The 55,625-nt window shown below is 41.2% G+C and overlaps 3 protein-coding genes across 6 annotated transcripts; all 3 read right to left on the reverse strand.

Annotated features, from left to right (window-relative positions):
- Positions 1 to 4,454: 4,454 nt before the first annotated feature.
- LOC137095092 (phospholipase A2 inhibitor and Ly6/PLAUR domain-containing protein-like) lies at positions 4,455 to 13,503 on the reverse strand. 2 transcript variants are annotated; one of them, XM_067461328.1, is made up of 6 exons: positions 13,404 to 13,503; positions 10,616 to 10,702; positions 8,565 to 8,681; positions 7,465 to 7,617; positions 5,542 to 5,670; positions 4,455 to 4,836 (listed from the first exon to the last, which is right to left on the reverse strand). In XM_067461328.1, exons 1-6 carry the CDS (start codon positions 13,462 to 13,464, stop codon positions 4,667 to 4,669), a joined length of 717 nt encoding a protein of 238 aa, XP_067317429.1. In that variant the 5' UTR covers positions 13,465 to 13,503; the 3' UTR covers positions 4,455 to 4,666. The 2 variants fall into 2 exon arrangements, with proteins under 2 accessions (XP_067317429.1, XP_067317428.1); XM_067461327.1 differs by having other exon boundaries at positions 4,455 to 4,851.
- A 6-nt stretch (positions 13,504 to 13,509) lies between these two features.
- On the reverse strand, positions 13,510 to 24,156 carry LOC137095660 (phospholipase A2 inhibitor and Ly6/PLAUR domain-containing protein-like). Its single transcript, XM_067462425.1, has 5 exons — positions 24,057 to 24,156; positions 21,272 to 21,358; positions 19,221 to 19,337; positions 18,092 to 18,273; positions 13,510 to 13,554 (listed from the first exon to the last, which is right to left on the reverse strand). Exons 1-5 carry the CDS (start codon positions 24,115 to 24,117, stop codon positions 13,510 to 13,512), a joined length of 492 nt encoding a protein of 163 aa, XP_067318526.1. The 5' UTR covers positions 24,118 to 24,156.
- Positions 24,157 to 34,081: 9,925 nt separating this feature from the next.
- LOC132780177 (phospholipase A2 inhibitor gamma subunit B-like) lies at positions 34,082 to 55,110 on the reverse strand. Of its 3 annotated transcripts, none has more exons than XM_067462169.1 (7): positions 54,841 to 55,110; positions 47,717 to 47,833; positions 43,330 to 43,447; positions 41,671 to 41,787; positions 41,357 to 41,509; positions 39,045 to 39,185; positions 34,082 to 35,333 (listed from the first exon to the last, which is right to left on the reverse strand). In XM_067462169.1, the coding sequence occupies exons 3-7, from the start codon at positions 43,376 to 43,378 to the stop codon at positions 35,317 to 35,319; spliced, it is 477 nt and encodes a 158-aa protein (XP_067318270.1). In that variant the 5' UTR covers positions 43,379 to 43,447; positions 47,717 to 47,833; positions 54,841 to 55,110; the 3' UTR covers positions 34,082 to 35,316. The 3 variants fall into 3 exon arrangements, with proteins under 3 accessions (XP_067318270.1, XP_067318268.1, XP_067318269.1); XM_067462167.1 differs by lacking the exon at positions 34,082 to 35,333 and adding an exon at positions 36,195 to 36,688 and having other exon boundaries at positions 54,841 to 55,108; XM_067462168.1 differs by lacking the exons at positions 34,082 to 35,333; positions 54,841 to 55,110 and adding exons at positions 36,195 to 36,688; positions 50,835 to 51,126.
- Between the last annotated feature and the right edge of the window lie 515 nt (positions 55,111 to 55,625).

Genomic DNA, 55,625 nt, shown 5'->3' on the forward strand with positions numbered 1-55,625 from the left:
CATTCCAGCTGACTGTCAGTAACTAGCCTTGCCTTTAAATCCTTGCTTCTGTGTAATTGCATTGCTCACTATCGAAGACCAAACTGTAGGGCCAGTGTCGTCTCATTAATAACGTGAGTAATAACTTGTATGTAGTCTTTCTCACTGGAATGCATGTCATTATCACTGAATGTTTTGGTTTGGGTGCCTTTTTTGGCATATCTATTATGTTGTTTGCTATCACCCATTTAGGGATGTATGGTGAACCACCCACTTTTATAAAGAAGATGAAATCCTGAAGAAGGGAAAGTCCCCCAAAATAAGGCAACCTCAACCTGGGGATCCTTGTCGCATAACATTTTATATTGGACAGCAATTTGAACTATTTGGACTTTATTTGGACTTAAGGGAGCTTAAGGAGGGGGGCAAGGAACACTCTTGATGGGGAAAAATGAAAATATTGGGATCCAGAGACCCCAGGAAAAGGGAGGAAAACCGCTCCCCCCTCCATTGAGAAGATGAAGGTTCCTATTCTCCCATGCAAGTCAATGGTGGCAAAATAGCGCACTGGCAGGGCTCCTGCCTTGGAAACAAAACCCTCCCAGTTTGAATCCCAGTCAGGGACAAAAACGTCAAAATCAGCTGGAAAAACAGAGGAGAGGGCACAAAGGGTTGCCAAGACACACATTTTGAAGACTGTTCAGATGCTTCAAATGGTCCAATGGGTGGCAGCCAGGTTGCTACCAGGAGCAGCACTCAGGGAGCATACAACTCCTCTGTTGTGCCAGCTCCACTGGCTGCCAATCTGCTACCAAGTACAATAAAGTGCTGCCTTTAGCCTATAAAGCCCTCAACGGTTCCGGCCCTATCTGGCCGAACGTATCTCTCCTTACGAACCATCTAGGAATTTTAGATCTTCTGGGGAGGCCCTGCTCTTGTTCCTGCCATCTTCACAGGTTCGGCTGGCAGGGACGAGCGACAGGGCCTTCTCAGCAGTGGCCCCTCAGCTGTGGAATGCCCTCCCCAGGGACATTAGATTGGCCCCCACCCTCTTAACGTTTTGTAAAAGAGTCAAAACCTGGCTATTTGACCAGGTTTTCCCAAATGCAGTGTAGCAGATAAACTCTTATCTCGGAATGGCTGGACAACGCGACTGGATAATGATTTGGTAATGAAATGCGGAGGATTTATTGTTTTATGATGTTTTATTGATGTTATTATGTAGTGAATTTTTATCTATGTTTAAATGTTTTAGCTATTTTTATATTGTTATGAGCATCAAATTGTGCCGTTCTGTAAACCGTGGTATAGAAATATAGTAAATAATAATAATAATCCTATATTAGCTCCTCTTCAGAGCTGATCTGTGACTTTTTCTGTATCGTGACATCAATATTTATGTGCACAGTGATAAAAGCATATGGGTCAAATTGCAATTTGATACCACTTTAACTGCCATGGTTCAATGCTATAGGAATACTGGGGGTTGTAGTTTGGTGAGGTACCAAGTCGCTTTGACAGAGAAGGCTGTCAAACTCCTTCAGCACCCAAATACAGGCTGTCCCTGAGTTACAAACATCTGACTTACAAACAACTCATAATTAAGAACAGGGTTTTGTTTTGTTTTTTTGGTTGTGTCAGGAGTGACTCCTGGTGTGAGAGAATTGGCCGTCTGCAAAGATGTTGCCCAGGGGACGCCTGGATGATATTTGATGTTTTTTTATCACCGTGGGCTCTAAGAACAGGGGTGAGACAACAGGAAGTGGGAGAAATCTACCCTTCGGAAGGGAAATTCACTCCTGAAAGAGTTGTAATGGGGAAAAGACATCTCCACTAAAGCTTTGTCACCCCCTCCTTGTTTCCACAACAAGGTACATAAACCCATTGTCCACAGATATATAAACCCATTGTCCTATTTCCAACAGACCTCACCTCTGAGGATGCTTGCCATAGATGCAGGTGAAACGTCAGGAGAAATGCCTCTAGAACATGGCCCTATAGCCCGAAAAAACCCACAAGAACCTAGTGATTCCAGCCATGAAAGCCTTCGACAATACATTAAAATATAGTTTGTTGTTAATTCTGGTCTTTTATTCTTTTTACTGTTAGAAAAAGAGATTAAGACAAAAAGGCAAAATGGGCAAAATAAAAGACTAACCACATATCACCTTCGAGGAATTGTTTAGAGAGTGAAAATAATCATGCAGATATAACTGAGTAAATGTGTCCCAGGGCATCACTTCCGTAACACAAAAATGGGTCCGAGAGGCACAAATAATATAGACATAGTGAAATTAGATACACATATCAGTTAAAAAAGATCAACATACCCTGTTTCCCCGAAAATAAGACATACTCATAAAATAAGCTGAAGCAGGATTGCTACAATTTTGTATAATATAAGCCATACCCCGAAAATAAGACATAAGTGATAGGCATGGCTTTATGTAGCATACAAGGTTGGATCCCCGTGTCAGATCCAGTCGTTCTATGCATGCTACAAGCTGAGGCAAAGAGGGAGATATAGAAAGTAAAATTGAAAGTCTCCTCAGTTAAATGAGGAGCAGAGCGCTCTGCTTTAGTTACATTGTGACCACAGGTGGAAGAAGTAAAGTTGTGGCTATGGTTTTACTCAGCACTGTGGGTCTCTCTCCCCCAGCACCAACCAGCAACAGTCTGTGGGTCTCTCTCACTCCACACAAATACCAGGAAATAGGGGGAAAGCTTCAGCAAACAGTCTACTACTGAGCCCAGAGATCATCCCATAAATGCAGATTGTTGTACCATCTATATAAATAAAAATGTAATGTTCATTGCAGAATAACATAACTCAAAAACCAATGGACAAATTGACACCAAATTTGGACACAAGACACCTACTAACCCAAGGAGTGACCATCACTAAAAAAATGATTTTGTCATTTGGGAGCTGTAATTGCTGGGATTTATAGTTAGCCTACAATCAAAGAGCATTCTGAACTCCACCAATGATGGAAGTGAACCAAACGTGGCACACAGGACACTCATGACCAACAGTAAACACTAGAAGGGTTTGGTGGGTATTGACCTTGAGTTTGGGAGTTGTAGTTCACCTACACCCAGAGAGCACTGTGGACTCAAACAATGATGGATCTGGACCAAACTGGGCACGAATATTCCATATGCCCAAATATGAACACTGGTGGAGTTTGGAGGAAACAGACCTTGACATTTGGAAGTTGTAGTTGCCGGGATTTATAGTTCACCTACAATCAAAGAGCATGCTGAACCCCACCAACGACAAAATGGGGGCAAAATTTCCACAAAGAGCCCACATGACCAACAGAAAATGTTTAAGGCCATCCAGTCCAACTCCCTTCACCAGGGAAAGAAAATGTAACCAAAGCCCTCCTGCCAAAGAGCCATCCAGCCATAGATATAGATAGATAGATATGATTCACACACAGAGAGAGATATAGTATTATAGATTTGAAATGGACCCCTAAAGAAGGACAATGCATATTCCAGAGTAGGCAAACCAGACAATCTCCACATCAACACTGACAAAGAAACAACAAGAAATACTGTTTACCGACAAGCATTAAAAATTACATATATTAGAAACCAACACTTTCTCATTACTTTATTTTCCAGATCACCCGACTGGGCCACAGCAACACATGGCAGGGGATGGCTAGTACTTAATAAAAAATAAGACATCCCCTGAAAATAAGTCATAGTGTGTCTTCTTGGGGGAAAATAAATATAAGACAGTGTCTTATTTTCGGGGAAACACAATATTTCAGCAAATTTATGTTTGGGACTAAGAAGTTGCACATGTGAAGTAAAATAATCCAGTCTTGCATCACTTTACATTTTGAACCTTCTGGAGATAGCATGAAAGCATCTTTCAAAACACCTCCACAATTTCTTTTCTTTTCTTTCTTTCACCAGCCTCTTTCTTGTGATATCCCTTTTCATGGGATAAAAATCATACATAGTTCATGTCTTTACCAATCAGCATACTGTCTTATTAGAGAAAAGATATACCACACAGATGATCAGTAAAGAATAATGTGTTTACTCTTTGTTATGCAGAGCAACGTAGATACAATAATATGAACAGTTACATTGACTCACACAATGTCTTTTGAGAGATTCAAAATGGTTCTTGGATGTCTATGTGAGAGGTCTTCTTCCAACAGCCAAGAAGCAAAAATACTGTCTTGGCAAGCTCCTGCACAGAAAAACTTAAAACATGTAACTGTTGCCAGAACTCCCAGCTAGCTTCTGGGCATGGTCCAACCAATCAGCTTCATGTTTTACATTTTTCAGTTAACACATTCACCAACTGATTTTTACATGCTCCAACCATACTTATAGACAGAGCTGGCCCTAGGTAATTTTCAGCAATAAGCAAACAGTATTTTGGCATCCCCCCCCCCCCCCCCCGCCCAATCAATCATTGATATATATTTTCTGTTCATCGTGGGAGTTCTGTATGCCATATTTGGTTCAATTCCATCATTGGCGGAGTTTAGAATGCTCTTTGATTGTAGGTGAACTATACATCCCAGTAACTACAACTTGCATATGTCAAGGTCTATTTTCCCCCAAGAGAAATAATTTTTGTATAATTACAAAGAGCCAAATTCAAATAGTGAAGAACCATTCATCCACGCCAAGGAGACGCACTGCAAGGTGGACATTAGTAGAAGACTTTCATCCATAGGAACCCAGAAAGAACCAGCAGGGGTGATCCAGGTATCCAAGAAGCCTTGCTGGCTTGTTGACATTCTACTTCTGAATATCCAATCCCTTGTGTGGCTTGAAATTTATTGCAAGTGGAGCTCGTGGTGCAGCCCTTTGTGGTCACTACTGTGCCTTTTATTGCTAGATGTAAAGAAGGGAAAGAAGCAGTCAGTATAATCACTCACTGGACCTGTTCATCCCTATATATATATATATATATATATATATATATATGAAAAAACCTACAGCTCAACCAAATATATATTCTTGGTTTTTAGGCCATTCCTTGGGTTTTTTTTATTGTGAATGTGTTGATTCAGAAAATTGCATTGAATAGACTGCATCAGCTTTTGTTCCTTTTAGGGTTATCATCATTTTCTATGAATGAGCAGATGGTGAATGCTAAATGATATACATTCTGCATCTCAAAAACTAGAGCTGATAAAGGAATAAGCTGGTCAAATATACCCAGAAACAGAGCTAACATTTGAGGCACCAAAGTGTGTGTTGGCCAGTGAAACTAATGCTTTATTTGACTCATATTAAACATAAATAAATTCTGTGTCTAGAATTGGGACCTATCTCCATCATATGTGTTTATATGCAAATACAGGTTTCCCAAAATCCCAAGTACTTCAGGCCTCAAGCATTTCGGATAAGGAATATGCACTCTGAACTACACAGAGATGTACAATCTATATATACAGATATACATGTGTCATTAGTTTGGTAGAAAACCTCCACTAACAACCTCAAAGTCAAGCATTAATTCACACATGAGACTAGCAGAAAGAATTCAAAAATCATGGAAAACATAAAAATCAGGAATACCAGGTGTGACCATATGAAAGCAGTAATCATCAAATCCAGTGCACTGCACCACCTCAGAAGGACATCTTCCTGTCACAGAAAGGCATGCTGGACATTTCTTTCCATTGGTTGTAGTATTTATAGGTTTCACTAAAAAGGAAAAAATGTTCATGAACTAGTGAAATATAATAGCTGAGTTAACAAAATCCTGAACATCTTCTCTTAGGGTTCATTTACACCTACCCTAAAATACAGACTGGCCCCAAGGGTGGCTCTACTCTCCATGTTCTTCCCACAGCAGTGGTGGGATCGAGTCCAGATCTCCATGCAGGGCCAAAATTGGTTTGTCCTCCTCTACACTGACACTTTACCTTTGCTGTTCAGTTATAGCAGCAAATGGCCACAAAGCTCTGGGAGAGGCCCTAACCACCTGCTTCAATGAAGGGGAGGAATAAAATGGGTTTGATCTGTCATGGGATGCTGGTACATGAAGTGATTTATAGTTTCCAAATCATGACCTCTACAAACTACTGCAAGTTTGATAGCAAATATCCCAGAAGCACACAAAATACAGCAGAGTCATTTCACAGCAAAACATGCCTCAGCCCATCTATCAGCAGAGTCCAACTGCCAGCATCTGACCTTATCTACACACTGTTTAGTAAACTCATGGATTTAGGTTTTCATCCAAAATGCCAGAAGGCTTTAATCTTCACTGTAGCAATATATACAAATACACAATCAGGATTTGCAGATCTTCATGCCTTGTGCTTGCAAACAGTCAGAGTCATCAAATAGTCACATACAACATAGGCAGATACTCACACTGAGTTACACAGCAGAGAGAAAGATGGATTCCTTCTACAGCCACCTACTGACAGGTCATCAGTAAGGGACACTGGCTGATGCAACCCTTTACAATAACTCTCATATGGCTATGAATCAGTATTGCATCATAACATTCATAGTCAGTACCCAGGTGTTTTCAATGTACCATATGTTCATCAAACAGTGTTTTATTCTATGAATAGAAATGCTTTGCAATTTCTATCTAACATGATCTATCCCCTTTTGTGCCACTGAGGAAAGGGGAAAAGATAAGGTAGAATTGGCCTGTATGCATAGTAGACAGGTTCGGATTGAAGCTGGTCATGCTGTCCACGCTTGGCCCAAAGTGTAAGTGATAGTCCAGATGGGTCAAGATATTCTTGGCTAAGCTAGACCATCTGGACACTGAACCATCCCATCTGCAGGTTCAAGATGGTACATGTGGCCTTCTCTGGGGGAGGCCCATAGCATTTCAGTTTTGATTTAACTGGCCAGTGTAGACAAGACAAAATTTGTCCAGAGAGGATTCAACATTCACCTTTTTCTGAGATTAAGAGAGTATAACCTGCCTATATAACTATATATGATCCATGAGGATTTGAACCCTAGTCACACATAGGGTGCTAGACCAGCACTCAGGCCACCAGAGCACAGTGAAATAATGGGTTAAAGCGCTGAGCTGCTGAGCCTGTTGACCAAAAGGTCACAGGTTTGAATTCAGGGAGTGGTGTGAGCTTCTGCTGTCAGCCTCAGCTTCTGCCAACCTAGCAGTTCGAAAACATGCAAAATGTGAGTACATCAATAGGTACCACTCCTGCGGGAAGGTAATGACACTCCATGAAGTCATGCCAACCACATGACATTGGAGGTATCTACGGACAATGCTGGCTTTTCGGCTTAGAAATGGAGATGAGCACCACACCCCCGAGTCGGACACGACTGGACTTAATGTCAGGGGAAAACCTTTACCTAATGATGAATGTACTGAAATTTGTAACACCTTTCTGTGTTTCTTGTTTGGAAGATGCAGTGCTAGGAAAAAAAAAAAGAAAGAGAAAGAAGACAGCTCAGGCTGTGAACATCTTACAGAAGCAAAAAAAAGTATTGTAGTCTTACATCGTGGGTAGACTCCAGCGCATTCATTTCCCACACAACAGGAGACAGCGTCTCTTTGGAATCTTCTTTGACCAAAATTCAGAACATTGGGTTCACGTTTGCAGAACTGGGAGTTGCTGCAGCCTTTTGCTATGACATAAGTTTTTACTCCGACTGAAAAAGCAGAAAAAGAATTTGTTTAGTTATCCTGAAGTCTTCAAGGCACAGGTTATAATTTTTCTGTGGCTGCTTTGTGTCTGCACATACAATTACACCACCGCTGCAGTATTTTCTGTATCGTAAACATTTTCTGTTAGAAAAATAATATATTTACATAGAAATTCATTTTCTGCTCAGAAAAATCTGTTTCTTCCATATTTTCTGCAGAAAACAACCGCATGCAAATTCTGTGCAGAATTCTGAAATTAAAAGTGGGTTTCAAAAACAGGGTGGTTTTCAAAAAGCTTTCTTGGAGTGGGAATTAAACAGGAGCAGTATGCCATTGCCTTCATTATATAGTCAACCATGTATGATATTCTGGGTAGGTTTTCTTTCAATGCCTGATCCTACATTGCTTGTGAGAACAGAAAGGATTTGCGTATTTAGGCTACAATTACATATATGCCTTTAAATAAATACATAGGAAAAGTCTGGGTAGACATTCACTTATGAACTAAATGAAAAATAGATTTTGGTTGGTATTCCCAAAACCCTTACAATTGCTTCATATTGAATTCAATAGAAATAGAGTCAATGAATACACAATTCACCCCCAAATGTCAAATTTGTTGATCAGTTCCCAGAAAACATAAAAATGTTCAAGAAATCAACCTAAATTTTAATATTGGGTTTTGTTGAGTAATGTAGAACTCTAAAGCATTTGGTTGGGTAAGAACCAAAGCAGCTGATGGATCCTAAAATGTACCGTGACCTTTCTGTTGTCCTCATCAGCTAATTTACCAAGACTGGTGATTCTGTGATCATGCCTGCCGATTTTTATAAATTGCTAACCAGCCAGAGGTTTGGCCAAATACCAAACATAATTGAGGTGGATTTAAAATAGTTTGTGAAATGTCCATATCAAAAGAGGCACCAACTGGTTTATATTTCTTCTCACCTACCTCCTGAGGTTTCACTCAAAAGAGTGAAACAGGTGTCTTCATCATAGCTACAAGTCTTCATCCTGCCAGTACAGATACTGCTTGAACTGGTACAAGTTTCACACTCCAGTGAGGCACCTAAGGGAGGAAAGAGAAAGACTGAAAAGGCTACATGGCTTGTGCACTTTTTCTATTTCTTTTCTTGATCAAGAGACTGAACTCAATGCTTGGAGTAGGGTGCTATCAGTATGCTGATGACACCCAAATATATTTCTCAATGCCTTCAAAAGCAGCTACAGCTAAGGATAACCATGTCCCCTCTTACCGAATGCCTGGAGAAGGTAATGATCTGGATGAGGAAAAACAAATTGAAACTGAATCCAGACAAAACAGAGGTGCTTGCCATCATGGGTCCTAATCTGGGGGTGAAAGTGTGTCAACCAGTCCTGGATGGAGTTACACTTCCCCTAAAGACTGTGTTTGCATCTTGGGAGTGCTCCTCGATCAGTCTCTCTAAATGACATACCAGGTAGATTCGACAGTCATGAATGCTATCACCAGCTGCACCCTTCCTGGATTTGGAGGACCTGAATATGGTAGTGTACACACACACTAGTAACCTCAAGGCTGGACTTCTGAAACCTTTGTATCAAGTTCAGAAACTCCAGTTGGTTCAAAATACAGCAGCCAGATTGGTTACAGGAACATCTAGGAGTAAGCATATTTCACCAATCCTAAAGTCACTCCAATGGCTGCCAATTAGTTTCTGGGAAAAGTGCAAGGTGTTAGTTTTGACCTTAAAAGCCCTACATGGTTTGGGTCCAGGTTACCTAAAGGATCACCTTCTGCCGTACAACCTGCCCTGCACAGTTAAGTCCTCTGGGGGCCAGTTACTCCAACTAGCCAAAACTAGACTGGCAACCACTACCCAGAGGATCTTTTCATTGTCTGCCCCATGACTGTGGAACAACCTGCCGGTAGAGCTCCGACAGCTGAATCAGCTGTCGGAATTTAAGATACAAATGAAGACCTATCTCTTCCAGCAGCCTACCCAGACAGTTTTAGTGGTGAATTTTGAACTTCCACTGTATGACTAATTCTTGTTTTGTGTATTTTAATGTGTATGCTATGGGAGTATGCTTTAATATATGTATTTTATGGAGTGTTTTAAAATGATTATATGTTTGTTTATCTTTTAGTAATGCTGTAACCCACCTTTAGTAATGCTGTAACCCGGCATTCTAAAAAATATATTGAATATTGTTTTCAAAGAACTGGAAATGACTTCCTTTGTTTCTGATCATATTAAGACATTGTTGGCCAAGGTTGTTAGGAATTCAGGGTTCCTACCATCCTTTTCCATTTTTGTTTTTGACATATGCAAGTTTTCATTTTTGAAAAGTACCTGAGTCATTGCTTACATCCCTCACACCACTCCAAACAATGCCAGCTGTTTTTTTGTTGACCCCAAAAAGATGATTTATATAGGTTACTTGTAGGCCTGGGTAACAACGGAAAAAATTGTTTCTAAAATCGATTTGTTTTTTGGGGGTTTTTGCGTTTCGTTATTTAAAATAATTACAAAATTTTCCTTTTAAAAAGTTCGATATTTACGAAATTTCATAAATGTGAAAAAAATTACAAAACATTAACAAATCGATTTCCGAAACAATAACGAATCGATTCGTTAATGGCGGACGCGACCGCGAAATACGCTAAAAAACCTCCAAAAACTTCTGAAGCTTCCCTCTCCCTCTGTTGTTGACTGTTGGTGTGATATTATAATTTTTTTTCACTAATTAAACAAAAAACAACCATAAAACTTGCCCCAGACATGCGGAAATAATAACGAAACGACCTCAAAACAATAATGAAACGAATACAATAACGAAATACGAAGCATTTACAAAACTATTTAAAAATTCGTTTTTTAAAAAATTGCTCCAGAATGGTTAGTTATCGTTTTGTAATTAAAAAAATTAACGAATTATTAACGAATTACGAATTAACTAAACGAAACCGCCCAGCCCTAGTTACTTGCAAGCAGCAAAAGGGTTAATAGAATTTCCTACCTGTACTTAGAAGCACAGAGAAAATGGAGAGTCCTAGAACAGCTTTCATGATGACGTGAAAACCCCTTCTGAAGAAATGTCTGCCACCTGGGGAAAAACAGTGTTCAGAGGGAAAAATCACTTATAAGAATGAATGTGAATAAACTGCATTGACACTTTCCTACATAGATTTACCCAAACCATTCACCACAAACCTGCATGAAAAAACCAGACTAATTTGGCAATCAGGAATCTGTGCACTTTTTAGGGAGTGAGGAATTTTAATATGTATGTTTGTAGTTTTTTAATATAATTTGTGTGTTTTTGACTGTGCTGTGACCCGCCTTGATCCATGAGGAAAGGGGGGTAAGAAATAATAAGATTGGACTACTGCAATGCGCTCTACGTGGGGCTGCCCTTGAAGATGGCTCGGAAGTTCCAACTGGTCCAACGATTAGCAGCCAGGATGCTAGCTGGGGCCCCTTACAGAGAGAGGTCAACCCTGCTGTTCAAGGGGCTCCACTGGCTGCCGTTTATATTCCGAGCCCAATTTAAGGTGCAGGTGCTTACCTACAAAGCCCTGAACGGTTTGGGACCTGCCTACCTGCGTGACCGCATCTCCATCTACGAACCCACACGTTCACTTCGGTCATCTGGAGAGGCCCTGCTCGTGATCCCACCTGCGTCGCAAGCGCACTTGGTGGGGACGCGGGACAGGGCCTTTTCCATGGTGGCCCCCCGACTCTGGAACACCCTCCCCAAAGATCTTAGACAGGCCCCTACATTGGCAGTCTTCAGAAAGAACTTGAAGACCTGGCTTTTCCGATGCGCCTTCCCAGATTAGGAAATCTCCATTACCAAGTCCCATAAGCACTTTACTAGAACCAATGATTGCTGCACATCACACATCGCACTTGCCCTAGAAGCCTTATACACACCTCCTGTCACATCAGCACTTTTAATTCTTGTACCCATTACTCTGGCCCGGCCCAGTTCTATTGTGTTTTAATGTATTGTTTTTTGCCTGTTGTTTATTTTTGCTTTATTCTGTTTTAATTGTTGATTTGCTTAGATTGTATTGTTATGTTGTGTGTTGAGGCCTTGGCCTGTGTAAGCCGCATTGAATCCTTCGGGAGATGCTAGCGGGGTACAAATAAAGTTTAATAATAATAATAATAATAATAATAACTATCATTGTGAGAAAAAATGTCCAACAATATACACATTGTCTAGGTATACACTGGAATTTTAAAAAATGCACCCAAAAATAAATACAAAATCAGTATAGAGAAAACACTAGAATTGAATAAATGAGTTTTGAAATAGAACATCCATCTGCATCTGTCATGCACAATTGGAACATGGCAGGAACTAAACAAATTAAAGACTCCGTAAAAATATTATTTTCTGCATAAAATAGTTGCTTGAAAATTTCAACCAGAAGAAGTTTTGAATTGGAAAATGTGTGATTTTTAAAGATTTTCTCAGAGAGGAAAGATAATTGCTAACATTACTAATTGCTTCCTTAGAGAAAAGAATACCGTATATACTCGAAGATAAGCCAATTTTTTTCAGCCCTTTTTTGTAGCCAAAAAAGCCTCCCTCCACTTATAATGGGGTCACGGCTCCGAGCCCTCATTTGTAATAGAATCATACATTCATAGAGTTGGAAAAGACCTCATGGACCATCCAGTCCAACCTACTACCAAGAAGCAGGACAATCACGTTCAAAGCACCCCCAACAGATAGCCATCCAGCTTCTGTTTAAAAGCCTCCATTGGAGTCTCCACCACACTTTGAGGTAGAGAGTTCCACTGTTGAACAGCTTTCAGAGTGATGATATATATGATATAGTTCTCTCTCCTCCCTTAACAGTACATTTTGTTTTTCAAAGCCTCACTCACTCCACTTCTCCTCCCTGGCTGGAGTTGCCCATTTTGGAAAATTCTTATTTTTCTAAGAAAGGGAGAGTGAGAGAGCGAGAAGGGAATGTTTTGAAAAGAGAAAGAGCCCTTGTAAGTCATGAAGAAGAAAAAGATTGCATGGGTGGGAAGGGAAGAAAAAGGCAAAGGCTCTTGCAAATCTGCAACATCTATTATTATTATTATTATTATTATTATTATTATTATTATTATTATTTAAAAGAAAGAAAGGAATGTTCTTCCTTGGGCAAATGCATACCCCCAAAACAAATGCATACCCGAAAAACCTACAACAACCCAGGGATTCCAGCCATGGAAGCCTTTGACAATAACAACAACAACAACAACAACAACAACTTTATTGTTGCATCCTGCCTCCATCTCCCCAAAGATGTTATTTCAGGCTACTGATTGTCTGTTTGATGGTTGTTTTTATATTGTGTTATGCTGTTGTTGTTTTATTTTGCTTGTTGCTGTTTTATGAATTTTAATGTGTTATGTTTTAACTATGTTGATCGGGGCGGCTTACACGGGAACAAGCCCGATCATAGTTAAAATATAACTCATTAAAATTCATAAAATAGCAACAAGCAAAATAAAACAACAACAGCATAACACAATATAAAATTAACCATCAAACAGACAACCAGTAGCCTGAAATCGCAAATAGCATTGTATGGTCAATGTAGACTCATATAATGCTGTTCAATGCAGCTAAACTGCATTATATGCATCTACACTGACCATATAATGAAGTTTCAAACTGCATTAATTGGCAGAGTAGACGAACTGAGTTGACAATTAGAAGTCCCTTTCTACTGAGAGGAGGCAGTGAATTTTAAAAGCAATAATAGATTTGGAGCCAATTGGGATTCCCCATGACTCACCTGTAGCTGCAAAGACAGAATGAAGGCAGAAAACACAAGAAGCTGGCTTTATATATCGCATTTGGGGGCTTGAAAAGGGAACAAAGAGTTTGCCTCTGAAAATCTTTCAGCTTTTTACAGAACTGTTGTGATTTTTTTCTCCATAAACATCCTGAAGAAAAAAAAAGTAGGGTCGGTGACATCACACCATTTCTAAGAAACGCTTTGGAGAAGGCTCACCAAATTCAGAAATTCTTGGCAATCTCCACACGCATAGGGGAAAAAGTCATTGACCAGAGGTTTCATGCTGTTCTTCACCAGTTTTTCTCCAAGGCAACTATAAAAAATAGGCCACTGATGAGAAGCTTACAGCATGTTGTTGCCATAAATTCTGTATATATTTCGATATTTATAATTACATGAACTAATGCCTAAATCTGGAAGAATATAATAAGAGGACAAGAACACCAACATCTCCCTTAAATTGCGGTGCCCAGAATTGGAATACTTTGCCATGCATTTTAAGGGAGATGTTGACAAGCTGGAATGTGTCCAAAGGAGGGTGCAACTAAAATGATCAAGGGCCTGGAGAACAAGCCCTATAAGGGGCTGTTTAAGAGTTGGGCATGTTTAGCCTGCAGAAGGGAAGGCTGAGAGGAGATACAATAGCCATGTATAAATATGTGAGGGGAAGTCATAGGGAGGAAGCAAGCTTGTTTTCTGCTGCCCTGGAGACGAGGACACGGACAATGGCTTCGAAGTATAGGAATAAAAGGAGATTCTGTGTGAGTTGTTCAGCAGTGGAACTCTCTGCCCCGGAGTGTGGTAGAAGCTCCTTCTTTGGAGACTTTTAAGCAGAGGCTGGATGGCCATCTGTTGGGGGTGTTTTGAATACAAGTTTCCTGCTTTTTGGCAGGGAGTTTGACTGGATGGCCCATGAGGCCTCTGGGGAATAGCTCTGCATAGCAGACATATCTTTAATCTAGACTCTGACTATACTGGCCCTTGGTTTCCAATAATAATAATAATAATAATAATAATAATAATAATAATATTTTTTTATTTATACCCCGCCACCATCTCCCCGATGGGGACTCGGAGAGGCTTACATGGGGTCAAGCCTGAACAACATATTACATCAAAATAAAACCAAAACATAAACAACAAGAAACATCATCAAAATTCCATGAAAAAAGAGAAATACAATAACAAAATAACATTATAATATACAAAAAAAAACACAGTCGCAGTAACAGAATTCCTGGTATTAGAATTTTGGACTTGACCTTGATTCCTTGTACACTTACTTCAGACCCTGTATGTATTTCTGAATTCCTCACTTTGAAGTTTGACTTCAGTTTATTTATTTATTTTATTTTATTTACAATATTTATATTCCGCCCATCTCACCCCGCAGGGGACAAAGGGCGGATTACAATGCACATATACATGGCAAACATTCAATGCCGTTAGACACACAACATATATAGACAGACACAGAGGCAATTTAATATTACAGCTTTCTGGTTTCATGAGGGTATGCTCGATTCCGGTCACCAGGGGGAGCTGTCACTTCACCATCCACTTGTGACACCAGGGCCTTTCAGAGAGTACTTCCTCATTCTTTTGCACACTGCTGGAGATTTTATAGTGTCGTAAATTAATTAAATTAGCTTCCCCACATAAAGCGGTACCTAAATTTCCTACTTGACAGATGCAACTGTCTTTTGGGCTGCATAGATCAACAATAAACTAGACTATTAATGGCCAGGAGCTCACTCCAACCGGGATGGCTTTGAACTCATGACCTTTCGGTCAGAAGTGATTTAATGCAGCTGGCTATTAATTAGCTGCTCCATAACCTAGTCCAGTTTGTATTTCTGAGTTCCTGGCTTTTGGTTTATGGATTTTGACTTCAGGGTTTTTTCCCCTGACTTCTTGACTTGACCTTTGAACTCTGACTTTGGTTAATATTCCTAGATCCCTGACCATTGACATATGGATCCTGACAATTGAACTCCTGGCATTTCACCACTGAACTGTGACCTTGGTTATTGGTTGTTGTTGTCCCTGACCTAACTCTGTACTCCTCGGCTTGCCTTCACTAACTGGACTCTTGGCCTTAGCATTGTTGCATTATTATCAGTTTGTGTTTTGCAACTCTATTATATTGGCTGGACCTTGAAAGACGTAAGACATTTCATACATAAAATATATTTTTTGGTTTATTGTGCTTTTGTTTACGTAATCTCTGCCTTGATACTGAAACCTGGCACATGGCATCAGGTAAGTAGTGTGGCCACCAAGCTCCTGGCATGATGTTTTCGAGGGTGCTAGAGAAGGAGGTGATCAATGATGTCTCCTGCTCATGGGATGTTCTACAAAAGGGAGAGAGAGGATCTCCTCAGGATCCTGCTAGAGCTGCTGTTATAGCATTCTTTCAATCTATTACTCATTGCCCTACTTTCTAGAACCAAGAATAACTATGTTTTGCAAGGCAGGGGGGAGGGGGGTTCTGCTACTACTGTGTGGTTTCAGTGGTTGGATCTGGGGAACAGTTTGAGTCAGTGCAATCATGCAATGCCATTAAGCAAAAACTGGATTGATTAAGAAGTCTTGGGTTATACTTCAGGTAAAGGTTTCCCTGACATTGTTTAGTTGTGTCCAACTCTGAGGAGTGGTGCTCATCTCCATTTCTAAGTCGAAGAGCCAGCATTATCCATAGACACCTCCAAAGTCATGTGGCTGGCATGACTGCATGGAGTAGTGCTACCTTCCTGCAGAAGCGGTACCTATTGAGCTTCTCACATTTGCATGTTTTCAAGCTGCTAGGCTGGCAGAAGCTGGGGCTAATAGTGGGAGCTCATCCCGCTCCCCAGATTCGAACTGCCAACCATTCAGTCAGCAAGTTCAGCAGCTCAGTGGTTTAACCCACTGTGCCAACATTATAATTACTGAATAGGATTCCAGCTATTTTTTTATTGCAAACATGTATTTGAAGAAAGTACCAAGACTGATTTACAAAAGACTCATTTCATTTTAAGCATATGTTTACTACTTAATACTATTAGTGTGCATTTTAATAAGCTGAAGCCGATTGCTTACTGGAAGCATCAGAAGTTATATATATAAAGACCATTAGGTTTTTCTATGGGCTTCATTTCCAGAAATGTCGCATATGAACGTTGCTATTAACTAAGACATTAAGCTGCAAATGGGGCAAACCACAGCTAGGTGTTAGAAATTGTTGACAAGAATTTGCATGAAAGGAAGGAACCACAGAGAGACATTTTTGTTGTGCTGTTTGCAGAGGCGGCCCTAGGTAATTTTCAAGGGTAAGCAAACAGTATTTTGCCCCCCCCTCCCCCCTCCCCCCAACCAATCACTGATATATATTTTCTGTTCGTTGTGGGAGTTCTGTGTGCCATATTTGGTTTAATTCCATCATTGGTGGAGTTCAGAATGCTCTTTAATTGTAGGTGAATTATACATCCCAGTAACTACAACTCACATATGTCAAGGTCTATTTTTCCCCAAGAGCGCCTCAAGAGCGCCCCTGGGTAAAATCAACTATACTGCAAAGGCTTACTTTGTGTAATGGGTTGAGCCGCCCCTGGCAGGCCCGTAGCCAGGATTTCGTTTCGGGGAGGGGGGGGGGCTAAAAAAAATTTCAGGGGGGGTTTCGGGGGGGGGGCTGAGTTTCGGGGGGGGGCTGAGTCTGAGTGAAAGAGGGTCTAGCCTAGCAAACCTCTTGTATCATTACCCCAATACCCCCATGCATATGGGATATATTGAGTATGGTGATCAGATCATGATATGAATAAACATAACAGTTTAAATAATGCACCAGTAAGGCCTTTTCACGAATCACCATGAGAATTTCAGGGGGGACTGAAGCCCCCCGAGCCCCCCCCCCTCTGGCTACATGCCTGGCCCCTGGCTGTTTGAAGCTTCTTATAGCATCTGAAAGCCACCAGTAAGTATAAGCCCCCAGTTTTTGCTTTAAGGCATCATTTTGTTAGTATGGATGTATTGTTTGTTATATTCAGGCATTGAATGTTTGCCTTTCATGTTTGGAATCCGCCCATAGCATTTCAGTTTTGATTTAACTGGCCAGTGTAGACAAGACAAAATTTGTCCAGAGAGGATTCAACATTCACCTTTTTCTGAGATTAAGAGAGTATAACCTGCCTATATAACTATATATGATCCATGAGGATTTGAACCCTAGTCACACATAGGGTGCTAGACCAGCACTCAGGCCACCAGAGCACAGTGAAATAATGGGTTAAAGCGCTGAGCTGCTGAGCCTGTTGACCAAAAGGTCACAGGTTTGAATTCAGGGAGTGGTGTGAGCTTCTGCTGTCAGCCTCAGCTTCTGCCAACCTAGCAGTTCGAAAACATGCAAAATGTGAGTACATCAATAGGTACCACTCCTGCGGGAAGGTAATGACACTCCATGAAGTCATGCCAACCACATGACATTGGAGGTATCTACGGACAATGCTGGCTTTTCGGCTTAGAAATGGAGATGAGCACCACACCCCCGAGTCGGACACGACTGGACTTAATGTCAGGGGAAAACCTTTACCTAATGATGAATGTACTGAAATTTGTAACACCTTTCTGTGTTTCTTGTTTGGAAGATGCAGTGCTAGGAAAAAAAAAAAGAAAGAGAAAGAAGACAGCTCAGGCTGTGAACATCTTACAGAAGCAAAAAAAAGTATTGTAGTCTTACATCGTGGGTAGACTCCAGCGCATTCATTTCCCACACAACAGGAGACAGCGTCTCTTTGGAATCTTCTTTGACCAAAATTCAGAACATTGGGTTCACGTTTGCAGAACTGGGAGTTGCTGCAGCCTTTTGCTATGACATAAGTTTTTACTCCGACTGAAAAAGCAGAAAAAGAATTTGTTTAGTTATCCTGAAGTCTTCAAGGCACAGGTTATAATTTTTCTGTGGCTGCTTTGTGTCTGCACATACAATTACACCACCGCTGCAGTATTTTCTGTATCGTAAACATTTTCTGTTAGAAAAATAATATATTTACATAGAAATTCATTTTCTGCTCAGAAAAATCTGTTTCTTCCATATTTTCTGCAGAAAACAACCGCATGCAAATTCTGTGCAGAATTCTGAAATTAAAAGTGGGTTTCAAAAACAGGGTGGTTTTCAAAAAGCTTTCTTGGAGTGGGAATTAAACAGGAGCAGTATGCCATTGCCTTCATTATATAGTCAACCATGTATGATATTCTGGGTAGGTTTTCTTTCAATGCCTGATCCTACATTGCTTGTGAGAACAGAAAGGATTTGCGTATTTAGGCTACAATTACATATATGCCTTTAAATAAATACATAGGAAAAGTCTGGGTAGACATTCACTTATGAACTAAATGAAAAATAGATTTTGGTTGGTATTCCCAAAACCCTTACAATTGCTTCATATTGAATTCAATAGAAATAGAGTCAATGAATACACAATTCACCCCCAAATGTCAAATTTGTTGATCAGTTCCCAGAAAACATAAAAATGTTCAAGAAATCAACCTAAATTTTAATATTGGGTTTTGTTGAGTAATGTAGAACTCTAAAGCATTTGGTTGGGTAAGAACCAAAGCAGCTGATGGATCCTAAAATGTACCGTGACCTTTCTGTTGTCCTCATCAGCTAATTTACCAAGACTGGTGATTCTGTGATCATGCCTGCCGATTTTTATAAATTGCTAACCAGCCAGAGGTTTGGCCAAATACCAAACATAATTGAGGTGGATTTAAAATAGTTTGTGAAATGTCCATATCAAAAGAGGCACCAACTGGTTTATATTTCTTCTCACCTACCTCCTGAGGTTTCACTCAAAAGAGTGAAACAGGTGTCTTCATCATAGCTACAAGTCTTCATCCTGCCAGTACAGATACTGCTTGAACTGGTACAAGTTTCACACTCCAGTGAGGCACCTAAGGGAGGAAAGAGAAAGACTGAAAAGGCTACATGGCTTGTGCACTTTTTCTATTTCTTTTCTTGATCAAGAGACTGAACTCAATGCTTGGAGTAGGGTGCTATCAGTATGCTGATGACACCCAAATATATTTCTCAATGCCTTCAAAAGCAGCTACAGCTAAGGATAACCATGTCCCCTCTTACCGAATGCCTGGAGAAGGTAATGATCTGGATGAGGAAAAACAAATTGAAACTGAATCCAGACAAAACAGAGGTGCTTGCCATCATGGGTCCTAATCTGGGGGTGAAAGTGTGTCAACCAGTCCTGGATGGAGTTACACTTCCCCTAAAGACTGTGTTTGCATCTTGGGAGTGCTCCTCGATCAGTCTCTCTAAATGACATACCAGGTAGATTCGACAGTCATGAATGCTATCACCAGCTGCACCCTTCCTGGATTTGGAGGACCTGAATATGGTAGTGTACACACACACTAGTAACCTCAAGGCTGGACTTCTGAAACCTTTGTATCAAGTTCAGAAACTCCAGTTGGTTCAAAATACAGCAGCCAGATTGGTTACAGGAACATCTAGGAGTAAGCATATTTCACCAATCCTAAAGTCACTCCAATGGCTGCCAATTAGTTTCTGGGAAAAGTGCAAGGTGTTAGTTTTGACCTTAAAAGCCCTACATGGTTTGGGTCCAGGTTACCTAAAGGATCACCTTCTGCCGTACAACCTGCCCTGCACAGTTAAGTCCTCTGGGGGCCAGTTACTCCAACTAGCCAAAACTAGACTGGCAACCACTACCCAGAGGATCTTTTCATTGTCTGCCCCATGACTGTGGAACAACCTGCCGGTAGAGCTCCGACAGCTGAATCAGCTGTCGGAATTTAAGATACAAATGAAGACCTATCTCTTCCAGCAGCCTACCCAGACAGTTTTAGTGGTGAATTTTGAACTTCCACTGTATGACTAATTCTTGTTTTGTGTATTTTAATGTGTATGCTATGGGAGTATGCTTTAATATATGTATTTTATGGAGTGTTTTAAAATGATTATATGTTTGTTTATCTTTTAGTAATGCTGTAACCCACCTTTAGTAATGCTGTAACCCGGCATTCTAAAAAATATATTGAATATTGTTTTCAAAGAACTGGAAATGACTTCCTTTGTTTCTGATCATATTAAGACATTGTTGGCCAAGGTTGTTAGGAATTCAGGGTTCCTACCATCCTTTTCCATTTTTGTTTTTGACATATGCAAGTTTTCATTTTTGAAAAGTACCTGAGTCATTGCTTACATCCCTCACACCACTCCAAACAATGCCAGCTGTTTTTTTGTTGACCCCAAAAAGATGATTTATATAGGTTACTTGTAGGCCTGGGTAACAACGGAAAAAATTGTTTCTAAAATCGATTTGTTTTTTGGGGGTTTTTGCGTTTCGTTATTTAAAATAATTACAAAATTTTCCTTTTAAAAAGTTCGATATTTACGAAATTTCATAAATGTGAAAAAAATTACAAAACATTAACAAATCGATTTCCGAAACAATAACGAATCGATTCGTTAATGGCGGACGCGACCGCGAAATACGCTAAAAAACCTCCAAAAACTTCTGAAGCTTCCCTCTCCCTCTGTTGTTGACTGTTGGTGTGATATTATAATTTTTTTTCACTAATTAAACAAAAAACAACCATAAAACTTGCCCCAGACATGCGGAAATAATAACGAAACGACCTCAAAACAATAATGAAACGAATACAATAACGAAATACGAAGCATTTACAAAACTATTTAAAAATTCGTTTTTTAAAAAATTGCTCCAGAATGGTTAGTTATCGTTTTGTAATTAAAAAAATTAACGAATTATTAACGAATTACGAATTAACTAAACGAAACCGCCCAGCCCTAGTTACTTGCAAGCAGCAAAAGGGTTAATAGAATTTCCTACCTGTACTTAGAAGCACAGAGAAAATGGAGAGTCCTAGAACAGCTTTCATGATGACGTGAAAACCCCTTCTGAAGAAATGTCTGCCACCTGGGGAAAAACAGTGTTCAGAGGGAAAAATCACTTATAAGAATGAATGTGAATAAACTGCATTGACACTTTCCTACATAGATTTACCCAAACCATTCACCACAAACCTGCATGAAAAAACCAGACTAATTTGGCAATCAGGAATCTGTGCACTTTTTAGGGAGTGAGGAATTTTAATATGTATGTTTGTAGTTTTTTAATATAATTTGTGTGTTTTTGACTGTGCTGTGACCCGCCTTGATCCATGAGGAAAGGGGGGTAAGAAATAATAAGATTGGACTACTGCAATGCGCTCTACGTGGGGCTGCCCTTGAAGATGGCTCGGAAGTTCCAACTGGTCCAACGATTAGCAGCCAGGATGCTAGCTGGGGCCCCTTACAGAGAGAGGTCAACCCTGCTGTTCAAGGGGCTCCACTGGCTGCCGTTTATATTCCGAGCCCAATTTAAGGTGCAGGTGCTTACCTACAAAGCCCTGAACGGTTTGGGACCTGCCTACCTGCGTGACCGCATCTCCATCTACGAACCCACACGTTCACTTCGGTCATCTGGAGAGGCCCTGCTCGTGATCCCACCTGCGTCGCAAGCGCACTTGGTGGGGACGCGGGACAGGGCCTTTTCCATGGTGGCCCCCCGACTCTGGAACACCCTCCCCAAAGATCTTAGACAGGCCCCTACATTGGCAGTCTTCAGAAAGAACTTGAAGACCTGGCTTTTCCGATGCGCCTTCCCAGATTAGGAAATCTCCATTACCAAGTCCCATAAGCACTTTACTAGAACCAATGATTGCTGCACATCACACATCGCACTTGCCCTAGAAGCCTTATACACACCTCCTGTCACATCAGCACTTTTAATTCTTGTACCCATTACTCTGGCCCGGCCCAGTTCTATTGTGTTTTAATGTATTGTTTTTTGCCTGTTGTTTATTTTTGCTTTATTCTGTTTTAATTGTTGATTTGCTTAGATTGTATTGTTATGTTGTGTGTTGAGGCCTTGGCCTGTGTAAGCCGCATTGAATCCTTCGGGAGATGCTAGCGGGGTACAAATAAAGTTTAATAATAATAATAATAATAATAATAACTATCATTGTGAGAAAAAATGTCCAACAATATACACATTGTCTAGGTATACACTGGAATTTTAAAAAATGCACCCAAAAATAAATACAAAATCAGTATAGAGAAAACACTAGAATTGAATAAATGAGTTTTGAAATAGAACATCCATCTGCATCTGTCATGCACAATTGGAACATGGCAGGAACTAAACAAATTAAAGACTCCGTAAAAATATTATTTTCTGCATAAAATAGTTGCTTGAAAATTTCAACCAGAAGAAGTTTTGAATTGGAAAATGTGTGATTTTTAAAGATTTTCTCAGAGAGGAAAGATAATTGCTAACATTACTAATTGCTTCCTTAGAGAAAAGAATACCGTATATACTCGAAGATAAGCCAATTTTTTTCAGCCCTTTTTTGTAGCCAAAAAAGCCTCCCTCCACTTATAATGGGGTCACGGCTCCGAGCCCTCATTTGTAATAGAATCATACATTCATAGAGTTGGAAAAGACCTCATGGACCATCCAGTCCAACCTACTACCAAGAAGCAGGACAATCACGTTCAAAGCACCCCCAACAGATAGCCATCCAGCTTCTGTTTAAAAGCCTCCATTGGAGTCTCCACCACACTTTGAGGTAGAGAGTTCCACTGTTGAACAGCTTTCAGAGTGATGATATATATGATATAGTTCTCTCTCCTCCCTTAACAGTACATTTTGTTTTTCAAAGCCTCACTCACTCCACTTCTCCTCCCTGGCTGGAGTTGCCCATTTTGGAAAATTCTTATTTTTCTAAGAAAGGGAGAGTGAGAGAGCGAGAAGGGAATGTTTTGAAAAGAGAAAGAGCCCTTGTAAGTCATGAAGAAGAAAAAGATTGCATGGGTGGGAAGGGAAGAAAAAGGCAAAGGCTCTTGCAAATCTGCAACATCTATTATTATTATTATTATTATTATTATTATTATTATTATTATTTAAAAGAAAGAAAGGAATGTTCTTCCTTGGGCAAATGCATACCCCCAAAACAAATGCATACCCGAAAAACCTACAACAACCCAGGGATTCCAGCCATGGAAGCCTTTGACAATAACAACAACAACAACAACAACAACAACTTTATTGTTGCATCCTGCCTCCATCTCCCCAAAGATGTTATTTCAGGCTACTGATTGTCTGTTTGATGGTTGTTTTTATATTGTGTTATGCTGTTGTTGTTTTATTTTGCTTGTTGCTGTTTTATGAATTTTAATGTGTTATGTTTTAACTATGTTGATCGGGGCGGCTTACACGGGAACAAGCCCGATCATAGTTAAAATATAACTCATTAAAATTCATAAAATAGCAACAAGCAAAATAAAACAACAACAGCATAACACAATATAAAATTAACCATCAAACAGACAACCAGTAGCCTGAAATCGCAAATAGCATTGTATGGTCAATGTAGACTCATATAATGCTGTTCAATGCAGCTAAACTGCATTATATGCATCTACACTGACCATATAATGAAGTTTCAAACTGCATTAATTGGCAGAGTAGACGAACTGAGTTGACAATTAGAAGTCCCTTTCTACTGAGAGGAGGCAGTGAATTTTAAAAGCAATAATAGATTTGGAGCCAATTGGGATTCCCCATGACTCACCTGTAGCTGCAAAGACAGAATGAAGGCAGAAAACACAAGAAGCTGGCTTTATATATCGCATTTGGGGGCTTGAAAAGGGAACAAAGAGTTTGCCTCTGAAAATCTTTCAGCTTTTTACAGAACTGTTGTGATTTTTTTCTCCATAAACATCCTGAAGAAAAAAAAAGTAGGGTCGGTGACATCACACCATTTCTAAGAAACGCTTTGGAGAAGGCTCACCAAATTCAGAAATTCTTGGCAATCTCCACACGCATAGGGGAAAAAGTCATTGACCAGAGGTTTCATGCTGTTCTTCACCAGTTTTTCTCCAAGGCAACTATAAAAAATAGGCCACTGATGAGAAGCTTACAGCATGTTGTTGCCATAAATTCTGTATATATTTTGATATTTATAATTACATGAACTAATGCCTAAATCTGGAAGAATATAATAAGAGGACAAGAACACCAACATCTCCCTTAAATTGCGGTGCCCAGAATTGGAATACTTTGCCATGCATTTTAAGGGAGATGTTGACAAGCTGGAATGTGTCCAAAGGAGGGTGCAACTAAAATGATCAAGGGCCTGGAGAACAAGCCCTATAAGGGGCTGTTTAAGAGTTGGGCATGTTTAGCCTGCAGAAGGGAAGGCTGAGAGGAGATACAATAGCCATGTATAAATATGTGAGGGGAAGTCATAGGGAGGAAGCAAGCTTGTTTTCTGCTGCCCTGGAGACGAGGACACGGACAATGGCTTCGAAGTATAGGAATAAAAGGAGATTCTGTGTGAGTTGTTCAGCAGTGGAACTCTCTGCCCCGGAGTGTGGTAGAAGCTCCTTCTTTGGAGACTTTTAAGCAGAGGCTGGATGGCCATCTGTTGGGGGTGTTTTGAATACAAGTTTCCTGCTTTTTGGCAGGGAGTTTGACTGGATGGCCCATGAGGCCTCTGGGGAATAGCTCTGCATAGCAGACATATCTTTAATCTAGACTCTGACTATACTGGCCCTTGGTTTCCAATAATAATAATAATAATAATAATAATAATAATAATAATAATATTTTTTTATTTATACCCCGCCACCATCTCCCCGATGGGGACTCGGAGAGGCTTACATGGGGTCAAGCCTGAACAACATATTACATCAAAATAAAACCAAAACATAAACAACAAGAAACATCATCAAAATTCCATGAAAAAAGAGAAATACAATAACAAAATAACATTATAATATACAAAAAAAAACACAGTCGCAGTAACAGAATTCCTGGTATTAGAATTTTGGACTTGACCTTGATTCCTTGTACACTTACTTCAGACCCTGTATGTATTTCTGAATTCCTCACTTTGAAGTTTGACTTCAGTTTATTTATTTATTTTATTTTATTTACAATATTTATATTCCGCCCATCTCACCCCGCAGGGGACAAAGGGCGGATTACAATGCACATATACATGGCAAACATTCAATGCCGTTAGACACACAACATATATAGACAGACACAGAGGCAATTTAATATTACAGCTTTCTGGTTTCATGAGGGTATGCTCGATTCCGGTCACCAGGGGGAGCTGTCACTTCACCATCCACTTGTGACACCAGGGCCTTTCAGAGAGTACTTCCTCATTCTTTTGCACACTGCTGGAGATTTTATAGTGTCGTAAATTAATTAAATTAGCTTCCCCACATAAAGCGGTACCTAAATTTCCTACTTGACAGATGCAACTGTCTTTTGGGCTGCATAGATCAACAATAAACTAGACTATTAATGGCCAGGAGCTCACTCCAACCGGGATGGCTTTGAACTCATGACCTTTCGGTCAGAAGTGATTTAATGCAGCTGGCTATTAATTAGCTGCTCCATAACCTAGTCCAGTTTGTATTTCTGAGTTCCTGGCTTTTGGTTTATGGATTTTGACTTCAGGGTTTTTTCCCCTGACTTCTTGACTTGACCTTTGAACTCTGACTTTGGTTAATATTCCTAGATCCCTGACCATTGACATATGGATCCTGACAATTGAACTCCTGGCATTTCACCACTGAACTGTGACCTTGGTTATTGGTTGTTGTTGTCCCTGACCTAACTCTGTACTCCTCGGCTTGCCTTCACTAACTGGACTCTTGGCCTTAGCATTGTTGCATTATTATCAGTTTGTGTTTTGCAACTCTATTATATTGGCTGGACCTTGAAAGACGTAAGACATTTCATACATAAAATATATTTTTTGGTTTATTGTGCTTTTGTTTACGTAATCTCTGCCTTGATACTGAAACCTGGCACATGGCATCAGGTAAGTAGTGTGGCCACCAAGCTCCTGGCATGATGTTTTCGAGGGTGCTAGAGAAGGAGGTGATCAATGATGTCTCCTGCTCATGGGATGTTCTACAAAAGGGAGAGAGAGGATCTCCTCAGGATCCTGCTAGAGCTGCTGTTATAGCATTCTTTCAATCTATTACTCATTGCCCTACTTTCTAGAACCAAGAATAACTATGTTTTGCAAGGCAGGGGGGAGGGGGGTTCTGCTACTACTGTGTGGTTTCAGTGGTTGGATCTGGGGAACAGTTTGAGTCAGTGCAATCATGCAATGCCATTAAGCAAAAACTGGATTGATTAAGAAGTCTTGGGTTATACTTCAGGTAAAGGTTTCCCTGACATTGTTTAGTTGTGTCCAACTCTGAGGAGTGGTGCTCATCTCCATTTCTAAGTCGAAGAGCCAGCATTATCCATAGACACCTCCAAAGTCATGTGGCTGGCATGACTGCATGGAGTAGTGCTACCTTCCTGCAGAAGCGGTACCTATTGAGCTTCTCACATTTGCATGTTTTCAAGCTGCTAGGCTGGCAGAAGCTGGGGCTAATAGTGGGAGCTCATCCCGCTCCCCAGATTCGAACTGCCAACCATTCAGTCAGCAAGTTCAGCAGCTCAGTGGTTTAACCCACTGTGCCAACATTATAATTACTGAATAGGATTCCAGCTATTTTTTTATTGCAAACATGTATTTGAAGAAAGTACCAAGACTGATTTACAAAAGACTCATTTCATTTTAAGCATATGTTTACTACTTAATACTATTAGTGTGCATTTTAATAAGCTGAAGCCGATTGCTTACTGGAAGCATCAGAAGTTATATATATAAAGACCATTAGGTTTTTCTATGGGCTTCATTTCCAGAAATGTCGCATATGAACGTTGCTATTAACTAAGACATTAAGCTGCAAATGGGGCAAACCACAGCTAGGTGTTAGAAATTGTTGACAAGAATTTGCATGAAAGGAAGGAACCACAGAGAGACATTTTTGTTGTGCTGTTTGCAGAGGCGGCCCTAGGTAATTTTCAAGGGTAAGCAAACAGTATTTTGCCCCCCCCTCCCCCCTCCCCCCAACCAATCACTGATATATATTTTCTGTTCGTTGTGGGAGTTCTGTGTGCCATATTTGGTTTAATTCCATCATTGGTGGAGTTCAGAATGCTCTTTAATTGTAGGTGAATTATACATCCCAGTAACTACAACTCACATATGTCAAGGTCTATTTTTCCCCAAGAGCGCCTCAAGAGCGCCCCTGGGTAAAATCAACTATACTGCAAAGGCTTACTTTGTGTAATGGGTTGAGCCGCCCCTGGCAGGCCCGTAGCCAGGATTTCGTTTCGGGGAGGGGGGGGGCTAAAAAAAATTTCAGGGGGGGTTTCGGGGGGGGGGCTGAGTTTCGGGGGGGGCTGAGTCTGAGTGAAAGAGGGTCTAGCCTAGCAAACCTCTTGTATCATTACCCCAATACCCCCATGCATATGGGATATATTGAGTATGGTGATCAGATCATGATATGAATAAACATAACAGTTTAAATAATGCACCAGTAAGGCCTTTTCACGAATCACCATGAGAATTTCAGGGGGGACTGAAGCCCCCCGAGCCCCCCCCCCTCTGGCTACATGCCTGGCCCCTGGCTGTTTGAAGCTTCTTATAGCATCTGAAAGCCACCAGTAAGTATAAGCCCCCAGTTTTTGCTTTAAGGCATCATTTTGTTAGTATGGATGTATTGTTTGTTATATTCAGGCATTGAATGTTTGCCTTTCATGTTTGGAATCCGCCCTTTGGGGAGACAGAGCAGAATATAAATAAAGTTGTTGTTGTTGTTGTTGTTGTTGTTATTAATAATAAATAAAATTAAAAATTGAATCATTCAAATTTATTTTTAAAATACACTATTTAATTTTTTAAAAAATATTGTTCTTTTCTGCGCAAAATATCCACATGCAAACTTTGTTCAGAATTGATCTTGAACCATGAAAATTTTCAACAGCCCAAGATTTTGCCACAGTTTCTTGACACTCTAGAAAGAGATTTCTTAACCACTTTTAAATTATATTTTCAAACATGTTCACCAGCTCTATTGTATATCATAAACCAGAAGTGAAACATAATTGAGATATCTGTTTTGACCAACTTCTGGTTTATGTCAGTTCTCTTGGCCCATAGTACGCCACTGGTGTACTTTTGACTTGACCCCTTCATTCTCTTTTGGAGCTTGTTTACACTGATGAAAAATATTCTGTTTGGCACCATATTTTGCCAATCTGCATTGGGCTTGTAATGATTCCACTAATGCCACACACATCAACCACTCCCCCCCCCCCCAAAAAAAAATACATGTGGTAAATGGATTGTTAAAGATGTATGTCAGGCTTAAAATCACTATGAGATGAATATTATTTTTGTTTAGTTTGTTTCATTTAAACAAAACAACATGTCGGGCTGCTTGGGGTAAAATGTAGGAGTGATAAGGAAATATATCGATGTTTAGTTTTATGATATTATTTACTGTATTGTTATAAGTGTCTTATTTTAACTTACTACATAGAGTAAGTATGATGACCCCTCTGACATGTCCTTGTGACTTCCCCCAGGGTTCCCGACCCCTAAGTTGAGAAACACTGACACAGAGTGTAATCAAGGCTTATCAAGCCTTGTTGATGTTTGGTTTGGTATTGTGATATCAATACTAATCAATAAAATTATTGTTGTTGTTATTTAGTCCATATATAGACAAACCTTTACTCTTAAGGAGGCAAGTCCAAATGATTGGTATGGAAGAAAACTGAGTCCTCACCATGGGAGGAAATTCTATGTACAAATGGACTGATGGATGCCTTCAGTTTGGGATAGAATGGGCCTTTGGGGTTCGTGTCCTCTCCTGAAATGCTAGAATAAACCGTGAGTTTTTTCCATTTTTAAAAACATCTGAATTTACTCTGTTTCCCAGAATGTTTAATAAATAATGTCAGTTGATGACATCTGTGTGCAGAGTTATTTCCCATAAAATCACTTCTTTTAGAACAGGCATCTCATTGCCAAATTAATTTGAGTTTTATAGCTAGCTTACTGGAGTCTAAATATTCTAAAGGCACCAGTTGCTGTCCGATCTTGGAAGCTAGGCAAATTGTGTTGTCAATTGTCTTAAATCCCATTTCAGAAGGTAGGCTGTTCAAAACTCATTTCGGGTGTAGGGGGCGCCAGTGGTTCGATTTTAAGTCAATTCTGATTTTCACAGAAAAAAAGTTCAAAACTTTTCAAACCTTCAGAGACGTCCGGATCCTTTTGTTAATAGTTTGAAAGTGTTATTTACTGTTTCATTGTGTGGTCTTTACTTTGAAATTAGTTGTTTTACTCCAGGAGCAGGGAGAAAGCAAGTAGAGGAAACTCGCAAATTCATGCTTCTCTAGTTTATAACTCGCTTCTCTGGGTTTAACACTGGCTGGCTTTTCTGGCTTGAGACAGAAGCGGAGCAAATTCATGCTTCTCCCATTTATAACTCGCTTCTCTGGGTTTAAAACTGGCTGACTTTTCTGGCTTGAGACAGAAGCAGAGCAAATTCATGCTTCTCCCTTTATAACTCGCTTCTCTGGCTTGAGCTGACTCACTAATTTCCGACTCACTTCATGAGTTGAAACAAAAATGGCAAAAAAGCTTCAGAAGGGCAAAGAACTCCTGGGTTTTCTTACTTCAAAATCACTTCAAAAAGGAAATTTTTCCAACTTTATGCCAAATAACGAAGATTCTGACTGGACCTAACCATGCCTAGTAGGCAGGATATGCATTAAATATATAAATAAAATACACATATAATTGGATGTTAGTGTAACAGATATATAGCCATCCCTTTTCATAATATCTTGAATTGCAATGTCAGTGTGCTGGAAGAAGCAAAGACCACCAGCATTGAAGTGATGCTCCTATGCCATCAACTCCGCTGGACTGGCCACGTTGTCTGAGTGCCCGATCACCATGTTGCAAAGCAGTTACTATACTTCCAACTCAAGAACAGGAAATGTAATGTGGTGGACAGGAAAAGATATTTAAAGATGGGCTAAAAGCCAACCTTAAACACTATGGCATAGATACAGAGACAGACTGGGAAGCCCTGGCCCTTGAGCACTCTAGCTGGAGGTCAGCTGTGATCAGCAGTGCTGCAGAATTTGGAGAGGCACAAATGGAGGGCAAGAGGGAGAAATGTGTCAAGCCAACCCTGAGTGGGACCACCTTCCACCTGTAAACTGATGTCCTCACTGCAGGAGAAGATGCAGATCAAGAATAGGGCTCCACAGACACCTACGGACCCACCACCAAGACACTACACTTGGAGGACCATCATCCTCGGACAACGAGGGATCACCTAAGTAAGTAAGTAAGTAAGAACTGCAATTGGATAAAATCACTGAACTTTAACAACAAAGTACTGTCTGGTCCCTGTATCTGTGGGGGATACAGTCCGTGATTTTGTGTAGGGATGTGAATCTGTGGATCATAATGACTTCTGGCCCAGGAATTCTATAGAGTCATGCAAGTGGACCCAGAAAATTTCTAAAGTAGCAGGACACATTTTGTGAGATATGGATAAACAAAGCCACTGATACAGAAGTTACATTGTGCCACTATTATCCCATGGAAGTCTTCCGTCTCCTACATGCTTTGTCCTATTTTCATTTTTATCCTAACGTTTCATCAGATAGAAATTAATAGCTTCTTTCTAGATTTCCTGATAGAAAAGTCAACTGTCTCTCTAAAACCATTTCATCTTTTAAACAAAAATGTGTTGCAATAAGGACAAGAGCTCAGTTACCACAAATATGTCATTTTATTACTCTGTTGAACCTCAAATGATTGAATTTGTGGGTTCTGTCATAGGTGAGTTCAAGGTTACCATATTTGGGATTTGTGCGTGTATGTGCATGTGTACATTTACTGACTTTAATCCACCCATTACTACATATTCATGCCAAGTTTGGTCCAGATCCATCATTATTTGAGTCCACAGTACAGTGGCCAGGGGAACTTTCGCACAATTAAAACTTGTGCGCCAGCTGCGCCTGTACCTTGAGAGGTCTAACTTGGCCACGATGGTCCATGCTCTGGTTACATCCAGGATAGACTACTGCAATGCACTCTATGTGGGGTTGCCTCTGAAAACTGCCTGGAAGCTCCAGCTAGTCCAATGCTCGGCAGCCAGGCTGCTCACAGGAACGGGGTACACGGAGTACACAACTCCCTTGCTATACCAGTTCCACTGGCTGCCTATTAGCTTCTGAGCACAATTCAAAGTGCTGGTTTTGACCTATAAAGACCTATAAAGACCTAAATGGTTCTGGCCCAGTTTACCTGCCTGGTAAACTGATGGTTCGATGGTTCAACGTGTCTCCCCCTATGAACCATCGAGGACCTTAAGATCATTTGGGGAGGCCCTGCTCTCGGTCCCACTGCCATTGCAGTTGTGTTTGCTGGGGACAAGAGGCAGGATCTTCTCCGTGATGGCCTCTTGGCTGTGGAACCACTCCCTAAGGAGGTTAGATCTATTACAGGATGTGCATATGTATGCTAAGTTTTTACAAGGATCATTGCCTATATGGGTGCGTGTTGAGGAAGAACATCTGGACAATTAAGCAATTAAGCTTGAGCCACTCCCTGCATGGAGTATATCATGAGGAGTGTTTCCTAGTGTATTCAGAGATGGTGATCAGATGATCAGGAAGAGACCAGATGGGACTTCTATACTACAGGACTTGCTGAAGATCCTGAACAATTTATTACAAGACTCCCTGCACCAATGAAGAAGCAAAGAATGCATGATTTTAATGCATTGGACTTTTGTGTGAGTTATTTTTCTGCAATGGACTAAGTTTATTTTCAAGGCTGGCTAATTTGTAAAGCTGCATATTTATTTCTGACTAATCAAGAGCAAATTTTGTTTTTCCTTTTACTCTGACCCTGTGTGATTCAACTAGAGGGCTGGGGCTGAGAAGACTACTGGGTAGCTTCCACATAGACTAATAAACCGCAACAAGATCTTCCCCCTTCCTCCTAACCTTTTGGAAGAAATTTGAATCCTGGTTATGGGAGCAAGCATTCGCAGAATAGACGGATTTTATTGGTGAAGATGAGATTTTATGGACCCCAACTTGGACTGAACTGGATGATGTTTTAACCTGGTGAATTGTTTCAATGTATATTTATAATCATTTTATGTATTGTATTTTATTGGTGTTTTATATTGTGTCGGCATAGAATTGTTGCCTGTTGGTAGCTGTCATGAGTCCTTCCTTGGAGGTCGAGAAGGATGGGATATATAAATGCTCTAAATAAGTAAATAAATAAATAAATGAATAGGTGAACTACAATTCCAAAACCCAACGTCAATGCCCACCAAACCCTTCCAGTATCTTCCGTTGGCCATGGGAGTTCTGTGTGCCAAGTTTGGTTCAATTCCATCACTAGTGCAGTTCAGAATGCTCTTTGATTGTAGGTGAACTATAAATCCCAGTAACTACAACTCCCAAATGACACAATCCACCCGCCCCTAACCCCACCAGTATTCAAATTGGAGCGTATTGGGTATTTGAGCCAAATTTGGTCCAGTGAATGAAAATACATCCTGCAATCAGATATTTACATTATGATTCATAACAGTAGCAAAATTACAGTTATGAAGTAGCAACAAAATAATTGTTGGGGTACACCACAGCATGAGAAACTGTATTAAGGGGTCACAGCATTCAGAACGTCAAGGACCACTGGCCTTGGGAGTCTGTGAAATGATCAGAGGCTACATCAGGGCATGCGCAGGAACAACATAATGCTTGATGCACAAGAAGGTTTTCTTTTTGGATTTTTTCCAAACATTTTTGAGGCATGGTGGGTTGAATCTATGGATGCAGTACCCATGTATACAAGAGGTCCAAATGTATACCCAACTTTCATTGTTCTTTAAAATGATTATCTTCCTCTTTCCCTTCCTCTTCTGAGAGCAGCCAAAGGTCACCCTTTTCCATCATTACCACGTGCTCAGAGTTTCCCTCAGCTGCCTTGCTCAACTAGCTCACTTTTCCCATCTGACTTTGACTTTGTCTTACCCCATCTCTGAGACACTGTCGAAAGAGCAATATGATAGCATATCCAACACAGATAGATTCTTTGCTTTTCCTTTATGTCTTCCTTCACTTCACTAGAAAGAGTTCATTAAGAAGCTTCCAAACATCTCAGGTCACTTTAGCTTACTAACAATGAGTTGTGACTGTTTTACAAAAAAAAAAAAAAAAAGTATCTCTGCCTCATAGCTAGTACCCAGAGATGGCAGGAATTGAACCTAGGACTTTTTTGCATCTAACTATACAGAGTGGCCGACAGCACCCTCTTCTGCTCGCTATAAGCGATTGAATATCAAGAGCTGTAGGATATATTTCAAAAGAAGGAACTGACAAAAACTTTGCTCCCCTGCAATTTAATTTGTGTAGGGTTATGAAAGTTTCTCCATGTCAAATTAATCATATATTTTTAAAATTCTACATTGATTTCTCCCCATTCTTTGGGAGTATGGGACATTGTCTTTTGATACACAATTTTCCTAGAATTTTAACTTTTTAGTGATTTTTATGTATGCATGTTACACCTACTTCTTGATTAAAGTATTTGTGTGCATTCCACAGATATATGTCACAGCAATCATTGGTATTCTCTGTACAGTAATAGGCCAAACCCCTTTTTCTGCAGAAGCACTCCTTCTCTGGTAAACGAGTAGACAATCACCACATGTACCTGTGTAGAAAAACTTTATATATAATATTTACACAATTTTTAGCAGAGTTTGTTGACTCTCTTCTAACCCTTCTTTACAACACTTTAGACTCCATGAGTTCATACCTTCACCATAGTATATAAGAGGGGCATTCATTAAAGATTTCCCCTGGCCCACTGCCTGTGGACTGAGAGCAATGAAACTTAGCACAGTTATTAGTTCTTATCAACATAGGTGCCACCTAGGGACACACACTTTCCCCATCTTTTTAAGCAACTGTAAACACCTTGCTTGTAGAAAACAACAGGTTGCTCCAAAAGCTACGTTGTGACTTCGGATATCAGTATCTCATTATCTGAAAAAATGCTTGTCCTTCAAAAATAACTTCATTGTTGGAAAGAGTCCAATGGTGCGAGGTTGGGTGAATAAGGGGTATGCGGTAGTATTTCAAAGCCATGGGAGCATGCTTCCATTTGGGCAACATGTGAGTTGTGAACTGGTGGCATTGTCTTGCAGAAGATGGACACCACATCTCAGTGAAGTATAGTATGCCCCAGTGATCATGGCACCCTTTGCTAGGAAATCCATCAATACTACTCAGTGCTGGTCCCAAAATACTGTTAGCATGACCTTGCCTGCTGAAAGTTGGGCCTATGCCTTCTTTGGAGGTGGTAAGTCATGATGCTTCAATTGTATCGACTGGACTTGAGTCTCAAGATCATAGTGATGGACCCAGCTTTCATTCTGTGTGATTAGTGTATTGAAAAAGTCCTCCTGGTTTCCATGGCACATCATCAATAGACCCTGAGAACATTCAACTCCTGCTTCTGGAAAAGTGTGGACAGCCAGGGGGTCCAGCGAACTGATACCTTATGCATGCGAAGATGGTAATGGATGATTTTTTTTCATGGACTCTACACTAATCTTGACATTTTGGGCTAGGCGGTGAATGATTATGCAACAATTTTCCAAAATGGTGACCTCCACTTGCTGAATGGTGTGTTCATCAATAGCAGAGTGGGGTCACCCTGGAATTGGAGCTGTTTCCACCGAAGTCTGACCACATTTGAATTGACAATGCCAGTTCTTGACTACATCATATGACGGGGAATCATCACCATAACCCTCTTTCATCTCATCAAACATATCCTTTGGTATGCGGCCTTTCAAGTAAAGGAACTTGATGACTGCTCTGTATTCCACTGGGTCCATTTTCAAACCTCACATTACTTCAGCACCTGTAAAATCAAGATCATTATCAGTTCTGTGTTGTAAATTGACACACAACCTATAAAGACATATCAGTACACATGTGCAGTTTCAACATCCTGTAATAAATAGAAATGGGTCAGAGGAAATCTGACATCCCTCATACTTCTTTATCTGTTATCTTCATTAATCCGTGAGTCTCTCTGGGCCCTTCCACATAGCCCTATATCTCAGAATATCAAGGCAGAAAATCCCACATTATCTGAGTGTGGACTCTGATAACCCAATTCAAAGTAGATGTTGTGGGATTTTCTGCCTTAATATTCTGGATATAGGGCTGTGTGGAAGGGCCCTCTGTATCTTGAACTCCAGAAGCTTAATACTCTGGCAACAACACTCCCTTAGCAACTCTCTCTTAACTCACTGCAACCACATAGAACCTTGCACTTCTTTTATTACTCTTCAGCTACTCCACCCTGGCTTGCAAATTACTCAATAATAACCAGGTGGTTGAGTCCTTCATGCTAGCTTCTGGAATGGTCCTGATCCTTATAATCACTTATTGTCACTTCAGAAATGATAAAGTTACAAAACTCTGACAATATATATATGCTGCACCTACTGCACTGTCAACAGAGCCTCTGAAGATGCCAGGCACAGATGTAGGCAAAACATTAGGAAAGAATGCTGCTGAAACATGGCCATACAGCCCAAAGAACTCACAGCAACTCATTTGGATGCATTGTTTCCAAATAGATGCATTGAATGGGGAACATATAATTCTACATAATTTGAAAAGGGAGAAAACTCTTTTGTTGTTTCTTCATAATGGAATGGAAATATAGATAAGAACTTTCACTAATAACATTATAGATCACAGAACAAAAGAATTCAAGGAGTGGAGGACAGTTTATGAGAAATTCATTTCTGTCTGTAAGCATCTGGTTGTCAACACTGAGAATGAGGATGTTGAAGTCTTTGGTGTGATACAGCAAATCTGGCCTAATATTCTTTACAACAATCAGTAACACAATGGAATGTTCCAATCAGAAAAAAATAAAGTCAAGGAAGTTGACCGTAGTTGATCCTGTAGACAGATGTCCAAGATAAAAGAAAATCGTGGCCTACATAGGGCTTAATCTTTTTGGAAATGAGAAGGAAATGGTCTTCAGTACAATGTCCTTGGAAAAAATGTGTTATAAGAGGATTATGAATAGCAGGAACCCAAAGATAGAAGAGAGGAGTGATCCAGATAATGCAGAACTTTGATCGGCTGGTCTACAGTCAACTTTTTTATCATCTGTATCAACAATGTTCCACATCCCAGTTTGTAATCCAGCACAGGTAGATTCTGTTGTGCAGCCCTTCACGTATATACTCTTTTCTGAACATGAGGGAAAAAAGAAGCATCTCAATTCCATGTTATACGACAAAATAAAGTCCACTCACCCCAAATGATTCTGGGCATTTTACGATGACTATCAAAATCGGACTTACACAAATTGCACAACACTAAATATTGTTCCCAGAGTGCAAATATTGTTCTAGGTAATAGTGCAACTAAACATGTATAATTCATTACACTGAAATGCTTTGCTTCCCAGCCAGGAGATCCCTGTTCAAATAAAAGCATTGTCCATTATTGAGATGTTATCTTTGTTGGAATTCAACCCCACACTGCCCAAGTCTGCAATCCTCAATGAGGAACAATTAGTTGGCTTTAGAATGTCAATTGGAATGTATGTATTTGTTCTCTCTCTCTCTTTGCTCTCATCCTGATTGTAGTGTAGAATGGATACTCTTAACGTGCAACAGATTATAGGCAAGAGGAAGAAAAACTACTTACGGGTGTAGGCATGTTAAGCATGTTTGAAAAAAGATCAAAATGATTTTTTCAGTGACAAGGAGAATCCAGAACTGATGAGAAACTTTAATTAGTGCAAAATTTGCACAATATTTTTGCAAAGGAAACAGCATCACTTTAAGCAACGAACAGTGTTCTCTTCACATAAAAAAGTATTTCTAGAACAAAATTGCTATTTCTTAGGTGGAAAACTAGTGCTGTTTTTCACAAAAGTGCAAATTTTGCATACAGTATGTCTTGAACTGTGAATCAATTACCAAAATGGTGCTGTTTTTGAAGTCTATCTCAAGGTAGAAAGAAACATGTTAAAACCACTTGTCACTTCCTTTGAGAAGGAAATGAGTGAAGAATTATAACCCAACTAAGTGCTGCAGCCTTCAACTGTTTTTGAGGCCTGCAGATTTGACCTGCCCACATTTACCACTGTTGCATGACATTTTGGAATGTCTATTAATAATGTGCTACACTAGTGGGAATCTGACCACAACCTTTTGGCTTGAGACATTTGGTTCTGCTATTGCTCTGACCACTTCATAGATCACAAGGGCTGGAAACATACTTTTTCACAACAGAAATTAAGCTGAAATGAGTTCTGTGTCTGTCAATATACTCCATGCCCTTCTACCTCATGCTCTTGCACAGAATCACAAGACACACATACACACCCTTCCGTTGTTTTTTTGTTTTTTGTTTTGTTTTTGGAGAAACTGTAAGTCACTTCTGATGGGAGAGACTTAGCCGTTTGCAAGGACATTGCCCAGGGGATGCCCAGATGTTTGATATTTTATCATCCTTCTCTCATGTCTCCGCATGTTGGTCAGCAATCCTGCCGGCACAAGGGTTTAACCCACTGCACCACCGAGGGCTCCCACACTTCGGGTTACAACTCCTATAAACATGTCAGTATCTCAGAAGGAATCAGTCATGTTGCACAGTGCCTTCGATACAAACAGGAACAAGCTCCCTTGTGGGCTAAACCACATACTATTGTAAATACACAGCGTGTTGTTTAAGATCTGTTTTTACTCCATAGAAAGCAGGGACAGACCTGATATAGTTAACAAACAGTGTTCAAATATGAAAGAAGTTTAAAATTTCTACTCTTTGGAGTTTTTGTTTTGTTTTAAGCTAAATCATACACAGAAGACATAAACTCTGTTGTTATCAATATTTAAAACTTATTTGCAAAAAAAAAAGGGGGGGAGAAAAGAGCAAAAACCCCTTATCTCTCATCACTGATTGGAGATAAGAGCAGAAGCCTGTGGGAGAGAAGGGGAACTCTTACAGACTTAATTGACCATACATCTGACATATGATCTGGAGGTTACTTTTCTCTGTTTTACATGATGCTGTTCATTTGAAATCTTCTGTACAAGATATTATGTGGGTTTTATTTACCATCAAATGCTTGACATTAAGTCTAGTTGTGTCCAACTCTGGGTGGTGGTGCTCATCACAATTTCTAAGCTGAAGAGCCGGTGTTGTCTGTAGACACCTCCTAGGTCATATGGCCAGTATGAATGTATGGAGTGCTGTTACCTTCCCACCATGGTGGTCCATATTGATCTACTCACATTTGCATGAACTGCTAGGTTGGCAGAAGCTGGGGCTAACAGTGGGAGCTCACCCCACTCCTTGGATTCAAACCGCTAACTTTTTGGTCAGCAAGTTCAGCAGCTTAGTGGTTTAACCCACTGTGCCACTGGGGGCCTTGTGTTATTATAATGTATTTATTTATAGCAAAGCCAAGTAGAACTACCTTCCACGTATCCCAAAACCTCTTTTCTAAAACTGAAAATCAATCTGTATGTCAGGGAAGGAGTAAACAATGCAAATCAAAACATATAATGCAACAAACTAATAAGGCCAGAATTACCAGTATGTAATGTATATGTCATCAAATCCACGCAGTAGTTCTCAGATCCAGTACAATTTACTACTGCTGGTGAGCAGGGCTTTGACAAAGAATAGCAGGCTGGACAGTGCTTCCCATTGGCTGTGGTGTTGACTGGTGGCACTGGAAAACAAAAGGAGGCAGGGGACATAAACTGCTGGTGCATAACATAGAAATATAATTGCTTTTATACAAAATTCAGATAAAATTCTGCACAAAATGTGCGTGGTCATTGTGTGTAGAAAACAGTATTTTCTACATGTGCAGAAGCATTTTCCACATAGAAAATATCACTGCATAGAAATACTTTTTGTTGTTTTGTGTAAAAACCACCATGTGTGAATTTTGAGTACAATGAATCCCTGACTGTGAATATACTTGCCAGTGTAAGTTTATTCTCATCAAGGGTTCCCAATGCTCAAAATAATGCATTTTTTTTTTAAAAATTTTTTTCCATCTCTACTATCACAATGGATAAATAATTGCCTTGCTATATGAGAAATTCATAATACAAATTTCACACTCACTTACAGGCTGCTATAAGGGTAACTTAGTTCATACACACATAGTGCCCCCAACACTATAGAACAGTATGCAACTTTCCAGATGTTATTGGATTGGAACTCACAGGATTCCTCACCACTGACTATGGTGGTTATGATGATGGAAAGGCAGTGCAAAATCTGGAGGACCACATAATTCTTATCCCTGCTGCTAAAACATCTTTTTTAATACATAACTTGAAAATATTCTCCTTTTTTGGACTCTAGAGATGTTCCGCATGTCCATGAAAACACAACCTTTGAGGATGCCTGCCACAGATGCAGGCTAAACGTCAGGAGAGAATGCTTCTGGAACATGGCCATACAGCCTGGAAAACACACGACAACCCAGTGATTCTGGCCATGAAAGCCTTCGACAATACAATGAAGAAGTTATTGGAGCATATAAAATCAGTTGTGTGTGTGTTAACTGAAAATGCAAGGCACTAAGCTGATTGGTTGGGGCATGCCCAAAGAGCTAGCTGAGCCCGGGGATTTTGGCAACAGTTACATATTCAGGCCACTTGCTTTGCAGACAGAGAAAGAGAGATTGATTTGCTTCTTGGCTGATGAAAGACAGTCTCTCATATGAACACAAAAAGGACAATTTTTAATCTCTCTAAAAGGACATCATATGAGTCAATGCAACTGTTCACATAATTGTATTTATGTTGCTCTGCATTGCGAAGAGTAAATTTCTTGTTCTTTACTGATAATATGCATGGCATATTTTCTTTCTCTGGCAAGACAGTGTGTGGACTGGTCAAACGTGAACTACACATTATTTTTATTTCATCACAGAAGTGACACACCCAACTTGGTGTACCCCTGGCCACTCCAGGACCTTCTCCGTCAAGGAAAGTTGAACAGCCTGGAGGGAAAACAGTGCATATGGCAGAATTAGATACCCTCATGCCATTTCCAAATAATTTCCCTAAAATGACCCTCTGATAGAAGTGTTTGGTGGGCATCGACCTTGCTCAACATCACAAACTGGTTTTCAAAACTGATCAGGGATTTGAGCTCTGATTTCCAAAGTTGTAGTCCAACATACAAAGCACATAGTCCAACATTCAAAGCATTATGCCACACTGGCTGTTAGAGCCCTTTCACACAGCCCTATATCCCAGAATATCAAGGCAGAAAATCCCACAATATGTGCTTTGAACTGGGTTATCTGAATCTACACTCAGATAATGTAGGATTTCCTGTCTTGATATTCTAGGATATAGGGCTGTGTGGAAGGGCCCATATAACTGCATAGCTCCTTGCAAAACATCTGAAAAAGTCCTTGTGTTGATACACACCTCTGGTTATGTAATCATAAACCACATCTTATGCTGGGTCGTAGAGTTAGTCAGTACCTTGCAAAATATCTGAAAAGGTTATTGTGCTGACACATCCCTCCTGGTTAAGTCAGTATAAGTCTGGGGTCCCTTCCACACAGCCATAAAACCAGAATATCAAGGCAGAAAATCCCACAATATCTGCTTTGAACTGGGTTATCTGAGTCAACACCACCATATATTCCAATTCAAAATAGATAATCTGGGATTTTATTCAGCTGTGTGGAAGGGGCCACAGCTACAACAGGTTGTTTGAGGATTAATTCATAATTGCCTGTGGTAAATGAATGCCAGTTTACAATCCTGGACATTCCGCTCATTGTTATGACACAACCATCACATATTCACAATGATACAAAGGCAGAAAAAGGGGAATTCGAGGGAAAATACAATATGTCATGCTTACAATGAGAAAGGGCTGCACTGCAGTTTTCCTCCATGCAACAGTTGGCGCTCTTCCTGATGAATTCTCCTTGACCAAAGGTGACCAATGTCCATCTAGATGTGCAGTTCTCAGAGGAATAGCATCCCTTTTCTACAGTAAACTCTATTTTTCCACCTACAGAACAATATAGAGATTGCTATTCAGTAGTGACAAAATCTTCACCTGCATCTAACAGCCTTATTTCTAATCTAATGCTACACCTTGACCCAATTAGACCATACTGGTTGCCCAAATGGATCACCTTTTTGCCTTCATTTAAATTCCCTTTTTCTCACCTTGTGATTTTTCAGTTATACCAATAGCACAGGTATTTTCATCATCTTCACAGAACTCTAGTCCTCCGGTGCAATTGCTGCTGGTAGCAAAACAAGTTTCACATTCCAAGAAGGCACCTTCAGGAAAAGTAAAGAATACACACACACACACACACACACACACACACACATACGTATATATAGTGTGATTATTTGATATACAACAAGATTAGTGCACAGCATACAATATCACTATGCTGACTTTTGTATTTGATCACAACGTTGGACACTTCCCAAGTGTTTAGGACTGTGTGATGTATAAACAAATAATGTGTACAGACCCATCAGGGTGGCCTTTTGCAGCAGACAGATGGTAAATTTGTCAGTACAGATTGTTTTTAAGTGCAGGCCAAGGACTTTAGGCACTGCACCACTGGGACCACCTTTACTGGCTTGTGCCAGAGTCTTTGCAGTTCTATCTTTAAATCCTCATATCATGTAGGATTTTCCAGTTGCTTCTCATCAATTCTGCTGTCACCTGGGATTGCAACATTGATGATCCATACTTTGTTTGTTACCATGAGTTTGAGGTCAGAAGTATTGTGCTCCAAAGTTCTGTCAGTTTGAATTCAGAAGTCCCAGAGAAGTTTGACATGTTCATTTTGTGCAACCTTGGGCAGGCTTGGGATCCCACCAGTTTTTTATCACAGGCAGATGGTATTTGTGGCACAAGTTCCAGTGGATCATCTGAGCAACGGTATTCTGCCTCTGCTTATAGTCCGTCTGCACGATCTTCTTGCAGCAGCTCAGTATGCTATCCATCATTTTGTCTGCTTCCTTGCAGAGTCTACATTTGGAATCTGTAATCAACTTTCCAATTCTGGCTTTGATGACATCAGTTCTAATTGCTCGTTCTTGGTCTGAAAGAATCAGGCTCTCCATCTTCTTTTTCAAAGTTCCATTCGTGAGCCACATTCATGTTTTTTCCTTGTCAGTTTTGCTCTGAATTTTTTTCCAGGAACTGTCCATAGAGAGTCTTCTTTTGCTAGTTTTCTACTATTGACATCCAACAATGTATGTTATTAGACAGAGACCATAAATGGGAGGGGGGGGGATGAAGTAAATGCCACCTATATAAATTTTACTACCTACAAGTGATTTTTAAATATATACATATATGGGGATGCAATGACTTCATTTTGCCCTTCTTCCCTCCAGCTAGCTAATAGCTACACTCATGGAACAACATGTTCTCAGTTGATGTGTGAAGCAGGATGTATCACCTTCCACGTCTCTTCTTCTTCCACAGTTCTTTGAAGAAGACATACCATCATAAAATATGTATAAAGTATGTATTGTTTTTTCTTTAAAATCATATCGTGTTAAGAAACAGAATGGAATGATTTCTGGTTGAATTAAATGGATTTCTCCTAATGTTTGGCTCCAAAAGAGCTTGAATGTTTGAAGACTCAAAACGAAAGTAAAACTTACAACTCCTTTTCTCCATTGGAAGCTAATTCTGTGCCTGTCTCTTGATACTTGTACTAGTCTTCCAATAACATCGGCATAACCATATGGCTTTTTTTGAATGTTAATATATGCCTATGGAGACTGGGGGAGGGGACATAACAGCATTTAATAACTGAACCCACTTTAAGTCAGTTATCAATGAGATCTTACCCAAAGTTGGAAGCAGAGTGCAGAGGAACAGTACCAAGAGAGTATTCATGCTGCTGCTGATGTGAGATGTCCAATCGAAGGCCCAGGTCTAAAACTTCAATGAAGCAAATTCTATGGCCTGAAGTGACCACAAAAAGGTGAAGGGTGAAAGAGACCTAACAACCATTTATAGTTCACCTACAATCAAAGAACATTCTTAACCTCACCAATGATGGAATTGAACCAAACTTGGCACACAGTTCTGCCATGACCAACAGAAAATACTGGAAGGGTTTGATGGGCAGTGTCCTTTGGTTTTGGAGTTCACCTACATCCAGAGATCACTGTGGACTCAAACAATGATGGATCTGGACCAAACTCTACAAGAATACTCAATATGCCCAAATGTGAACACTGGTGGAGTTTGGGGGAAATAGAATCTTGGCATTTGGAAGTCGTAGTTGCTGGGATTTATAGTTCACCTACAATCACAGAGCATTTTGAATCTCACCAACGATAGAATTGGGCCAAACCTCCCACACAGAACCCCCATGTGGGCCACAGCAACGCGTGGCAGGGGACGGCATATATATATATATATATATATATATATATATATATATACTAGTATACACTCTCCATTTGCTTCACTGCCAACAAAACCTCTGAAGATGCCAGCCACAGATGCAGGTGAAACATCAGGAGAGAATGCTGCTGGAACATGGCCATACAGTCTGAAAAACTCACAGCAACCCAATGGTTCCAGCCATGAAAACTTTCGACAACACATTATTATTATTATTATTATTATTATTATTAGGAAACAGAGTGGCATAGGAAGCTTGCATGTCTTGCAATTGGTCTGATTTGGCAGGGATCATCCTCTCTAATCCTCTCCTGAGACTATCTTCACTTCCAGCCAGCTGCAGAGAACTATGTGACCTCCAGACCATCATGAGGACTCCATTCTGACATCAGCAGAGGTGCCCACATGCCAGGAAAAAGAAGGCAGATAATCCCTCCTCTTTTGAAGTCAGAATAATAATAATAATAATAATAATAATAATAATAATCTTTATTTGTACCCCGCTAGCATCTCCCGAAGGACTCGATGCGGCTTACACAGGCCGAAGCCTCAAAACACAATACAATAGAGAACATAACACAACAATAGCAAAGCAAATCAAACAATAAGCAAAATAACGACAATGGCAATACATCAAGACATTATTAAAAACTGGTTCGGCCAGCGCACTGGGGTACAAGGGTTAAAAGTGCTGAAGTGGCAGGAGGCACGTAGGATTAAAAGTGCGGTGTGCAGCGACGATTAGTTATGCTAAGGTGCTACTAGGACTTGGGGTGGGGATTCCTAGTCTGAGAAGGCACAACGGAACAGCCAAGTTTTTAAATTCCTTCTGAACACGGCTAGAGAAGGGGCCTGTCTGAGATCTTTTGGGAGGGCGTTCCAAAGTCGGGGGGCCGCCACAGAAAAGGCCCTGTCCCGTGTCCCCACCAAGCGTGCTTGCGACGTGGGTGGGATCACGAGCAGGGCCTCTCCAGATGACCGGAGCGAGCGTGTGGGTTCGTAGATGGTGATGCGGTCACACAGGTAGGGTGGTCCCAAACCGTTTAGGGCTTTGTAGGTGAGCACCTGCACCTTGAATTGGGCTCGGAAAATAAATGGCAGCCAGTGGAGCTCCTTAAACAGAGGGGTAGACCTCTCTTGATAATGAGCCCCGGTTAGCATCCTGGCTGCTGCCCGCTGGACCAATTGAAGTTTCCGAGCCGTCTTCAAGGGCAGCCCCACGTAGAGCGCATTGCAGTAGTCCATTCTAGAGGTGACCAAGGCGTGGACCACCCCGGCCAGATCAGCCTTCACGAGGTATGGTCGCAGTTGGCGCACAAGTCTCAGTTGCGCAAAGGCCCTCCCGGATACCGCCGACACCTGGGCCTCAAGTGTAAGCGAAGAATCCAAGAGGACGCCCAAACTGCGGACCTGTGGCTTTAGGGGGAGTGTAACCCCGTCCAACACAGGTGACCACCCTATACCCCGATCCGGTTTACGATCGACCAGGAGGACCTCTGTCTTATCGGGATTGATCTTCAGCTTGTTCTTCCTCATCCAGATCGACACAGCGGCCAGGCACTCGTCTAGCACCTGAGAAGCCTCCTTGGAATTAGGTGGAAAAGAGTAGTAGAGTTGTGTGTCATCCGCGTAGAGATGGCACCCAACTCCAAAACTCCGGATGACCTCTCCCAGCGGTTTCATGTAGATGTTAAAAAGCATGGGCGACAAAATAGAGCCTTGTGGGACCCCACAGGTCAAAGGCCAGGGGTCAGAGCAGGCGTCTCCCAGCTTCACCATCTGAGTTCGTCCCTCCAGGAAGGACTGGAGCCACGACAAAACCGTGCCCCCAAGGCCCATCCCGGAGAGACGACCCAGAAGGATACCATGATCGATGGTATCGAAAGCCGCTGAGATGTCCAAGAGAACCAGCAGAGTCACACTCCCCCTGTCCAGCTCTCTGCGGAGGTCATCCACCAAGGCGACCAAGGCTGTCTCGGTGCCATGACCAGGCCTGAAACCAGACTGTGACTGATCTAGGTAGTTGGTGTCGTCTAGGAAACTCTGGAGCCGGGAGGCGACCACCCGCTCCAGCACCTTACCCAGAAAGGGGAGGTTGGAGATCGGTCTGTAGTTACTCAGCACCGTGGAGTCAAGGGAAGCTTTTTTGAGGAGTGGGCGAACCACAGCCTGCTTCAAATTAGATGGAAAAATTCCTTGCTCCAACGATGCATTGATAATCGGTACAAACCAGTCAAGCAACCCCCCTCTGGCTGATTTAATGAGCCAAGATGGGCATGGGTCCAGAGATGAGGTGGTCGCTCTCACAGCCCCAAGAGTCTCCTCTACGGTTTCAGGAAGAACAAGCCTAAAAGAATCCCACAAGGTCGGATAAGCAGGTGCCTCCGTCACCTCTCCTGGCACTGCGATGGAATTGGAGTCGAGCTCAAGACGTATCTGGGCGACTTTACCTGCAAAATGGTGTGCGAAATCGCGACACCGAACTGCAGGGTCATCAGCGACCTCCTCCGCCACAGGTGGGTGGAGGAGTTCTCCCACGACCCGGAACAGCTCCGATGATCTATTTGCTGCAGATGCTATACGAGTGGTCGTGAATGATTTCCTGGCCACCCGTATAGCCACGGAGTATGCCTTAAGAGAGGCTTTAGCCCGTGCTCGATCAGATACATCTCGAGATTTCCTCCATTTGCGCTCTAGCCCCCTTCTCGTATGCTTCATCACAGCCAGCTCCTCGGTGAACCAAGGAGATGGCCTGTCACGACGCAACGAGATGAGGCGTTCAGGTGCGATCGTATCTAACGCCCTGGACATCTCCCCATTATAGAGAGCCACCAAGGCGTCGATAGAATCGCCAGGCTCCAAGGCAGGAAGAACCCCAAGATTCCTCAGGAATCCGTCCGGATCCATCAGTCTCCTAGGGCGGACCATCTTAATTTGTCCTCCACCCCTGCGGAGGTTTAGGGTCGCAGCAAGTCTAAAAGTGATCAGATGATGGTCAGACCATGACACTGGAAGGATGTTTTGATCTTCCACTCTGATCATTTCGTTGTCCGCCACAAAGACAAGGTCGAGAGTATGTCCAGCTTGATGAGTGGGGCCAGATATTATCTGTGACAGTCCTATGGTCGCCATGGTGGCCATAAAGTCCTGAGCTGCGCCAGATAGAGTGGTCTCAGCGTGGATGTTAAAGTCTCCCAGCACCACCAGGCGCTGGGAGACCAAGGCCGAATTAGAGACCACCTCCGCTAGCTCAGACAGGGAAGCTGCTGGGTCACGGGGTGGGCGATACACCAGCAGGAACCCCACACTGTCACGGCTCCCCTCCTTCAAGTGGACACACTCGAACCCAGAAGCCTGCGGAACAACGCATCTGATCACGGCGATGGATTGCCGAAAGACTACTGCGACCCCTCCTCCCCGCCCCCCTTGTCTGGCCTGTTGATGCACTCCAAAACCTGGTGGGCACAGCTGAGAAAGATTTACACCCCCCAGCTCGTCCAGCCAGGTCTCGGTAATGCATGCCAGAATAAGGCACTCATGATAGCCAGGAACTCATACAAAGCTCTGCAGCCAGCAAGAAGCAGCAGTGGCAACTTGGACATGATCCATTGCTCTTTCCCTGCACTGATGATTGTAGGGAAAAGGAGGTGATGATGATATCCTGGTTAAGTCAGTATAAGTCTGGGGTCCCTTCCAGAAAGCAGATTGGCCCAAATTGTACACAGTCCAACTGTCTGGACTGTTCCGGAGTCACAGGATACTTCAACTCTACCCTGGTGTGGGGCACAGCTGTTTAAACACAGTATAACTCATGATACTCACCAGGCATGCAGCAATGTCGTGAGGACAGCCAGGGGCCAATTTAGGGTGAATCTGGATTTTCATGCCCATGTAGACAAGCCCAGAGAGTCGTGAAATCCAGGCAATAACATTTCAACTCTATTAACAAAATAGAAAGTAATTTTCTATGAGATCCGGATTTAATATTTTGAGTTACTCCATTGGGGAGAAAATTCACCCTGATCATTGCTCTAATATTTTTCAACTTCATGGTTTTCTTTTTTGAGATCAGAGCCATCAGCAATAGCAAAAAACATTGGCTGTTGTGCAAAAATGTTGTTGGTTTTGGTCAAAAATATTGAGGGACTTTTTTTGTCAAAATTGTTGATACAACACACACACACATTTTCTGTGCAAAAAAATCCCTACTCATGACAAAGTGTGCTGATACGGCTGTACCAGGAGCTCCAACTTTATTTTCTTTCTGTTATCTGTTTGCAGTCATAGGACAGGCCTCCTGTCCATCATAATTAAGCTTTGGTTCCGCGCCTTGTTCAGGGCTCTGGGAGGGAAAGGAGCCATTTTTTGGGCAGTCTCTCATAAGGAAACTAAACTATAGGACGTAGACCAGCTCGTCCCATAGAAAAGCTTCTTTTCCCAAGAACATCTGGGGAAACAGAAACGGAAATTCCAGGGAAAAGATCCCAAGGCTCTGGCTGAGAGCTCACAGCCTCTCAGCCTCACAGCAATCAGAGGGAAAACAGCCCTGAAGTTTTCAAAGAATTATCTGAGGGAGGACAGCACTACAGATCCACGGAACTCTGAAATATCTACAAGCCTCGGCTGGTAGGTCTACTCGATACCCAGACGCATTTGGAATCAGTAGTAGGACCCACACCAATGAGGCATAGATAGTAAACATCCTGGGACAGGTTAAAAGGGGGTTTTCCTACAGAGAAAGTACAGTTAATTAAAGTCAGGTATCAGCCCATTGAGGAACTAGACTAAGAAAGTCTTGAAGTGTTGTTTGAACCATTGAAGATTTGTTGTTTGTTCCATAATAAAGACTTTGCTGTATCATCAAAGACCCTAAAACCATTACTTCAGAAAAATCCCTCAGAGCCTCTCTTTGAGGCACCCCTGGCTTCACGCTGGGCTTAAAGTATATGTCCTATAGAAAAGTACAGCTGTTACAGGCCCAGCGCACGACAGAACATAAATACATAAGAGGGAAAAAATCCATAAGAAAAAATGCTTATAATATTCTCAGCACAGAATAAACTGAAACGTTCCTTTTGTGTGTGCAATAAGGAAATAAATGAATATTCTCATCCCTACAAGAGAGAAAATCCTGGAGTATGGTATGCAACTGTAGAAAAGTGATGTCTTATAATCACTGAAGTACTGCAAGTCGCTTTGGTGTGAGAGAATCAGTTGTCTACAAAGAAGAATGGGCTGCTTCAGGGGGGAGTGTGCTTGCTCCATCAATGTTTAACATTTACACAAATGACCAGCCACTGCCAGAAGTGACAGAGATTTTCATCTATGCTGACAATCATTCTGTCACCACTCAAGCAGGAAGCTTTGAAATGTTTGAACAGAAGCTCTCTAAAGCTTTAGGTGCTCTTACTGTCTATTACAGGGGAAACCAGCTGATTCCTAATCCATCTAAAATGCAAACATGTGCTTTTCATCTTAAGAACAGACAAGCATCTCAAGCCCTGACGATTACCAGGGAATCCCACTAGAGCATTGCACCACAACAAAATACCAGAGAGTTACTCTGGACCGTGCTCTGACTTACAAGAAGCACTGCTTGGATGTCAAGCAAAAAGTGGGTGCTAGAAATAATATCATACAAAAGCATACTGGCACAACCTGGGGATCACAACTAGACACAGTGAAGACATCAGCCCTTGTGCTTTGCTATTCTGCTGTGAATATGCATGCCCAATGTGGAATACATCTCCTCACATTAAAACAGCAAGTGTGGCTCTTAATGAGACATGCTGCATTATCACAGGAAGTCTACATGCTACACCATTGGAGAAATGATACTGTTTAGCCAGTATTGCACCACCTGACATCTGTAGCAAAGTAGCAGCCAATAATGAAAGAACCAAGGCATTGACATCTCTGGCCCACCCTCTGTTCGGATATTAGTTACCAGGCCAATTCCTTAAATGAAGAAACAGCTTTCTAAGACATACAGAGATACTTGCAGGAACATCTCAGCAAACAAGAGTCCAAAAGTGGCAGGCTAAAACCTGGAACCTCAATCCATGGCTGATACTGGATGAGAAACCCCCTCCTGGGCACACAGAGGACTCAGCGACTTGGAAGGTGCTGAAGAGACTGCACTGGGACCACAAGATGCAGAGCTAACCTTAAGAAAGGGGGCTACAAAGTGGAGTCCACAACATGCGAGTGTGGAGAAGAGCAAACCACAGACCACTTACTACAATGCAGCCTGAGCCCTGCCACATGCACAATGGAGGACCTTCTCACAGCGACACCAGAGGCACTCCAAGTGGCCAGCTTCTGGTCAAAGAAAATCTAGTATAATGCAAAGTTTTAAACTTTGTGTGTGTGTTTTTTTTTAAAAAAATGCACACACATTATAACTGTACCCTCAATTTGCTTCTGACATGATAAATAAATAAATCCCTGAAGAAGATCTTGGCGATGCCCACCACTTCATCTTTTGTAAACAAAAAAAAAAAGTTCCACATTGACCAGTAAATGGATTAGCCTGGATCCTGTTCCCCATTATTTGACATCCCAGGACTACTTGAGCTCCAGCAGAGGCTTTCAGTTTAGTAATAGGAAGTAACCAGAAGTCATTTCCTGTTTACCTTCTTTTTAAAAAAGGAAGGACACTCTTTGGTCTAGAATTGACAAATGTACAAAAAGAATACCCCTACCCATAGGGGCTATTTGGAATAGATATCTGTGCATTACATATGCTATTTGGAATTATTCAGGTGTCTTAAAAAGTCTCTGTATCCCCAAGCAACCTGTGAGTTGTATTTTGTGCACCTTCCCTATAGATTTACTTCCACTCTATAAGCTAACTTACTGCTTTTAGGTGCTTTGAAGAACATTAACTCATAAAAACAATGAAGAAAAAGATGCAGAGAAAGGATACTGAGGTACTCACCCTCTGTACTTGCAGTGAGGTTGTATTTAGCTCTTTGCAACTTTGTACTGCCATTTTGCAATTTGGTTCTCTGCCTCAGGTGACCAAATAACTTGGGCCCCCCCTTGCTGGGAAATGGTGATTCAACCACATGCGCCAGGGGAAAAAATATGAGGCTAGGTCCCACAGTACACCAAATTAATGTATTTCTTTTAAAAGGGCTCTGTTGTGCTTCAGGCCATTAAGGTTTTCCACTTGGAAGTGAATACAAGTATGTATAACCGAAAGAGAATGTCCTTCAGAATGCTTTGCATGTAGGAAGGGAAATTCCATGCAGTAAATTTGAATAGGATTAGTCAGCACTTGACAAGCATGAGAAAAACGTAACCCTCTGTGAACCTCGTGACCAAGGATTGCATGTTTATTCTGGCGTAAATTATATGAAAACCGAAAATACTGAAAAAGGGGGAAGTCCAATTTTGCAGAGAAGTATTGTGTAGGCAAGCTAAACACATAACCAAACTTGCAAATATATAAGGATTATTTCCTCCAGTTGAACAAAAATGCAGAGAACTCTCCAGTATTTCACAGATGCAAACTATGGGTGCGTCTACACTGTAGAATTGATGCAGTTTGACCCCACTTTAATTGCCATGGCTCATGGGAACTATAGCTTTATAAGGCACTAGCAGTCCCCTGCCACGCGTTGCTGTGGCCCAGTCTATTGATCTGGAAAATAAAGTAATTATAAAGTGTTGGTTTCCGATATATGTAATGTCTTTATGCCTGTGGGTAAACAGTATTTCTTGTTTCTTTGTCAGTGTTGATGTGGAGATTGTCCGGTTTGCCTACTCTGGAACATGCAGCATATCATTGTCCTTCTTTAGGGGTCCCTTTCAAATCTATGCTACTATATCTCTCTGTGTGTGAATCATATCTATCTATCTATATCTATGGCTGGCTGGTTCTTTGTCAGGAGGGCTTTGATTATGTTTTCTTGCGCTGGCGAAGAGAGTTGGACTGGATGGCCCTAAGTATGGGGGTTCTGTGTGGGAAGTTTGCCCCAATTCTCTCTTTGGTGAGGTTCAGCATGCACTTTGATTGTAGGTGAACTATAAATCCCAGCAACTACAACTCCCAAATGTCAAGGTCTATTTCCTTTAAACTCCATCTGTGTTCATATTTGGGTATATGGAATATTCGTGCCTAGTTTGGTCCAGATCCATCATTATTTGAGTCCACAGTGCTCTCTGGATGCGGGTGAACTACAATTCCCAAACTCAAGGTCAATGTCCACCAAATCCTTCCAGTTTTTTCTGTTTGTCATGGGAGCCCTGTGTGCTAAGTTTGGCCCTATTCCATCATTGGTGGAGTTCAGAATGCTCTTTGATTGTAGGTAAACTATAAATCCCAGCAACGACAATTCCCAAATGACAAAATCAGTTTTTTTGAGTGGAGGACATACATTGGGTTGTTAGGTGTCTTGTGTCCAAATTTGGTGTCAATTCCCCCAGTGGTTTTTGAGTTCTGATGGTATCACAAACGAACATTACACTTTTATTTATATAGATTATCTGCTAAAGAGTTCTGGTGCATCACCAAACATCAGCACCCAGGATTGCACAGCATCGAGCCATGGCAGTTACAAGTAGGGTCAAACTACATTCATTCTGCAGTATGGATGTACCTCGGATTTTGTGAGGATAATTAACATCCAGGCAAATGTCTGTCCCTTTCCTGTCCTCTGCCTGATACTGAGTTTCTAAACTCCTTTCCACATTGATCTTAGACATCTTCCATACAGCTGAATAAAATCCCACATCATCTGCTTTGACCTGAGATATATGGCAGTGCGGACTCAGATAACCCAATTCAAAGCAGATATTGTGGATTATCTGCCTTGATATTCTGGGTTATATGGCTGTATGGAAGGACCCTTAGGGCACTTCCAAGCAGCACTAAATTACAGGTTTTAGACAGGGGCAAAAAATCCCAGGTCTTCGGAAGAGGTCCACATACAGACCTGTTGGTCCCAGGATTTCTGCCTCTGTTATCCAAAATTGATGCTTTGTTGCAAGATTTAGAGGCTCCCAAGATAGCCACCAGAAACTTTGGCAGTTTTTTAAAAACGCAAGATGCGGATATGTGGAGAATCACTGCAGCGCATTATTGCAAAAGTTCTGTTATTTGTTCTGGTCGGAGAAACTGTGCCTTATAGACATTTCATGAAGTATCTGCCACACAACCAAAGTTTACAGGGTAGGACCACTTCTGCTTCAGTCAGCACTACACAATCAAACAGGAACACACGCTTTCAAGGCAGGAACAGAATTTTGTCATTATTGACACTTTTTAGAGCCTTCCTGCCTGGCCATCTATCCAGACAGATTTGGTTGTGTACTTGTGGCATCAAACAACAGGGTGCTGTTTCTGGGTTATATGTGGTTGCTCCAGATTGCTTTTCTTGTAAAAAGATATACAACATGGATTAGGGGGCCATAACTTTGTCCTGGACAGAAAAAAAACAAAAACATGTCCTCTACACGCTTGATGAAGTTTCTGGCACACAAACAAAGTTTTTGCCTTCTATTTATTTATTATTATTTATTTACTGTATTTGTATACCTTCCTTCTCAGCCGTCAGGTGACTCAGGGCAGTTTACAATGGCAACAATTCGATGCCCAAAAACACCATAAAACATTCAAAAACATTAACACATAATATAAAACCATAACAAGAATATTTAAACATAGATAATAATAATAATAATAATATAATAATAATAATAATAATAATAATATAATAATAATAAAACTTTATTTGTACCCTGCTACCATCTCCCCAAGGGACTCGGTGCAGCTTACATGAGGCTAAGCCCACAGCACATCAACAAACAAAAGCAATAACCATAATCAATACAAAACAGTTAAATAAAATAATTTGGGTCTCTTAATAAAAAAAAAACATTGTCACATCTCGTCGTTCCATCGTCCCAATTCCTATGTCTTTTACCTTGCATTTTCAAATGCTTGCTCAAACAACCAAGTCTTGACTCTTTTCCAAAATGTTAAGAGGGAGGGGGCCAATCTAATGTCCCCAGAAAGGGGGTTCCATAGCCGAGGGGTCACCACTGAGAAGGCCATGTCTCACTTCTAGTCAAGTGTCACCTTCTTTTTAGGAACCAACCAATCAGGAACAAACATCTAAAACCCCGGGAACAAACCTAGATAAAAAAATTCTGTGATTTCCAAATGCAGGGACATACAGACATCCAAAGATATGGATATTCGGCTTAAAACTATGATATTCCTGTACCTGGAAATCTCATGTTTCTTGCCTTTTGTAGTGATTGCTTACAGGGAACAACGTCTGGCCACTTTCCTGTTTGCTGTGGAAGCTCCTGGGATAAAAGTACTGTCTGGACGGGCCCTTAGTTTGCAGCAACTGGTGTAAGCCAAGGATAAAGTGTAAAGTGGGTGGAGGGAAGAGAAAGTGGAACATTTTAAAAGTAGTTAGGATGGAAGAACATATTCTTCCTGCCAAAATTGGGCAGTTGGAGTATAGGATGTAAACCCTTTACCAGGCAAATGTATGTTTTTGTGGTCCCTGGTGCATATCCTACTGCTATCCAGGGACTTGCCCTGCTGTTAGGCAGAGAGAGTTGATTGCCTCAATGATAAACACCAGCAGGTTGTTGTGGGAAGCACTGGTAGTGCTCCTCACCCACCTCCCTTGTGCCCTGGACAGTTCCTTATATGGAAGAGGAGAGCTGTATGTGCTCCAGTCTACTCTTTCCCTCTCTCAAGACACACACACATAATACAAACCTTCTGGACATGTCAACTTGCTGCCCTCAAATGCACTGGAGTAATAAAAAAACCCTCTCTTGTGACTAGTGTTGAAGTCAGATTCAACACGCCAGTCTTGACAGCTTCTGTAAATGGAAAGGGAGTTGGGGCACCACCTTATCTCCCTCCCTGGGAGGCAAAATATCTCATCCCAGCTCCCTCCCCAAAGTCCCTGTACCTTCTTGATCAAATCCTTCCTCCTTGTGGCTCAGACCATTCCAACAGCCCATTTTACTGGACAGGAAACAAAAAACGGAAGTCATAAAGCACTCAACGTAAAATTGCCGGCAGTTTCTCGCAAGAGTTGCCTTCCTTGAAAGTGGCCCCTGATGTTTGTGTATCACCAGGCGGTCATGAAGAAAATTTGGCAGCTGTCATGTCTCATGTGACTTTTATCTCTTTTTAAGAAGAGGTTTCACCTGCTCTGAATGTAAGGTTGTTGATAAACACCCGGAGGGAGACGCTTCGACACGCCTTAGGGGGTGGAAAGCAGCATTTGGCTTCCTGAGGTCTCCGAAATGCTGGAGTTATTTATAGCACTTTCACTGCAAGCAGGATTAAAGTGTCATATTCAGCGGCAGAGGAAAATATATTTGAGTTGAATAGAATGTCCTGGTGGTACAGTGGGTTAAACCGCTGAGCTGCTGAAATTGCTGACCGAAAGGTCGGTGGTTCAAATCCAGGGAGCAAGGTGAGCTCCCGCTGTTAGCCCCAGCTTCTGCCAACCTAGCAGTTCAAAAACATACAATAGGTACCGCCTTGACAGGAAGGTAATGGCATTCTATGCAGTCATGCTGGACACATGACCTAGGAGGTGTCTGCGCACAACGCCAGCTCTTTGGCTTAGAAATTGAAATGAGCACAACCCTCTAGAGTTGGACACAACTAGACTTAATGTCAAGGGGAAAACTTTTACCTTTACTTAGAGTAGAATATAAGCTAATTTACACATTGCCTACTGAT

This window comes from Anolis sagrei, chromosome Y (assembly GCF_037176765.1).
Source record: "Anolis sagrei isolate rAnoSag1 chromosome Y, rAnoSag1.mat, whole genome shotgun sequence".
NCBI classification, from domain to species: Eukaryota; Metazoa; Chordata; class Lepidosauria; order Squamata; family Dactyloidae; genus Anolis; species Anolis sagrei.

Coding starts and splice junctions, on each gene's coding strand:
- LOC132780177 (XM_067462167.1), bottom strand. CDS start 43,378: ATGAATACTCTCTTGGTACTGTTCCTCTGCACTCTGCTTCCAACTTTG. Junction 39,186..41,356: donor CAGTGCAGCCCTTTCTCATT/GTAAGCATGACA, acceptor TTTGTTTTCCAG/TGCCACCAGTCAACACCACA. Junction 36,689..39,044: donor GACATATACATTACATACTG/GTAATTCTGGCC, acceptor CCTCATGTTCAG/AAAAGAGTATATACGTGAAG.
- LOC137095660 (XM_067462425.1), bottom strand. CDS start 24,117: ATGCGATATATAAAGCCAGCTTCTTGTGTTTTCTGCCTTCATTCTGTC. Junction 18,274..19,220: donor TTTGAGTGAAACCTCAGGAG/GTAGGTGAGAAG, acceptor CTGCTTTTTCAG/TCGGAGTAAAAACTTATGTC. Junction 13,555..18,091: donor CAATACTTTTTTTTGCTTCT/GTAAGATGTTCA, acceptor TTTTTTCTTCAG/GATGTTTATGGAGAAAAAAA.
- LOC137095092 (XM_067461327.1), bottom strand. CDS start 13,464: ATGCGATATATAAAGCCAGCTTCTTGTGTTTTCTGCCTTCATTCTGTC. Junction 7,618..8,564: donor TTTGAGTGAAACCTCAGGAG/GTAGGTGAGAAG, acceptor CTGCTTTTTCAG/TCGGAGTAAAAACTTATGTC. Junction 4,852..5,541: donor CTTTCATATGGTCACACCTG/GTATTCCTGATT, acceptor CTTTACATCTAG/CAATAAAAGGCACAGTAGTG.